Here is a 68,337-nt window from a genome sequence, read left to right on the forward strand (position 1 = left end):
CTGAACATACAAGAATATGTAAGACCTCTTGGTAGAAGACTTTAATAAAGACAGAAAAGCAAATCTGAATAAATAGAGAAATAGACCATAATGTAGAGTAGGATGACAAAGTTATGAAGACATAAGTTCTCTCCAAATTTAATTTAGCTTCTCTTTAAGGCAATCCTAATCAAAATTCCAGTTGTATTTTTGGAAGAAATTTTATAAGTGTGCAATAGAATTTTTATAGATGAATGGAGATCCACAAATAACTAAGAAAACTTAAAAAAAAAAAAAAGAAGCTGGAGGGTGTGTTTTTCCCTACCAGATTTGTAAAACCATAGTAATTATAATAATAAAAAAAATGCAGTACTGGGGTACCTGGGTGGCTCAGTCAGTTAAGCATCTGCCTTCGGCTCAGGTCCTGATCTCAGGGTTCTGGGATCGAGTCCAGAATCGGAATCCCTGTGCAGCAGGGAGTCTGCTTCTCCCTCTCCCTCTGCTTGTGCTCTCTCTGTCTCTCTCTTTCTCTCTCGAATAAATAAATAAAATCTTTAAAAAAAATGCAGTACTGGGCGCCTGGGTGGCTAAGTCGTTAAGCGTCTGCCTTCGGCTCAGGTCATGATCCCAGGGTCCTGGGATCGAGTCCCACATCGGGCTCCCTGCTCGACAGGAAGCCTGCTTCTCCCTCTCCCACTCCCCCTGCTTGTGTTCCTGCTCTCACTATCTCTCTCTCTGTCAAAAAAATAAATAAAATCTTTAAAAAAAAAATGCAGTACTGCCACAGCAAGAGGCAGACAATGGAAGAGAACAGAGACCAGAAAGACATACCCAATGCCTATGGGAGTTTAACATGTAAATCAGACTGTTCAGTAGATGCTATAGGGGATGGGGGTTCTTTTTGTGGAGAAAAATAAAACCGGATTCCTTCCTAACACCACATACAGAATGGCCTCTAGATGGATTCACAGTGTCAGTGTGAAAGCTCATTGACAAAGCTTAAAGCAGAGAGCAGAGGACAATACTGTGATCCAGGGCAGACCCTTAAACCAAGTTTCAAAAGCACGTAGCATAAGCCTCCCCCCATCCCTTACCCCCAAAATACCTCCTGATGAATCTGATTACTCCAAAATTAAGGAGTTCTGTCCATTGAAAGGCCCCTTGGAGTTAAAAGCATTGGCACAGTAGGTAAGGTATCTGTAATGTCCCCAGTCAACAAGACACTAATATTTAGAATAAAGGAAGAACTGCAAAGCAACAGATAGCAGGGCAGCGAAGCCAATGGAGAACAGGATAGGAAGGGGCAATTTCCGCAAGAGGAAAACAAAACCCAGGGAAGAGATGATGGAAATCCTTCCTAACAAGAGACAAGAGACGTGCACCTGAAAACAACAGCACATCACCTTACACCTGTCGGACTGGCGAATGTTCCAGAGCCTCTAGGGTCACATGGTGGGGGGGCTCGTGGGGCTGGACGGACTGAGTCTGAAGAGCAGCAGAACAGCAGGGAGCATGCAGTGGGCTGGTGGGCTGGCTCTCCCCACGCGGATCAAGCGCGCCCAGATCCCGGCAAACCCGCCTGCAGGAAATGAAAGGGGAATGTGAGAACATAAACGCACATACACACATAGGTAAATGCACACAAATGGGGGCGGGGTGGGGGGCCTGGCATGGATGGGTGATGATAGAGGACTAGAAATTGGGAACACGTGTGCACACACACAAACCCCTGAGGTCGAGCACACAGGAACAGCCCGGCACCACCATGTGACCAGGCTGTGGGAGGAGAAAGGGACTGGACACATTTAAAATGAACTCTGGAAATCTCTTACGGTTCACAGGGCTCAGGGATGGATCGTGGGGGTAGGCGATTGCTCTCGCACACCCCAGGGCAAGCGGGGAGGTTGAGTTGGGCTAGTGTCCACTCGGAGAGGTGGGAAGGGGACCCAGAGCTGGGGTAGCAGCGGGGGGGAACGGGGGGGGAGGAGAGACACCAGCCAGAGCCACCCCTCCCCACCTTGCCCCTACTTTAGTAGCCCAGCCGCAGGCCCCTATCTCCACAGGAAGACCCTGAGGTCTGGCTGTCCCTGTCAGGCCCTGGAGAGCTCAGAGAAAGCCACTGTGCTGTCTGGTGAGATCCCAGTCCCTAGGAGGTGTGTGTGTGTGTGTGTGAGGTGTGAGACAGCAAGTGTGAAAGGCTGGGAGCATGGGTGTGAGTGTGTCTCTGGAGAGGGGGAGTCTTTGGTGGGGCTTGGCTCTGGAGCTTGCTACAAGGAGGGAATGTAGCAGGAAGGGACTGTTCCTACTATTTTTGATATAAAATTGAACTGTGTCTTTGCTTTATTTTTCTTTGCTTTTTGTAGCATGATTTATTTTGCTCTTTGCTTTTTTTTTTTTTTTTTGCTTTTTGACTACCTGGCACTGGAAGGCAAATTTCAGGTTGCTTGCAGCTCAGGTCAAATAAGCAAATCTAGCTCTTCTGGAAGAAATAGAAGAAAGGAGTTTTGTGTGTTAAGGGATAAAGAGGGCATTGGCGGGACCCCATGGAAGAAATTTGGTGGTGGGGGTGGGGGCAGAGACCTGAAGCCTAGGCCTGTGGGCCAGAAAGGAAAGGTTCTAAAGCCCAGGCACTACGTGCTGATGGTGACCTGGCTCAGCTTCCCATGGGCCAGATCTTTTGCCCCAGAGCAGTGCTTGTCCTTTGTCCCACCTCTGGCAGGGACAGTCCTGGAGGGTGCCACCCTTCCGCTCTACCTGCCAAGGGGCAGTGAGGAAATGATTGTTCTATTGTCCACACGTAAAGTTATCTTATATATCAGTGGTGGTTTTTTTTTTAATATTTTATTTATTTATTTGTCAGAGAGAGCGCATGAGAAAGAGAGCGAGAGAGCGAGGGAGCGAGCACAAGCGGGGGAGCGGCAGGCAGAGGGAGAAGCAGGCTCCCCGCTGAGCAGGGAGCCTGATGGGGGACTTGATCCCAGGACCCGAAGGCAGACGCTTAACGGACAGAGCCACCCAGGTGTCCCTGGTGGTGTTTATCAAGCTTCTTATCACCCCTAAAGAATCACTGTTCTGGCTGGGGGAGGGGGACGGTCAGAGAGGAAGAAAAAGAGGGACACTGGTCCACCCTTGGGCAGGAACCCGGTTCTCCTGATCCCATCATTCTGCTGAGCTCCTCTGCGGGTTTTCTTCCTGCCTCCTTGGGACAACCCCCCACCCCCACCCTCGAGTCCCACAGACACCTGGACTCACTAGGCCCAATAGAGGACACGGTGTCCTCCCAAAGGCTGCCTCTCTGCCCTGGTCCCCATCTCAGGGAAGGAGTGACCCCTCAGGCTCCCTTGAGGCTTCCTTCCCCATAGACACCAAGTCCAGAATCTTCCACCTTGATGTGTTTGGAGAGCTTCCGGAGGACCCAGCCCAGGCCAGCCCCAGCCTGAGGTCCTGCTCCCTGAAGCCTCAGCTCACTCCGCTGGCCCTGCAGGAGGGGTCTTTAGGAAAAGCTGCCTGGAGACCCCACCCCCCAGCTGTGCCCTCCATCACTGCCGTCAGGGGTCCCAGAGTAGGGCCCGAGCCATGGGCAAGGGGTTTCTGAGGAGGACAGATGGGGTTAAATAGCACTGAAGCTCAGGCTGAAATGCTTTGCAATTGTCCTCAATCTTGATGACACAGAAGGACCCAGCTCAGTTTGGTGCCATTGCGCGAGAAATGCCTAGCACTTGCTAATGTTACTTGTGAAAAGGGAGGGTCCGGTGCCCCTTTGTCCAGATAGACTAAAAAAAATAGCATTCTCATTGTCATTATTTTTAGTGATCTTTTACTTGTTAACAAGTGGTACCTGTACCCACTTACGGAAGTGAAACAGGCTCTATTTAAAATAAGCATGTTTTGGGTGCCTGGGCGGCTCAGTCGGTTAAGTGTCTGCCTTTGGCTCAGGTCATGATCCCAGGGTCCTGGGATTGAGTCCTGCATTGGGCTCCCTGCTCCGCGGGGAGTCTGCTTCTCCCTCTCCCCCTGTTTGTGCTCTCTCTCTGTCAAATAAATAAAATCTTTTTAAAAAAATTAAATAAGCATGTTTTCGTTGAAGAAGGAAATTTAGAGGAAGTTGGCTCGTAGACAGCACCGGCGACATGACTATGACAAGAGCCACGACAGTGGTATGGGTGTGAGAAACCAAGTCTGGAGTGTGAGCGTGTGCGTGAGCGTTTGTCTGTGTCTGTCTGCGGGAGCAAGTGTCTACGTGCAAGGTGCGGAACTGCATAAAGGACACCTCATCTATTTTTTAAGACTTTATTTATTGGGGGGGAGGGGCAGAGGGAGAGAGAGACTCTCAAGCAGGTTCCACACTGAGGCTGAGCCCGACACAGGGCTCCATCTGATGACCCCGGGATCGTGACCTGAGCCGAAACCAAGAGTCAGATGCCCAACAGACTAAGCCACCCAGACACCCCAAGGACACCTCATTTAACATGGAGTTGGAGGGTGCCTGGGGCTTGCTCATTCGTAAGAGCATGCAACTCTTGATCTCCTGGTCATGAGTTCGAGCCCCATGCTGGGTATAGAGATTACTTAAATTAAAAAAAGCTTTTAAAAAATTAAGGGGTGCTTGGGTGGCTCAGTCAGTTGAACATGTGACTTTTGATCTCAGCTCAGGTCTTGACCTCAGAGTTGTGAGTTCAAGCCCCACAATAGGCTCCACTTAGAAAAAATAAAATAAATAAAATCAAGCAAATAAAATAATTTTTAAAAATGGAGCTGGGAGGCCAGAAGGGGGAGCTCTCATGCCCAACCGTGGGTCATCAATGGCACCCGGGGTAGAAGAGAAGGACCTTACATTTCTGGTAGGAAAAAGCCTATACACAACTGCCCCAGCAGGAGGAAGGGAGATTTTTCTCCTCAACCAGCAACAGCCCAGTCGATGAGAAACTGCCATCACTCTGAGCTCTCCTTTCTTCCAACAGACTTTCTTTCAGAGCAACCCTTCCCTACTCCCTCCTTTTTCTCTATAGTGTTCCTCTCTTTTGTTCCCTGGCCTTGTCGTGCTTCTACCATAGCTTGCTTGTCCCAAATTGCAATTCTTTGCTATTCTTTAATAAATCCATTTTGATGGTAAAATAACTGGCTGTCTTGTATTTATGTATTTATTTGTAGGCTCCACACCCAGCATGGAGCCCAACATGGGGCTCAAACTCACGACCCTGAGATCAAGACCCGAGCTGAGATCAAGAGTCAGGTGCTTAACCCACTGAGCCACCTGGGCACCCCAGGGCTGTCTTATTTTTAAGGTCGATGTTACTTGGTGATCAGAGGTGGGATCCAGAGAAGACTCCCAACAGCTCTAAGGCTGGGTGAGCAAACAGGTGCCCATGCCCACAGAGCCCATTGACCTCACTGCTCTGTTGTGGGCCCTGGAGATTGAGGGCAAGTCTCTCCCAGATCCAAGCACTATGCCCCATGCACTTTGAGTGCTCCAGCTTGATTCAGGATCTGTTTATTTATTTTTATTTTTATTTTTTTAAAGATGTTACTTATTTGAGAGAGAGAGAGAGAGAGAGCAAGGGGCAGAGGGAGAGGGAGAGGGAGAAGCAGACTCTCCACTGACCAGGGAGCCTGACATGGGACTCTATCCCAGGACCCTGGGATCACGACCTAAGCCCAAGGCAGACGCTTCACCGACGGAGCCACCCAGACACCCCTCGGGATCTGTTTAAAGGCTTTGTCCTTTCTGGTGAGTACTCATTTTTTTGAACCTCTAGTTTTGAGTAACAGGAGCCCTGCCCTCTAAACTCTTTCAAGAGAGCCCTCCTGCTAGGACCCTGGCCAGCTTTAGGTTCCAAAACCATAGTCCCTCTTTCCGTGCACTTTCAACTAAATGGGCTAACTTAGCTAAAGATAATTTAGAGCTTCAATGGCCAGTATGGAAGCTTTCAATCTCCCGAACTTGTTTTTCTCAAAGCTAAATTGGAAAGCTACAGCTCCAAATTAAACAAACTGAATGGGATGCCTTTTTAAAATGGTACCTTGAGGCTTCCAAATGTTTGCAGGATTCTAAAATTGCCTCGTTGCAAAATACCATTTCTAAATTAACTGAGGTAAACAAACAATTGAAAGAAGTCAAATGGCCTCTTTTTTCTCTCCCCCATCTTCTTGGTCTCTGGAGGTGTAACAGCCCACCTTGTGCTCAGGCCCCACCTCTGGGGCCATTTTCCTCTATTTCCTCTTCACCCTGCCCCCCCTCCGCCCCCTCCCTGATTCTAATCCTTTCACTGAATTTCCGTTTTCCTCCAAAACTTTCCCCACTCCCTCTTCTTCTGAATCTATTGAAACCTGTCCCTCTGAAGTTAAGTCTTCCAACTAAACCCCAAATTTCTTATGTTCTCTGGACTAAAGCTGAATGGCAAGTCATAATTAAAGAGTTTCCCAAAGTAAAATGGAAGAGGAAGGAAAACTTGCAAATTCATTCTACAAGGCCAGCATTACCCTAATATCAAAACCAGATAAACACATTTAAAAAAAAAAGAAAACTATAGGTCAGGATCTCTGATGAATATAGATGCAAAAATCTTCAACAAAATATTAGGAAACTAAATCCAGCGACATATTTTTTAAAAAATCATTCACCATGATCAAGTGGGATTTATTCCAGGGATGCAAGGGTTCAATATTCACAAATCAATCAACATGATACATCACATCAACAAGAGAAAGGATAAAAACCACATGATCATTTCAATAGATGAAGAAAAAGCGTTTGACAAAGTAAAACATCCATTTATGATAAAAACCCTCAACAAAGTAGGTTAGAGAGAACATATCTCAACATAATAAAGGCTATATCTGAGAAACCATCATAGCTCTCATAGTCAATGGTGAAAAACTGAGAGCTTTCCCCCTCATATCAGGAACAAGACAAAGGTGTCCACTCTTACCACTTTTATTCAACATAGTACTGGAAGTCCTAGCCACAGCAATCAGACAAGACAAAGAAATAAAAGGCATCCAAATTGGTAAGGAAGAGTAAAACTTTCACTATTTGCAGAAGACATAATACTATACATAGAAAACCCTAAAGATGCCACCAAAAACTAGTAGAACTGATAAATGAATTCAGTAAATTGCAGGATTCAAAATCAACATACAGAAATCTGTTGCATTTCTACACATCAATAATGAAATAACAGAAAGAGCAATTAAGAAAACAATCCAAGGGACGCCTGGGTGGCTCAGTCCATTAGGCGTCTGCCTTCGGCTCAGGTCATGATCCCAGGGTCCTGGGATTAAGTCCCGCATCAGGCTCCCAGCTCAGCGGGGAGCCTGCTTCTCCCTCTCACTCTCCCTCTGTGTTCTCTCTGTCTCTCTCAAATAATAAACAAAATCCTTAAGGAAAAAAAAGAAAACAAACAAAAAAAAAAAAAAAAGAAAGAAAGAAAGAAAAGAAAAAGAGAAAGAAAACAATCCCATTTACAATTGCACCAAAAATATCAAAATACCTAGGAATAAACATAACCAAGGAAGTGAAGACCTGCACACAGAAAACTGTAAAATACTGATGAAAGAAACTGAAGATGACACAAACAAATGGAAAGACTTGCCATGCTCATGGATTGGAAAAATGAAATATTGTTAAGGTGTCCATACTACCCAAAGCAACCTACAGATTTAATGCAATCCCTGTCAAAACACCAACAGCATGTTTCACAGAAGTAGGATAATATTAAAATTTGTATTCAGCCACAAAAGACCCTTAGCAGTCAAAGCAATCTGGAAAAAGAAGACCCAAACTGGAGGTATCAAAATTCCAGATTTCAAGATATACTACAAAGCTGTAGTAATCAAAACAGTATGGTACTGGCTAAAAAAAGACACAGAGATCAATGGAACAGAATAGAGAGCCCAGAAATAAACCTACAATTATATGGTCAATTAATCTTTTCAAAGGAGGCAAGAATATGCAATGGGAAAAAGGCAGTCTCTTCAAAAAATGGTGTTGGGAAAACTGGACAGCAACATGCCAAAGATTGAAACTGGACCACTTTCTTATACCATACACAAAAAAATAAACTCAAAATAGATTAAAGACCTAAATTGAGACCTAAAACCATAAAATCTCTAGAAGAAAACATTGGCAATAATCTTTTTAACATCAGCCATAAGAACATTTTTCTAGATATGTTTCCTTTGGCAAGGGAAATAAAAGCAAAATTAAACCAATGGGACTACACCAAAATAAAAAAGTTTTTGCACAGCAAAGGAAACCATCAACAAAACAAAAAGACAGCCCACTGAATGGCAGAAGATATTTGCAAATGATACACCTGATAAGGAGTTATCCAAAATACATAAAGAACTTATAAAACTCGGGGTGCCTGGGTGGCTCAGTCATTAAGCATCTGCCTTTGGCTCAGGTCAGAATCCCAGGGTCCTGGGATGGAGCCTGGCATCTAGCTCCCTGCTCAGCGGGGAGTCTGCTTCTCCCTCTCCCTCTGCTACTCCCCCTGCTTGTGCTCTCTTGCTCCTTCTGTCAAAATTAAAAAAAAAAATTTTTTTTAAAAAGAACTTATAAAACTCAATGCCAAAAAAAAGACAAACAGTCCAATTAAAAATGGGCAGAAGCCATGAGTTGACATTTTTCCAAAGAAGACATACAGATGGGCAACAGACACATGAAAAGAAAAGATGCTCAACCTCACTCATCATCAGGGAAATGCAAATCAAAACACGATGATATATTACCTCACAACTGATCAGAATGGCTAAACTCAAAAACACGTGAAAAAACAAATGTTGTGAGGATGTGGAGAAAAAGAAACCCTCAGTATACTATTGGTGGGAATGCAAGTTGGTGAGCCACTGTGGAAAACAGTATGAAGGTTTCTCAAAAAATTAAAAATAGAATTACCATATGATCCAGTAATTCTACTACTACTGTGTATTTACCCAAAGAAAATAGAAACACTACTTTGAAAAGATATATGCACCCCTGTGTTTACTGTAGCATTATTTACAGTAGCCAAGATATGGAAGCAACCCAAATGTCCATCCATAGATGAATGGATAAAGAAAATGTGGTATACATATACAATGGAATATCACTTGGCCATAAAAAAGAATGAAATCAGGGCACCTGGGTGGCTCAGTCGGTTAAGCGTCTGCCTTCAGCTCAGATCATGATCCCGGGGTCCTGGGATCTAGTCCCAAGTTGGGCTCCTTGCTCAGTGGGGAGCCTGCTTCTCCCTCTCCCTCTGCCTGCCGCTCCCCCTGCTTGTGCTCTCCCTCTCTCACTGTCTCTCTCTGTCAAATAAATAAATAAAATCTTAAAAAAAAAGAAAGAAAGAAAAAAGAGACAAAAAAACAGACTCTTAAATATAGAGAACAAACTGGTGGTTGCCAGAGGGAGGTGGGTGGCGGGATGGGTGAAATAGGTGAAGGGGATTAAGAGTACATATCTCTTGATGAGCCCTGAGTAATGCATAGAATTGTTGAATCATTATATTGTACACATGAAACTAATATAACAATGTATGTTAATTATACTTGAATTAATAAATAAATAAATACAATTTAAAAACTATTTCCTCTGGGGCACCTGGGTGGCTCAGTCAGTAGAACATAATCTTGGGGTCATGAGTTCAAGCCCTATTGGGCATAGAGTTTACTAAAAAAAAAAAAAAAAAGATTTCCCCAAAGTAACTAAGGACCCCCATAGGTTTGCTGAAGAATTTAACATGGTTATTCAAACTTACCCACCTAGCTTCTCAGATTTGTATCAATTAGTCCACCTGCTTGTTGGTGAGGGTCAGGGCCAACACTGGATGAAACTTGCCCAGTGGGAAATCCCAAAAGGGATTTAGAGAAACAGACGCCTAACTTTTGGCAAGATGCTAGAACATTCGCTGGAAATTTCCACCAAGCAATGACAATAGCATTACCTAAGCCTGTTGATTGGAACAAAATTCAGACTTGCACACAAAAGCCTGATGAATCTATTCATAACTATTGCAACTGACTGCAGATTGTTTTTAAGGAAAATTTTGGTCTTCCTTTGGCTGTCAAATCCACTTGGGTAGCTTCTTTTTTTTTTTTTTTTTTTTTAAGATTTTATTTATTTGACAGAGAGACACAGCGAGAGAGGGAACACAAGCAGGGGGAGTGGAAGAGGGAGAAGCAGGCTTCCGGCTGAGCAGAGAGCCCCATGCGGGGCTCGATCCCAGGACCCTGAGATCATGACCTGAGCTGAAGGCAGATGCTTAACGACTGAGCCACCCAGGCGCCAAAAGGGTAGCTTCTAATTCTGTTTATTAACGTGCTGAATTAGGATCATTCTCTTCTCTTTAAAAGGACCAGGATGGAAAGGGAAACCATGTCCACTCCAGATCTAGTTAATTTAGCAGATCAGCTTGACTGCACTATGGATGATTTGACCAAAACGAAGACCACGAAAATCCTTACTTTTCAGCTTCAACAAATGGAGAGGCCTCTACACAAAACCAAAACCCTCCTGATGTCTGGTACTATTGCAGAGAGTCAGGGCACTCGGAGAAAGGACTCCTACGAGCTTACGTACTCCAAGCCCCTCAATCCTACAGCCAGCCTTCCCAGGGTCCCAATCCCCAATGATGGGCTCTGAGCAACTACAGGGGCTCTTCCCCACCCTCCCTCTTAATCAGCTCAGAGAAATAACTCTTCAGATTGGGAATGTCTCTCTCTGTTCTTACGGACCCTCGAGCTATGCTCTTGGTGCTCAATCCCCCTGTTATAAGGCAGCCACCGGCTTGGAGTATGAAAACGACTCAAATAGTGGGGTCTCTGATAAACCTCGACAGGTTTCTGTCTCTGCCTATTCCCTTCTGTTTAGATCCTCTAAGAGATACCGACCCTCTCTCCTTAGTTCCTCCACCCCGATTCACTTACTGGGCCAAGATCTCTTAGAAAAATATTAGGCTGGACTATTCTTCTCCCAAAAAGGGCAACGATTCTAGAATTTGACAGTAGCAATCAAAGTAGCCAAACAGGTGAATCAAATGACCCCTCAACATCTTTTATTTGCTCCAACTCTGACCGCACTGGGGCTAACTCCAAGGACCCTGGTCAGTCACCGTCCTCCTTACGGGCCAAGCCTTCGACTGATATTGGCAGAATTCACAGTGCACAGATTGAAACAGATCCCTCAAAACCTCTCCCCAGAATGAATCTATCCTATACGTAAAAAAAGTCCCTTCAAGACATCAGGCCCATAATAAAATAAAGCTCAGGGCCTCCCTATCCCCTGTACTAGTCCCTGTAATACTCCTGTTTTATCTGAGAAAAAAAGCCCAGTGGCCAAGAATGGAGGTTTGTCCAAGGATGGAGGTCTGAGCCATAACCGGTAATGTTATCTCTCACCACCTTGTTGTTCCTAATTCCCATACTTTAGTGGCTTTCATCCCCACCGAAAGAAAATTTTTCACTATGATCAATTTCTGTGGCACCTTCTTTAGCATCCCTGTGGATAAGGCCAGCCAATCTCTTTTTGCCTTCACTTGAGAAGGAAGACAATACACCTGGACAGTAGCGCCCTAGGGTTTCACAGAACGTCCTTACTTTTCACAGAACATAAAAGGCTGATTTGGATGATAAGAAGTTTTCTGTACACTCTACTTTTTACAATATGTACATGACTTGCTTCTCTGCTCTCCTTCTCAAACCTCTTCAAAGGAAGACAGCATCCACCTGTTAAGACTTCAAGCCAAAAGGGACGTAAATTCTCCAAAGAAAAACTGCAGTTTGCTCAAACCCAGATTCAATATTTATGGCACCCGATCTTGGAGCAGGGGCTGCATTTAGATCCAGTTAGGCTTCATGGCATCCTGAACTCCCCCAAATCCAAGACTAAGCACCAACTGCAAGGTTTTCTCAGGTAGCTGGCTATTGTTGAAATTGTATTCCAAACTTTTTACTGCCCAGCCCCCTACAGAACAAAAAAACCTGGTTCTATTATTTGGAAAGATCAGGATGACACCACTTTTGAGACCTTAAAGAGAAGGTTGTTTTTTTTTTTAAGTTTATTTTTTATTTTTTAGTAATCTCTACACCCAGTGTGGGGTTCGAACTCACAATCCCAAGATCAAGAGTCACATGCTCTTCTGACTGAGCCAGCCAAGAGCCCCTAAAGAAAAATTTAATAAAGCCCCCTGCCCTTGGCCATCCTGATTATCACCTTCCTGTTTTCCTTTTTGTATGCAAGAAAGAAGGGAATGCTCCCCCCAAAACATGGGACAACCGTCGACCCATTGGTTCATAGGGTATGGTAGCCGATAGCTGGACCCATGGCTCGAGAATACGCCCTTGCTCCGAGCTATTCCTGCTGATGCCCTTTTAGTTAAGGTCACTGCCGAAATAGCCATGGGGTCCCCTCTAACCGTCCCGTGCCCCCTGCAGCAGAAGCCCTCCAATTCTCCTCATGCTCAACACTTTCTGGCCAGTCGCCTCACCTGCTATGAAACCGTCCTGCTAACTGCTCCTCATAAAGCTCTTTCTCACTGCAATAACCTCAACTCTGCTACTCTCCCGCTTTTCACTGATGAGACCCCCCACCCCTGCTTCATGCTGACGGATCACCCTTTTGACTCCCCATGACAATTGACAAGAAACTCCTTGAACCAGAGTAGAGTTGTTTGTGGTTTACGGATGGTTCTTATTTAAAGGATGAAAACAGTAAACACTGTGCTAATTGCAACTCTTTCTGAAGTCACGGGGCAGCACCTTGGTCTTTGGCCCCTTCGGCCCCACAGGCTGGGTTACATGCCCTTCCTCGGGCTTGCAAACCACAAGCATTTACACCAACAGCTGGTATGTTTTAGGGTCGCTCGTGACTTTGGAATATTACGGAAACAATGAGGTATCCTTACCTCCAGTGGGGATAAAATGTTAAATGAATCCTGTGTCCAAAATGTATTAGATATTGCATGCTTGCAGCTGCTCTGGCTGTTAGTAAGCTTCCTGGGCAGCTAGACCCAACACCCTGGAGGCCAAAGGAAACCACCTTGCTGATGTTTCTTTTCTTTTTTTTTTTTTTTTAAAGATTTTATTTATTTATTTGAGAGAGAGAATGAGATAGAGAGAGAGAGCATGAGAGGGTCAGAAGGAGAAGCAGACTTCCTGCTGAGCAGGGAGCCCGATGCCCCCTTGCTGATGTTTCTATCAAAAGTGCTCAAGGAAGGGGCGCCTGGGTGGCTCAGTCGGTTAAGCGTCCGCCCTTCGGCTCAAGTCAGAATCTCAGGGTCCTGGGATCAAGCCTCTCGTCAGGCTCCCTGCTCAGTGAGGAGTCTGCTTCTCCCCCTCCCTTTGCCCCTCCCCCTGCTCTTGCTTTCTCTCTCTCAAATAAATAAATAAATAAGATCTTTAAAAAAAAATGCTCAAGGAAACCAAGAGCTCGACCTCTGTCCTGGTCCAAAGGGATGCTCTTCCAGATGACCATCTAGAAAAAATTGACAAGAGATGCCCAACTACCGGTCCCAGAGAGGGGAAAACAATATAGGAAATGTAATAATTGTTGGTTTGATAAAAAGAGATGACTTTGCTTTGAGCCAAATACAATCCAGTCCTGCCAGACACTCTAAAATTCCCATTGCTAACCATTGTACTGCATTAAATTGTTGGTCTATTGATAAAATGATAGCCTGTAGGAGCCGATACTGGCAGGGAAATATTAATAAAGCCACACACACAAAATGCCCACCTTGCTTGTCCCACCTGTCTGTCCAAAATACAATGCTGGGAAGTCCATCCATACCACCCCTGGGCATTTAAAATTGCCAAATGGACCATTCACAGTCTGGCAAATGGATTTTTACTTGGCTTGCCCCGTCTCATGGATATAAATATGTTTTAGTCATGGGTGGCCTGTTTTCTCACTGGACTGAAGCTTCCCTTGTAGACAGGCCATGGCCTCTTTTGTGGCTAAAATCCTATTTTAAAAAGGTTATTCCTACCCGGGGGGGCTCCTCCGATGCTTCATAGTGGTCGGATGCACTTACTTCACTGGGCAGGTGTCCTGACAGGTTTGTGCTTTCGCCAGCCCAATAGCTTTCACCGTGCTTGCCATCTTTAGTCCTCGGGGCCAGTCAACACACTAGGGCATCATTAAGACACAACTGGCAAAATTTGTAAAGACCCTTCCAATACCTTAGCCCAAAGCATTGCCCTTCGTCCTTCTAAATCTCAGATCTGTCCCTTTTGGAACTCACAGACTTTCACCCTTTGAGATAGTCACAGGATGTCCAATGCACTTGGCCCCTGCCTCCTTCGATCCACAGCTAGTAAAAGGAGATCTACTTCCCAATACTATAATCTTTTTTTTTTTTTAAAGATTTTATTTATTTATTTGAGAGAGAGAATGAGAGAAAGAGAGAGAGAACATGAGAAGGGTGAGGGTCAGAGGGAGAAGCAGACTCCCTGCTGAGCAGGGAGCCCGATGCGGGACTCGATCCCGGGACTCCAGGATCATGACCTGAGCCGAAGGCAGTGGCTTAACCAACTGAGCTCCCCAGGCGCCCCTACTTCCCAATACTATAAAGGCCCAATGGCTTCTATTGAAAACAACCACGCTTTGGTTGAGCAATCTCTTTCCAGCACGTTCCCGGGAGATGAAGACGTTAAGCCTCGCACCTTGCAACACAGAGATTATTTTCCTCTACTGGAAAAGACACCTCTACGATTCTCTTCAAGCTCACTGTGGGGGACCCTACCAGGTACCCTTAGCTAGCCCGGGTGTCGCCAAACTTCAGGGAATCCACTCCAGGATTCACAGGTCACATCTAAAGAAAGCACCAAAGCCCACTTGCACCTGCACACGGATGGGTGACCTGAAAGTGAAGCTTTCCAGTATTTGAAGCAGATGCCTGGTAGACAGCTTCCCCAAGGCGAGTGGGCCGGGCCTGTGTGTACTTGACTCACTGTTGTCTCTTACTCTATTTTCTCCCTCTCTTCCTCGGACAGATAAGGCTCTCATCCGCATTTCCCAGTCATTGCAAAAAAGGCAAAATCGTCAGATTTGTCCCCAGAAACCTCAATCCGTGTATGACAACAGTGATCCCTTAGTTCACTCTTCGAGTAATTTTGCTGGAATCCCAAATGCCACTGTACACCTAGATTGTTCCTCGGGTGCCTTTGTAAGGTTAGCGCACCGAACCCACCTAACCCTAGTCCTTGCTTCTATTTAACCCAGCCCTGGGTTGGGAAAAAAAGATGTCTCAAATATATATTATATAATATATATAATACACACACACACATATATACACACACACACACGTATATATAGGACACTGCAGGGTGACCAATATAAATAGGGCCATTTGTAAGTTTACTGACATACCCATAAATCTAGGTAGTCTTTCACTATGTAATTAAATAGAGTAAGTCTTGGCTGAATGGTGCTAACCCTTCTATACGGGCCGATGGGTCCACAGGTGCTGCTACTTACGAGGGAGCCCTCTGCACATCCCCTGGCTACTCCTCTAAATGTGGAGGTTTTGACAGTGATGTCTATGCTGGGGCAACTCATTGTCTTGACAGCTGGAGGATAGAAGGGCCTTGTGCTCTTGCTGTGTTGACCGGTCTAGTTTCTTTCCACGACAAATCAGAAGCCTCTCATTGGTCTACCCCATTGGTTTTCCACAGCTGCCTTAAACAGGAGCTCCCAGGAGATGGATGTGATTCTGGGTTTGCCTCCACAGGAAGAACTTTTCTCCCCAGGGTCAGAATAAGTGCCAGTGAAAACATGATTAGAAATCTCTCCCTAATAGGACGCCTGGGTGGCTCAGTCATTAAGCGTCTGCCTTCGGCTCAGGTCATGGTCCCAGGGTCCTGGGATCGAGCCCCGCATTGGGCTCCCTGCTCGGCAGGGAAGCCTGCTTCTCCCTCTCCCACTCCCCCTGCTTGTGTTCCCTCTCTCAATGTGTCTCTGTCAAATAAATAAATAAAATCTTTAAAAGAAAAGAAAAGAAAGGAAATCTCTCCCTAAAAAAAGAAAAAGAAAGAAGGAAAGAAAGAAAAAGAGAAAAAAAGAAATCTCTCCTGAACATCAAGAGGGCAGGCCAATCCCACAGCCAAGAGTGGCAGCCAGACAATTTGTTGCCTAAGGTGATTTGCGACAACCCCATAGCCCTTATTTACTTGCTGAACAAGGAAGCATCTGTGTGATTGCAAACACCACCTCTTGCTGCACGTGGATAAACTCTTCAGGGCAAGTAGAAACCCAGTTGTACGAAATTAGGGAACAAGTACATCGGCTACAGTAAATTTCACCTGAATCTCCATCGTCCTTTCATGTATTCTTGGGCTACCTTCAGGCCTAGGGTCATGGCTCAGACCCATCTTACAATTTAGAGTTGTCATGTTGCCTTTAATTATACTTTGTATAGTTTAATTATGCGTTGTGTAGTTTAATTATACTTTGTATAATTACTTTGAGTTTTGTAGCTTTCGCCTGTCCAATCATCATAGAAACGATGTACCCAATAAGGTGGTGTTATTCAATGCTTTGAAATGATTTCCAACGTGCATGACCTTGAAAAGATACAGACATTAGATGGGAAACGCCTGAGTCCTCCTTCCTACCCCCCCCCTTGTTACCTGAATGTGGCCTCAGTGGTTTCGGATCTGTGTACTTTCCCTCTGGTGTGGGACAAGACACCCAGGAAAGGCCCTTCCCATCACCGAGGGACAAAAGTCGCTGGATTTGGAAAACCTGACTCTTGACCAGGGATGCTTGGGGCGGGGGTGGGGGTGAAGATCTTGATCAAAAGGGGTAAATGTGAAATTCAATAAAGAAGACCTCATTTAAAATGGGGTGGGGGGGGGGGGGGGGGGGCTCTCACCTAGGACCAGTCCTCCTCAGTTGCAGACGGCAATGGGAAGACAGACTCCCATTTTACTACCCCAGCAGGAGGAAAATAGAGATTTTCTCCTCCCTTGCCAATAGCCCAGCCAATGAGGAACTGCCACACTCAGCCAAGGACAGACCATCGCCCCCTCCTTCCTTCCAATAGACCTTCTTTCGGAGCAGCCCCTCCTGACTCCCCCTCTCTCTCTGTAAATTAGTGTTCCTCTCTAATCCCCTGGCCTCGCCTGTGGCTTTACCACAGCTTGCTTATCTCAAATGATACCGCTTTGCTATTCCTGAATAAACCCACTTTGCTGGTAAAATCACTGCCTGTTTTATTTTGAAGGTGGACAAAGGGTTTGTGCCTCCGAGGCCCGACCGCCAAGCAGGGAAAGCAGCAGGATTGGGCAAACACGAAAGTGCCCGGAAAACTGGGCAACTGGTACCCTGGCCCTTGCCAGTGAGCCGACCAGGCCCGGCCGAGGTTCGCGCATCCCGCCTGCTGCAGGGGTGCGGGGGGCTGGGAGGGCCGGCGGCGGGGGTGAGGGAGGGCGGGCGGGGGCCGCCGGCGGGGCTCGGGCTCGGGAGGGGAGGGGGAGCGCGGCTTCCGGAGCGCCGTGAATCAGCACTGGGGCGGAGCTGGGCGGAGCGGGACGGCCGAGGGCGGCACGACGGGCCTGAGCTGTGTCGCCGACCTCCGCCGCCGCCGCCACCCTCCGTCGCCGCCGCCGCCTCCACCCGCGTTGCAACGAGTGAGTCCCCGCCGCCCGGGCTCCCGGGGGTGCTCCCAGGAGCCTCGGGGTGCTCCCGGCTGGAGGCCGGACCGCCTGCTTCGGGCCAGAGTTCGTGGAAGGCCCTGCACTCCCCCCGGTTCCCCCCTCCCTGCGGCGGGATGGGGGATCCAGGGGACCCACGAGGCCAGCAGCGCGCGGTTGGGGCCCTGGGTGGGGGGTGGGGTTCGGGCCCTTCCAGCGCACGGGCCTGCTGCTAGGGTCCCGGAGTGAGCGGAGCAGGAAGTGGGACCCCAGGGAGGGTAGATTGGTGCCGTGTCCCTTCCGTGATAGCCTGGCCTCTAACAAACTTGTCTCCCTCTGCCGCAGTGCCGCCCTACGCCATTGTCTACTTTCCTGTGCGAGGTAGGGGCCCTGGGACTGGGGCTGGGGGACGCAGAGGTTGGGCCTGCAGCCCAAGACCCCAAGACCCCCACCCCGCCCCACCCCTCCATTATGTGGGTACTAGCCCGGGCCTCCTTCCCTTGCCCCTGAGCTCCCAAGGCTGGAGTATCCAACCTGCTCCCTGAGGCCTGTCCCCTGCCCAGGGTCCATCGGAGCAGTCCTTGCCCCCGCGGCCCCTCCCCAGCGCGCTGTGAGGCTGGGGTCTCCGCACACATCGCACCCCGCCCCCCGTTCTCCCCTCCCCCAGGGCGCTGCGAGGCCATGCGCATGCTGCTGGCTGACCAGGGCCAGAGCTGGAAGGAGGAGGTGGTGACCAAGGAGAGCTGGCTGCAGGGCCCGCTCAAGGCCTCCTGTGTGAGTGACTGCGCCCTGGCAGGGGGCAGGTGCTGGGCCTTCGTGGGGCAAAACCAGGGTGGGGGGCAGCTGAGCTCAGCATCTCTTACTGACCCATGCCACGCCCCCCCCCAGCTGTATGGGCAGCTCCCCAAGTTCCAGGACGGAGACCTCACCCTGTACCAGTCCAATGCCATCCTGCGACACCTGGGCCGCTCCCTCGGTGAGTCTTGAGGCTGCGGGTGGCCCAGGGCGGGGGTGGGCAAGCATCAGCCAGCATTCCCGCTTATCTGCTTGGTGCCGGCCCTCTGACCCTCTTGCGCTTAAGTCAAGCTGTCTGGTGACACCGTGGAAGGGAGGCGGGAGGAGGCACGAGGAGGTTGTATAAACTGCCCACGGCCAAGCCCAGGTCTGCCTGCAGCTCTTGCACTCTGCCACGCTGCCTCTCGCCGAGTTCCGAGCACTTACTGTGCATCAGGACCGGCCCTTCTGTCCCCGTCCTCCTTCCGCCTCCCTGGCTGTGCCCACAGGCAGCCGCATGCCTGTCAGTAGCGTGTCAGGTGTCAGTCCTGCATTTTGCTCTCCTGCTGCCCAGGGCTGTACGGGAAGGACCATCGGGAGGCAGCCCTGCTGGATGTGGTGAACGATGGTGTGGAGGACCTTCGCTGCAAATACGTCATGCTCATCTACACTAACTACGTGAGTCCGGGCACCGGGGGTGGGCACGGGGGAGAACGAGGGAAGGCTTCCTGTATTCTCGCCCTGCTCCTCAGCCCTCATGCGGCTCTGGCCCACCCCTCCCTCCAAGTCAGGGTGTCCCGGGCTAGGTCGGGCTCTGTGCTGAGGACCAGGAGCTGCTACGGACGAGACCTAGCTCTCACCCTGACTGCCAGCTGATGGACCCAGTCAAGTCGTGGTCAATGGCACGACCTGCAAGGGCAGGAAACCTCGAGCCAGACGTGTACCAGATTGCCTGGGCTGTGGAGGGCAGGGCTTCCTAGAGCAGGTGGAGGGGGAGGAGAAGGATCTGTAGCCAGCCTCCAGCAAGGGGTGCTGGCACCTCGGGGGGCACAAAGCATGAAGACACTGAGTACATTTGGGGGCCTGGGACCAATTTAGCAGAGGCAAGGCACGTGTGTGCCTGTCGAGAGGGAGAGGGAGAGAGTCAGGAGTTAGAGCTGGAGGGGAGCGGGCCCAGGTCCTGAGAACCTTGAACCATCTGGCTGGATACTCCCCTGCTGGCAGTGGGGGGCCACTGAGGAGTCTAAGCAGGGCCGTGTCCGAATGTGGGGTCTAGGAGGATATTTTTTTTTTTTTTAAAGATTTTATTTATTTATTTGAGAGAGAGAGCACAAGAGGGGGTAGGGTCAGAGGGAGAAGCACATTCCCCACCAAGCAGGGAGCCCGACGCGGGGCTCGATCCCGGGACTCCGGGATCATGACCTGAGCTGAAGGCAGTCGCTTAACCAACTGAGTCACCCAGGCGCCCCTAGGAGGATCTTCCGAGGCCTTTGGAGTAGTCCAGGGAGATCATGGAAGAGGTGGAAAGGTGGGAGTGGGGTAGAGAAGACTCAGCGGCTGACCTGGATAGGATGTGGCAGTAGCCGGGGGGTGGGGGGGATGAGCAGAGGAGCATGGGGGGGCCCCAGCCTGGGTGGGTGGCAATTCACTGAAATGGGGCAAAGAGAAGGGGCATCTCCGGGCTGAGGTAGGGGCTGGGGCAAGCAGCAGTGTGAGGGTCAGGAGGGTAACACAGCGGTGTCTTTCTGGCAGGAGGCAGGGAAGGAGGAGTACTTGAAGGCACTACGAGGGTACCTGAAGCCTTTTGAGACGCTGTTGTCCCAGAACGAGGGGGGCCAGGCCTTCATCGTGGGCAACCAGGTGAGCATCTGGCCCTGTCCTGCCCCTTCTGCACCATCCTCTTCTTAAAGGTGGAAAACAGGTACAGAGGGGACTCATAAAGCCATTACTCAGCAAAACTAGGCAAGACTTAGGGAACACCTCTGGCCCCCTGTCCTGCAGATCTCCTTCGCCGACTACAACCTGCTGGACCTGCTGCTGATCCACCAGGTCCTGGACCCCAGCTGCCTGGACTCCTTGCCCCTGCTCTCAGCCTATGTGACGCGCCTCAGCGCCCGGCCCAAGCTCAAGGCCTTCCTGGCCTCCCCCGAGCACGTGAACCGCCCCATCAACGGCAACGGGAAACAGTGAGAGCTTGTGGAAGCCCCCCGTGGGAAGCGGGGGCTGCCTTCCTTCCTTTCCCCAGGACCAATAAAATTTCTAAGCAAGAAGCAGTGCTGTGAGCATCAGATTTCTTGGGGAGGGGCTCTCAGACCCTCAGCAGTCAGGTTCGGGGGAGGGACGGGGCAGCCAGCTAGGATGCTGGAATCCTAAAACACATTGGAATTTGTCCTTAGAGCCCTCAACCCAGGCTGTGTTTAGTGAACTCCAGGAGTAGGAATAAAGAGACAGGAAAAATAAAAAAAACAGTAAGAAAAGTATGATTTCTGCCCTGGAGGTGCCCACAGTCTAGAGGGAGGAAAGGCTCCCGTATATAAACATGCTTTCTAGTTTCAGCAGGCCACCTGCCACGGGGCCTCTGTGTGGGACCGAGAGCCCAGGAGCTGAGGGGCCGAGGGGCCTGGGGGGAGGAGGGGTGTGAGCAGGAGCTCCAGGCAGCCCAGGCTGGGTTGGCGAGAGGGTCAGTCACTTCTGCTCAGGCGGGGCCCTCCTGGCTTTCTCCTGCATTTCGGGCACAGGGCGGTCCGGTGGCTCTCCCACCGCCTTCTCTCACCATCCACGTTAGTCGGGCAAAGAGAAACAACGCAGCCTGGGAGGTTGGTGGCGGCCTGTCTGCAGTGGTAGGAGGCTTGTTCATGGGTGTCCATCACAGGAGACCGGCTGCATCGGAGGCCCACGCCCCGTGGATTATGCTGCCATTCGAGAGCCTAGGGAGGCCTGGAGCAGGCTTCTCTGGCTCAGAGAGGCCTGGGGCAACTGAGTGCAGCCCTCTTTGCGAGAGACCTTTTCCTACCATTCACCGGTGGGCCGGGAGAATGACCCTTCCCTGTTCCCCTTGCAGTTGGGAGGGGCCCTCTGGGCCAGACTTCCGTGCCGGCCGCTGCCAGGGCAAGAACCCGACACTGTCCCCCGCTGTCTCCACGCCCTGCACAGGGACAACATGGAGCAGAGCCCCCACTCGTGTGTGGCGGACCATGGTGTGGTTGAGCAATGACCTTGTGGTTTTACCCTAAGTGCCAGTGTTTAGAGCTGCTATTACTACAGCATGATCTGGCCCATCCTGTCTGGTCCGCCCTTGGTTCTCAGGCTAAGGGCGTCTGGTCCCCTCCCAGCTTCGTCCCACCTCCGAAGGTGATCTCGGAGGGGTTGAGAGAGAGGGCTGTGGGAGTACTCTCCCCGCGCCGAGACCAGGCCCCCCTGACCCCCAGACCAGACCCTGAGAGTGGTCAGCGATGGGCAGCTCAGACGATTCCCTCATTTGGGAGTGGAGGAAGATCCCCGGCTGAGGGAGGTGACTGGACATGGGGCTCCAGGCCAGGAGAAGGGGCAACAGACGGATGAACCCTATCCCAGGGCTGTAGGCACAACGGGGGCTGCTTCTGGGGGCAGCGCCTGGCCTGAAGACCCTGGCCCCGTGATTTGGCCACTGGTTGGGGGGCGAGCACAGGAAGATTTCAGAGCTAGGCTGGGCCTGCTCCTTTCACCTTTCCTAGGGCAGTAAATTCCTCTTGGACGTCTCATCCACCGAATCCCAAAGGCCCTGTCCCCATGGACTGATGGAGACTGGTCTCTCCTCCGTCTTCTTCCACACCAGCGCCTCCCTCCTCTCTCATCTGGGAGCCTCTCCCCTCATAGCCGGTTCTAGCTGTCCTCCGTGAAAATAAAGACCCGCAGATGGGGTCAGCAGCGCTGTTTACTCAGACTTGCTAGCAAGGGAGTTGGCTGCTGCTGCCTGTGTTCCTCAGAGCCTGGGCAGGCAGAGGAGGGGAGGGTTTCTGGAGGGACAGAGAAGACTTCAGGTGCGCCCTGACCGGAGGCCGCCAGCCTGGGGAAGTAGTGGCTGGGCTCAGGAAAGTGGGGCGTCCTATGTCACTGCTCTGGGGAGCAGATTTGGCTTTTTCTGGTTGGTCCTAAGTAGGAAAAGGAATAAAAACCAGGGAAGCTCTCACTTATTAGTCAAGTCCTGGACATTCTGGGCGGTCGTTCCAAGGCTTACTGTCTGGCTGCCTGCATTATTCCTATAAAGAGCAGTCTGACCTCCCACCAAGGTGAACCCATGACTGCCGGCGTCCTGGCTGGCTAGTGCAGAGAAGAGGTTAGTTTTCTAGGCAGATTGCTGCAGGTTGTGAGCGAGAGTTCTGCCTTCATACATGGTCTGGCCGTGGTCTGTTGTGTATTCAGGGTCTCATCTTTCCGGAGACATGTGACCCCAGCCACACCCAAGGGAAGCCTCTTCCTCAGGCATTTGATTAAAACTCAAGTGGAGAAACATCCTGCAGGGAGAGAACAGGAGCTCACACATCCTCCTTTCTGGGAGCAGCTCCTGACACATTTTTGAGCCCTGGGGGAGACTGGATGCTTGATCATGGGGCACCAGAGGATGAGTCTGAGTCACGCATCGGAAAACAAGACAGAGATGGTGCGCCACACAGCACCACCCCAGAGCACGTGGTTACCGCAGGACCTGCTGAGTGGGTCCCAAGGCCCCAGGAGATTGCAGGAACTTGGAAGAGGCAAGACTGGGGGATTGGCATTGGTAAAAAGGTTTAAGAGTGGGCCTTGGGGGTGGCCTGTAATGCCTTGCCCAGAGGACTCAGCTGCAGAAAAATCCAGACAGTCGGGGCTGATGGCCTTCAGCAGGCTAGCATTGCTTTGCCCTTCCCCAGACGACCCAGTGCCAACTGGGCAGGTTTTCAGGCACCTGTTGTCGCATAATAAACTTGGTGGCTCTTTACTGGGCCATATTCAGTGGGTGGGACTGGGTAGCCTGCAGGCCAGGGGAGGGTCTCCACACTCAACCTTGAGACCCCATGTCCAGCCCTCCAGCCCAGCTTCTGGAGCATGTGCAGAGAGGTTCATACCCTAGGTGGGAGAGTGGAGGAGTCCTATGGGAGAAGTGGAAACTGACACTGGGGGGCCCCAATGACAGGGTTTATGTTTGATAAACCTGCTGTGAGCTTTACGAGCCCCTCTGTCACCCAGAACTTCCATCAACTTTCCTGCTCACTCCTGACATGACAAATATCAAAGGACAAGAAATAACTTCCAGCTAGTTCAGAGAAATCTCTAACATAAAAGAGAGACAATAATAAACGGGGGGGGGGAAGAAAAGGAACTCAGAAAAAATAGAGACCACGCAAGCTGCCTAAGAAGCCTTCAAATAAGCTTTAATCATTATCTTCAGGGAGATAACAAAAGATATGACATCCAGGAGATGAGAAAGGGAGGCTCTTACAAAGAGCATTCAGAGAAAAAGAAGGAGCTCTTGGAAATTAAAAATGTGATAGAAATGAAAAATCTCAAGATAAAGTTGAAAAATACATATGAAAATAGAACAAAAGGATAAAAGCATGGAAAGATAAGAAAAACTGTATTATTCCAGGAGGTCCAGAGAGAGGGAGAGAGTAGCAGGGAGGAAAAAAAAATAGTAAGAAGAAGATTATCAAATGAATAATGCGATAAATTTTCCCAGGACTGAAGAAGAGGGGCTTTTGAGTTGAAAGGCGCAGTGAGTGCCAGACACATCGAATGAAAAAGGAAGGAGATCATAAAATCCCAGAGCCCCCGGAGATACCGTGAAGACCCTGCAACCTTCCGGAGGGAGAAACAAACACACACACAAGGGATAAGGAATCTGGAGCTGCATCAGATATCTTGTGATTTTGAAACTTGTCCACAAATAATTTGACATTCGGCCATCTCTATGCCCTCTTTGTGGCGGCTGGGATGAAGAGAACATAGTGGAAGGGACACTGTGGGGCTTCCCAGGCTGGGTTAGAAAAGGTCACCCAGCTTTGCGGTTTCTCTTGAGACAACTCACTTCAGTCATTGTGTAAAAGGTCCAACTACCCTACAGCTGCCACAGGGAGAGCTCACATGGAGAGACAAGAGAGGGTAGAAGGGGGTTGGTGAGGGCGAGAGCCAGCCAGCAAGCCAGCCGGCCAGCCAGCCAGATCATTCAGACTCCAGCTCCTCTCCCAGCCTTGTCCCACCAAGTGAGGGAAGACGCCTTCAAAATGGTTCCAACCACAACTGTCATCTGACTGTGATCACATGAGGCCCTGAGAAAGAACTGGGTGAGCCCATTCAATCTCCAGATTCATACTCTGACAAGATATCTTGTGGAAGGGGGAGGGAGAGAGAAGAGAAGGTCATGAAGATACACCTGCTCTCTGCTGTTCAGACCTGGAAGCGACACTCTTCACATCTGCCCCGTTTGGATGCAAGGGGGCTCTGTGTCCAGGAAGAGGAAAGGAGTTCGGTTTGTAGTCAGTGTCTACCAAATACAATCACAGATGCACACACATATAGGAAGTTAGCATGTAATAGCAGTGGCATGGTGAATACGTTTGAGAAGAAGAATGATTTAGTATTAGTAAAACTGATACATCATATTGAGAAAAAGTACTGGATCCTTATCTCACACCATGTAAAACAATAACATCCAAATAGATCAATGGTTCTCAGCTGGGGGTGATTTTGTACCCCAGGTTACATTTGGCAATGTCTGGAGATATTTTTGTCATCACAACTTGTGGGGTGCTTCTGGCACTTTAGAGAAGGTGCCAAACATCCTATGATGTGCAGACAGGACAGCTGCCCACAACAAAGAATTATCCAGCCCCAGATGTTCAGTGTCAAGATCGAGAAACTCTGCAGTAGGGTTCACCTGCATGTGATGAGAAAAATAACACATTAACAGATAAAGGGGTTTGGTCAAGAAGAGCATGTGACTCTTGATCTTGGAGTTGTGAGTTTGAGCCCCACTTTGGATATAGAGATTACTTAAAATAAATAAACTTAAAAAATATTAACAGCAAAAAAAAGTAAGAGATTTCTTCATGACCGTGGGCTGGGGATGAATTTTGGTCCCCAGATGAATGAACTTTACTACATCAAAACTGAGGGTTTCTCTTGTCCAATGATGGTTAGTGTTTATCAGATTATCAGATGATATACTCGAAGGAAATATTTGCAACATCTGATGGGGTGGGGGAGGACCTGTGGTTTATAATGTTGGACTTGGAGTTCCCACTAATCTTTCAGAATCCCCGCAAAACCACAAAGACCACAAAAAACCAACACACACACACACCATCCGGCATGAAAGTTGGAGACACCTGAAGTGAGTACCATAAAGAGCTTCTATGTACCAAATAATAGACCCCAACATTTATAAAGTGAAAGCTGATGGGAGGCAAGGACTTTGGGAGCTGGAAACAACAAATCTCAAATTCTGCAACAGGAAGATAGAGAAGGTGCCACCCTTCCAATTGCTCTCGGGACATTTACTATAATAGCCATATATCATGGCTTAGAGAACGTTTTAGAACATTCCAGAAGAAAAGAGAGAAATAGGACAGACACCAGTCTCTCATTATAAATCAATACAATGAAAAATAACAAAGCCAGGAGACAGAAAGACCCTAATGCTTATAGTTAACGATATTAATTTATAATAGTTATGTATTATAAATCTCTCTTACAATGTCACATGTCAAAGAAGAAATCAAAACCAACATTGCAAAACTTCTAGCAAATTATGATAAAGAAGCACCATATTTCACTTCTTTTACCCATTATGATTTATTCTCTACAATACTTCATTAAAGAGTCCAATGATTTGCACTCAGAATTTATATAGCCAAGAGGCAACCACGTGTAATACAAAGAATTGGTCTGAAGTCTTTGCACTGAAGGCCATACAAAGTCTCTTGCTTCAGGGAAGTAAGAATGAAAATAAACAAATACATAACTCCCTAGGCTCCAGAATCTTTTTTTATTTTTTAAGATTTTATTTATTTATTTGACAGAGAGAGAGATAGCGAGAGCAGGAACACAAGCAGGGGAGTGGGAGAGGGAGAAGCAGGCTTCCTGCCGAGCAGGGAGCCCATTGTGGGACTCGATCCCAGGACCCTGGGATCATGACCTGAGCCGAAGGCAGCCGCTTAACGACTGAGCCACCCAGGCGCCCGGCTCCAGAATCTTAATAGAAAATAGCATCAACAGTTAGGGAAAGTGTAGGTGTTAACATATCATGGAAAACAGGTCTTGTGCAAATATGAAAATTAACACCCAGGACTTCTGTATAGATGATTTTTATTATAAACAATAAAATATATGTAATGTCTCAACTACACAACTTTCATGTTGAAAGGGTCTCTAACATGAGTTGCTTTAATATTATGAAGGAAAAAAGTTTAAGAACCTCACAGTGGAAACAATCCAACACTGACAAATCCTAGCAATCAAAGACATTCTCTCTTAGTTAACATAAAACAAGGACAACTCATAATTACAGAGAGAATGTCCTAGCTGTGGCTATTATGAGACAAGCCAACTTTCCAGACCAAAAGGCACTCACAGCTAGGGATGAAATGAACTCCGAACTGAACCAGACAACATGGGCTGGTTCCTTAACAGCAGTTACCTACTGTTCACTTGAGCAGCCCGAGGACAAAGCAAACACCAAGCAGAAAACATTCCCTTCTTTTTAGACCTGCCACTCACACCACATGTACTGGCCACCCTCATCACTGCTTTGGTCAAGCTCAGAAGCACCTGCATGTCTTGATTACACGAGCCTGATAATTAGTCCTGCTATCAGGCATGGCAGGTCCCCCACAACTTGTTCTTCTTCAAAACTGGCTTGGCCATTCTTGGCCCTTTGTTCGTCTATATAGATGTTATTTTTATTTTTTTAAAGATTTTATTTATTTTTTCGACAGAGAGAGACACAGCGAGAGAGGGAACACAAGCAGGGGGAGTGGGAGAGAGAGAAGCAGGCTCCTCGCCGAGCAGGGAGCCTGATGTGGGGCTCGATCCCAGGATCCTGGGATCATGACCTGAGCCGAAGGCAGACGCTTAACCACTGAGCCACCCAGGCGCCCCATCTATATAGATTTTAGCATTAGTTTTCCCAGTTTCATGAAAAGCTTTAATGAGATTTTGATTGGGATTCAAGTGTACTTATAGATTAATTTGGTGAGACATGACATCTTTACGATATTAAGTCACCCCACTTGGTAAAGCCCCCTGGGCAGCTGAGGTGCTGGATGGAGGTAAAGGGAGTATGGGATTCATGGAGAAGGAAGGAAACCATAAATACTGGCTATGGTTGCAGCAACAGAGCCCCCTCCATATGTCCTTTGTGGCTCTCAGTTTCATATTTTGGGAGGAAACTGTCTTTGTGAGGTGCAAAGTGGTCATGGGAGGAAGAATAGATAGCTCAGGGCGCCTGGGTGGCTCAGATGGTTAAGTGTCTGCCTTCGGCTCAGGTCGTGATCCCGGGGTCCCGGGATTGAGTCCCATGTTGGGCTCCCTGCTCAGCGGGGAGCCTGCTTCTCCCTCTGCTTCTGCCTCTCTCTCTCTCTCTCTGTCTCTCGTGACTAAATAAATAAAATCTTAAAAAAAAAAAAAGAACAGATAGCTCAGTCTGTTTCCAATAATACACACTCAAGAGGTTTTTCTTTTCTGTTTGCTGATTAACAAGATAGGGCATGGCATTTCTAAAAACCGAACACTTGAGGGATGGGGAAGAGGAGTCCGATGTTTGTAACAGCTTGGGATTAGTTGAGGAGTGGGTAAACTCTTCCTGGTGCCTGTCATCCCAAATAACCATCAAGGGTTACACTGGGCAAAGCAGAGACAAGAGCTTTGGTGTGAAGGGACAAAGGGGCTGTAGGCAGGAGTCCAAGGAATGACGTGGAGATGGGCGAAGGACAAACATGGAGATGCTCCAGATCCTAGACCTGATCTGCTGGGTATCTGAATGTGGGTCTGCTGCCAGGTAGGTGCCAGGAAGGGTGGGCCGAAAGGACTGTACTGGTGCTTGGGACCCGTGCCCAACTGAGACCTCACAGGTCCTCCCTAGTGGACACTGCAAACAGTGTCCAGTGCTTCAGAACCAGTAACAGCCAAAGAGGGACCCTGACACATTAGCAGGCTGACAGGGAGTAGTTCTTATGTCAGGACGAGAGTCTGTAGAGCATGCAAGACTCCCCACGCTAAGATGCATAGTTAATTGTGCTGCTTGCCTCAAATGCACTCACCTTGTCCTATGTGTAACCCACCAGCCATGACTGATTGACTTTATCTTCTAACGTTTAAATTAATGGGAAAAAATTAGAGAGATTTCTAGTTCAAGATAGCAGAGTACAACCTGAAATCCACCCCATCCTTCTCAAAAACATTAACATCAGAGAAGAAAAAAATGTTAATATTAAATGCCACACAAATATGAAAAGAGAATTTTCTGTGTAGGCTTGAAATAAACCTCTCTCTGAATGGGGGGAAAAAACAACCAGGAAGAAACCCACAGCCTGGGATGGGAGCTGAAGGCTTATGTCTTAGCCAGAAAGCAGGAACACAGCCAGACTGAATGCACAGGGCTTGGGGCCAGGTCCTCGGTCTGTACTCAGCTCTGGAGAGCAAAGCTGAGAGTTCCCCAGCAGTCTCCACCAGCAGGATGAATCAGGGGCCCAGAAATGCCTTCCCTGCCAGGTCACAGATGGGGGCCAACCCAGAACACAGGAGTACAGAGTTTGGGAGGGAAGGAAGTACAGAGGGGAGCAGTATACTCTGTGTTTTTGTTTCATATTCAGCAGGAAGATAGACATATTAATCAGCTTTTTGTTGGAAAAAGAAAGTTATGTATGACTGTTAAAAATGTAAGGGTAACTACTAAGAATAGAAACAAAGTGTGTAACTTCCAAAACTATCATGGAGGAGAAAGGAATAGCACAAAGAAAACTCAGTTAATTCAACAGAAGACAGGAGGAGAGAGGGAACAAGAAATAAAGAGAAAGAGTGCTAACTAGAACACATACTATAATACGGCAAGGATAAGTCTCAGTGGCAATACCAATAAACGTAAAGGGGCCAAACTTTTTTTTTTAAAGACAGACACCAATTGGATTAAAATAAAACAAAATGAAATTTAATTAGATGTTGTTTTTAAGAGGCATTCCTAAAAGAAGAGAAAGATTGGAAATAAAAAGAGAAGAAAAAAATACCAAATGCAAATAGAAAGAAAGCCTGTGTAGCAATAGCAGTATCAGAGAACCTAGGCCTCAAGGCAAAATTGTTACAATAGACGGGAGAACTATTTCATATTAGAGAAAGGAACAATCTGGGACGCCTGGGTGGCTCAGTCAGTTAAGCGTCTGCCTTTGGCTCAGGTCATGATCCCAGGGTCCTGGGATCAAGTCCCACAGCCCACTCCTTGCTCAGCGGGGATCCTGCTTCTCCCTCTGCCTGCCGCTCCCCCTGCTTGTGCTCTCTTTCTGACAAATAAATAAATAAAATCTTTAAAAAAAAGAAAAAGGAACAATCCATCAAGAAAATATCCTTTAAAATACGGCTCAAAAAACATGGTTCAAAATTAGCTCAAGGAAAGAAACAACCATAGAAGAAATGGAAACCGTGATCAGATCACCCCTAAGCAGAGGTCCCAGGTCCAGCTGGTCTTACCATGAATTCTAGCCATGCTTCAGGAAGGGAGCATTTTAACCCTCAGCAAACTCCTGCAATGAATAGGAAAAGGTGGAAAGTGATCACGTCATTTTAATAGAACTGGACAAGATCCCCTGGAGAAAATGTAACTATAGGCCACCCTCCTTTATGAGCACTGAAGTAAGAACCAATCCAACATTACAATGAAAGAATAATACAGTGTGACCAAAAGGTTTGTCCCTGGAATAATAAAAAATGAGAGCAGCAAACACGTACATAGCATTTACTATGTGCCAGGCCCTGTTGTAAGGCTTTACAGAGATTAAAACATTTAATCATCGCAATGATACTATGAAGTACAGAGAAGTCAAGAGGTTGCCAAATGCCACACAGCTGATAGGCAGTAGAGCCCAAGATTTAGTCCCAACTGGCTTCAATCTGTTCTCTTAGCTGCCTCACTCCGCCACCCCCTTAGGTCAACCATAGTTTAATAGATTAGAAAAAAGATTGATTTAGGGGCGCCTGGGTGGCTCAGTCGTTAAGCGTCTGCCTTCAGCTCAGGTCATGGTCCCAGGGTCCTGGGATCGAGCCCCGCATCGGGCTCCCTGCTCTGCGGGAAGCCTGCTTCTCCCTCTCCCACTCCCCCGCTTGTGTTCCTGCTCTCGCTGTCTCTCTCTCTGTCAAATGAATAAATAAAATCTTAAAAAAAAAAAAAATTAAAAAAAAAAGAAAAAAGATTGATTTAATTAAGAAGAAAGAAGAAAAACAACATGACCATCTGAGATGTAGAAGAAGCATTCAATGAAACTGAGCACCCCATTCGTGATAACACTGTGCCTTGAAAAGGAGTTTCCTTAGCACGATCAAGGTCTCTACCAAAAGCCTCAGCAAACCTCATACTTACAGCGTGCCAAGACAGTTGTCACACTTACGCTCCACCTTGAGATAAGAAATGGATCAGAGTCCTCTGGAAGTTTTCTCTTCCTGTTGATGGGAGGGGAAGCCCATTTCCAAGGTGCCTCTGGGCAATCAACCAAGCCACGCCTAGATCTGAGAGGGCAATTCAAATTTTATTGCCAGGACTCTCCATACGCAGAGTTTGTTAGCGAGCTATTTGGTGGTTAATTCCTCAGGATGCAGCAGGTGTCACGAAAGATCCTCCGAATGATTGGGGCAGAAGATATTCTACTGTAGAGGAAGGCAACAGTGTTGGAGAAAAGCCTAGACAGATACTCTTGTGAAGGTTTCGAAGTTCCAGCTTTATCTGAGAAGGTTTCAAGGTATTATTGTTTACAATTCCATTTCTTTTGGCGTCTGCATCACCGATACTTTCCTGCAGCCCCTCTGCCTTTCTGTTGAGAAGCAGCTACCGCTTATTAGGGGGAAAGCAGTTAAACACCCGCCACCGGAACCCCGTGTCTGAGTAGCCGGTGGAAAACGGCTGCCCTCAGGAAATCTAAAGCGTGGGAAACAAAAAGGAGAAACCATTCTAACAAATGGAATTGGGGACTTGAATATTAAGTTTTTACATATTTTCATTCAGGCCACGTCCCATATAAGGAAGCCCACTACTATTTAAACTTATTCCGAAGCTCTTAGTTGGTGCAATAAGAAAAAGAAACTAGAGTATGTCAATTAAAATTCAATAATAAAAAGAGAGAGAGAAACTAGACACCTAAGATTAGAAACTAGACACCTAATATTAGAGAGAAACTAGACATCTACTATCTACAAGATAGTAGACTCTCATTATTTTTCAACACGATGACCATCGGCATAGAAAACAGAAAAGCTTCGACAGACAAACTTTTCTATGATAGGGGAGTCCATTAAGGGATCCAGATCAAAACTAATAAAGGCAGGGGCGCCTGGGTGGCTCAGATGGTTGAGTGTCTGCCTTCGGCTCAGGTCATGATCCCGGGGTCCTGGGGTCGAGCCCTGCATCGGGCTCCCTGCTCCGCGAGAGGCCTACTTCTCCCCCTCCCTCTGCCACTCCCCTTGCTTGTGTTCCCTCTCTCGCTGTGTCTCTCTCTGTCAAATAAATAAATAAAATCTTTAAAAAAGAAAACGAATAAAGGCAAATTCATAGTGCTCTATTCACAAACAACAACCAATTAGAAAATGTTATTAAAACAGGGATCACAAAACATAAAAACACAAGGCATCATATAAAATTCCTATATTTAAAAATGTGCACAATTTTTAAAGAAAAAGTTCTAAATGTTTAGTGAAGAACCTAAGAGATCTGGAAAAATGAGGAGTGACATCACATTTCCTGGGTGGAGAGACTCCATATTGCAAAGATGTGGATCTTCTCCAAATTAATCTGTAATCCAGGGCATTTAGCTAAACAATCCTTGTGCATTTGCTGTGCGTCCGGCACTGCTCATATACGGTTCTCCATCCTAGCAGATGCTCCTTTAGGGCATATGTTATCCTAATTTCCCCCTAGAGGGAACTGAGGCACCAGTCACAGAATCACACAGGTCATGAGTTGTGAAAGCAGGATTTTGAATCCAGGTCCTTAACCTTGAAGATCTGGTGTTACCTGGAGATAATCATGTTTCTAAATCTATTTGTAGCCACATGGACTCTTCTCAAAAATACAGTGTTGAATGAAAAAAAGCAAGGTGAAAAATCGTGGCTTAGCAAGAAATCATTACTACAAGTAAAAAGCACCAAACGCTCATATTTTTTTCTGCTGGAAGTGCATGTACAAGTAAAGGCATTTTTTTTTTCTTTAAAGGATTGGAAAACAATTTTGGATTCAATAGCATTTGGCTGAGGGGTGGAAGGATTTTTGTGTTATTGTTGTTGTTAAGGTCTAAATTTTTAAGGATCGGTAGATGCATATGCTACTGTGAAGTGTTTATAAATCACCTAGAAAACAGAGTGGAAACAAATGATAATGGGGATTAAGTCAGAGTGGCGAAAACATGTTACTACTTTCTTTTTGTTTTTCTGTATATCTTAAATTCCCAACAAAGGAAAAAATACTGATTTTTTTTTTCATTTTTCCAGATACAAAATTGGATTACAATACTGAGTAACCACCTCCCTTGAGAAGCTCTGTGCTGCGGGTTGGAGAAGAGAGAAGATGCGATAGTGCCATTGTCACACCGGACCTGTGGCAACAGTTGATCAAGTGGTAGAAGAAAACTCCCCGGGAAGGTGACATTCAAAGGGCTCCTCAGGAGGAGGAGGAGGAGCGGGAGGAAGATGGATCCTCTGGGGCAAATCCAGCTTGTGTGGGTAGAGCTGGAACTGGAGAGGTCAGCATCTGATCTTGAATGCCAGGCCAGGGGGCTTGGGCTTTGTCCTGAGGACACCGGGGAACCACCAAGGGTCTCAGGCAAAGGAGAGACAAAATGGATCTGACGTTTAATCCCACTCATTCCATGGTGTAGAGAAGGAATTGGAAGGGCTGAGATGCGAGGTGAGGCCGGGAAACCTCAAGGATGCTTTGGAAAATTCCAGGTGAAAGCTGACCGGTCATGGCCATGGGACGGGCAGGAGGACACAGGAACAAGAAGCATTTGGAAGGCAGAATTGGCTGGACGCAGTGGCTTCTGGTCTGGAGGCTGGTGGGCGAGGGGGTGCTCTGGATGGGTGGGGACTGGGTGAGGTCAGGAAGCCTCAGGCTGAGTTCAGGCGGCCAGCTGTTCTGTCTTGGGCAAACCCTTCAGCGTTGCTAATACATTCTGTCCTCTTCTGAAAACGGGGGCTCATCATTCCTCCGCTTTGGGTTGTGGGAGGATTAAGGAGATTAAGACACATGGCAAGTGCTTGGCACAGAGCCTGGTACTAGATGAACAGGAGATCCTGCCCCTCACTCTCAGTTTCCCATCGCCCCATGCCCAGCCATCCCCAATGGTCTTGTGTTCCCTTGACCCACTTAGACAGGGATGAGGAAGGAATCCACCCTCTGGCTCCATCCTGCCCCCCTTCTCCTGCCCCAGAGGGAGGGATCCATGGACTCAGGTTGGAGCCCCGGATTAGCTGTGTAATCCCCAGCTCTGTCTGGGCAATCTCTTTCCCTGCCCAGGAGTGGGGGCCTGCTGGCTGGGGGCCAGAACTGCTGGGCCCTGTGCCTGGTACTCAGACCTCAGCCAAGGTGCCGATGATTTGGTGCCTTTATTGGGACTACCACTGACATCTGCAATGAGTGTCACACGTGTGTTAGTTGTTCTGTGCATTTGCGGTGGGGGGGGTGGGGGTGGGGACAGGGCACCCCAGAAAGGAAGAAAGGCCTCGATTTGATTCCATCTCTACCACTAGGCAGCCGCATGCCCATGGACAAGAGATGAAACCCCCATGGGTCTCAATTTTTTTTCTCACGTATAAAGTTAACTCTGTTCTAGGCTGCTGTGGGGAGTATTTGAGAAAATAAGAACAGATGAGTTTGTAACTAGCAGGAGAGCAAAAAAAGGACGGCAACGGGACAAGAGAATAGAGGAGCCGGAAAGAAAAGACTGAAAAGGTCATGCTTGTCACTGGACCAGGGTAACGTCTCACAGCCAAAGCGTGCCAGCGAACTGAAAAGACAAGAGCAAATCAGTCTTCCGAGACTTCCAGAGAAAGCAAAGGACGCATGACCTCCTCATGCCCAGGGAGCACAGAGTAAGGGGAGGACAGTAAAGTCCCAAGAAGAGGAGGTCCTGGGCAGGGGCTGCATGGGTGACGTTGTCTGGGCTTGATGACTCTCCGGGGGAGAGGCGGAGTCCTTAAATGCCAGGGGGGGCTGGCTGTGAAGGCTGTAGGGGCCACTCCAAGATTTCAAGCAAGAGTGTCAAGTGCCAGGCTCTACTGATGGGCTGAGGACGGAATTGGCTGGGAGAGCTTAGCACCGCGGGCAAGAGGACGTGCCACTCACTGACCATCTCCACCATCTCCACTCTCTCCGCCTCACCCCAACCTAAGACCTCCACCAACTATCCCCTGCCTGCCTCTGGAGCTGTCCCTGCTCTCTGCCCCTACTGAGCAATACTTCCCTGAGCCCAGGGGTGCCCAGAGTGGGGCTGGGGAGAGATCAGTCAAGGCTTGGACTAGGACAGAATAATCATAACGCAATCATGACGGTCGTCGGGCCGTAACCAGTCTGATTTCTCCTTGGGCCGTACACTTGTGCATACAACAGGTGCACATTAAATGCAGAACCTGTAGAATGTGGAAGACACCAGAACCCAGCAGAAAGCGTCACGCCACGTTTGTTTACTTGGGGTTTAAAATAAAATGGACATGGGGTGCCTGGGTGGCTCAGTCGTTAAGCGTCTGCCTTCGGCTCAGGTCATGATCCCAGGGTCCCAGGATCGAGCCCCGCATCAGGCTCTCTGCTCAGCGGGGAGCCTGCTTCTCCCTCTCCCACTCTGCCTGCTTGTGTTCCCTCTCTCACTGTCTCTCTCTGTCAAATAAATAAATAAAATCTTTAAAAAATAAAAATAAAAAAAATAAAATGGACATTAAAAGAAAAGAAAAGAGAAAGTCTGGGGTCCGGGAGCACACGTGAACAGGCCGGACAAAGGAGCGAGAGGTTAAGCGCTAACTTGCAGAGGGTGGAGGGCGGGCCTCGAGGCCGATGGGACTACATTTCCCAGCAGCAGCCGCGCCAGACTTCCTCTTATGTGGAAGCGGGTCCGGGGGCGGGGCGAGAGAGGCGCAGGGCAGCTTGGGCGCGCAGCCGGCGCCAGGGCGCGTGACGTTTTTCCTGTGCGCCGCCTAGCGTCCCCGGCGCGCCGGTTCCTCAGCTTCGGGGCCGTGAAGGTGACAGCGGGAGGTGACTGAACGGTCTCCCGCGATGCTGGCGACACGGCGGCTGCTCAGCGGGTCGCTTCCCGCTCGGGTGTCTGTGCGTTTCAGCGGCAACACGGTGAGGCCCGGCCTGACTCCGACCAGGGGTGTCCGAGGGCCCGGTCTCGCTGCAGTGCCTCTGCGCGCGCCGTCTCCTCGGTCTGTAGTGCCTTCTAGAGAACCCTCATTTCCCCAGCCCAGCAGGAAGGTTGCCGCTCCAGCCTAGGTGTAGAGGGGAATGGGTCCCAATGGAAGGCTGACTTCCCCAACCCTCCGGCTCCTTGGCTTCCCTGTTTAACAGCCGGGCGACATAGCGGAAAATTTTGCAGGTGGGAAGCGTCCTTGTCTCGTTCCTTCCTTGGCATAACCTTATACAGGGTAAAGGTATCATTGCCCCATTTTACAGATGCAGAAAACAAGCTTTGGGGGGGATGTGCGTCTCCTGATGCCCCATCCAGCGTTCTGCTCCCCGTAATGACTTTAAGGGGATGGGAGTCTGGAAGCCAGGTACCCTTAGCCCTCACCTGGGGTGCTTGCCACTGGGTGACGTGGAATTCCAGACCCCACTTCTCATCAGTTTTATCTGAAGTGGGTCTCCCTCCATCACCTTGTATCCCAGCCCAGTGAAGCGTTCCTTTTCCATCAGTGAACACATTTTGTTTCCAGCAGAGTTAGTAATGTAAGGCCCTGGTCTGACCAAGTTTTGGTCCAGCAGGATAACCAGGCAAGTGAATGGACACTTCACACTGGGCGCAGGGAGATGGTATGGTGCTGTGGTTCAGGCGTGGGCTTTGACTACAACAGACCTGAGTTCCAGTTCCATCTACTGCTTTGGTTGTGTGCCCCTCCATAAGTTCTGTTTGTTCTTAACCTCAGTTTCCTCCTCTATAACAGGGGAAATCATTCGTGTCTCAAGGTTATGAGGATGAAATGGGGTTTTGGAGATCAGATGCTTAGCCTAACGCCTGCTAATCAGGAAGTGCTTACTAAGTGGTGGTGGTAGTATGATGCCACGGAGGGTTCTGAGACTTAGGCCCCTAACCTCTTCTCAGCCCAGCCCCATCTAATTGGGGGACCCAAGAATCTGTAACTTATGGCCAGGCCCTTCATGGCCCCAGAACTGTCCTGGGACTCCTGACCCTTTGTGTCTTCAGACAGCACCCAAGAAAACCTCATTTGGCTCGCTGAAGGACGAAGACCGGATCTTCACCAACCTGTATGGCCGCCATGACTGGAGGTGAGATGGCGGTGTCCTTAGCTCAGTGGGTGGTCCTGGAGCAGAGCCTCCCCTTCAGTGCCTTTCCCACTCTGTCCAGGCTGAAAGGTGCCCAGAGTCGAGGTGACTGGTACAAGACAAAGGAGATCTTGCTGAAGGGGCCTGACTGGATCCTGGGTGAGGTCAAGACGTCCGGCTTGCGGGGCCGTGGAGGTGCTGGCTTCCCCACTGGCCTCAAATGGAGCTTCATGAATAAACCCTCAGATGGCAGGTGTGTGTAGGGAGGCAGAGCTGGGCTTGCAGGAGAAGCCTTGGAGGTAGCTGTGGCTTACCTGGGCCTTGGGGCTGTTTCCTTGGAAACTTAAGACTGAATGAATGGGAAAATGTCACCAGAGCTCAAGTAGGTGGGACTTAGTTCTATCAGGTCTTCCTCAGGGGTAGCAGAATCAACACAAGATTTTGACTCAGGCATTGGTCAGTTCTGCCTTCTAATTATATAGTTTTGTGCAGTCTCCTGGTCTTTTTGAACTCAGTTTTCTTTTTTGTAAGTAGATATTATATTGTGCAGGGATTAAACAGATAGTGTTCGTACAGCTTTTGGCCCTCACATTGATGGCGCATAGGAAGCAAATGATAGACGTCAGCTGCTTTACCTCCTTTTGACCCCAGAGACATGGCAGAGGTTCAGGAAGGTTCTGTGTGACCAAGAGCAGATTCTGGGCTCTTAGGAAAGCACAAGGGGACATTTGGACCGAGCAGAACAAAGACCTTTCCTGTGGTCATAGCCATCCAAAGATGTAATAGGCAGTGAGCTCTCTGTCATCGATGGTGAGCAAGCAGAGCCCCTGGGAACATGTTGGGAGGACAGGGAGGGATTGGCTATCAGAGGAGACCTCTTTGAGGCCTCCTTGGGTGGAGTGGGGTGGCGTGTAGTTGAAGGCCCAGCCCTGGTGGCCCTCTAGCCTCACTGATACGCTGGCACCCACAGGCCCAAGTATCTAGTTGTGAATGCAGACGAGGGGGAGCCAGGCACCTGCAAGGACCGGGAGATCATGCGCCACGATCCCCACAAGCTGGTGGAAGGCTGCCTAGTCGGGGGCCGGGCCATGGGCGCCCGTGCTGCCTACATCTACATCCGAGGGGAATTCTACAATGAGGCTTCCAATCTGCAGGTGGGAAAGGGGAGGGGCCTCCGCAGAGGGGAGGGTGCTCAGTGTGTGTGGCCCCCAGAGCCACCTCCAGGCTCTTTCTGTATGTTTCAAAGCCTCAACTTGGGAGGCTTTCAGGACTCTGTGACTCCTGGGGCAGGGGTGGGCTCGCAGGCATTTTTCCTGCAGAAGGGTCAAGGGGTCATTTCAGCCATTCTGAGCTTGGTGGCACCTGCAATGATGGGTCTAGGGCCAGAGTCCCACACCATTCTATTAGGCTCTTGCCTTAACAGTGAGGAGGGATAGGGAACAGCGCTGGGACAGTGCCTGGCACATAGTAGCAATTATGTATAAGTGTTATTGCTACATATTTAAAGACCAACCTCAAGGGTCTTTTCCTCTGTTGCAGAAGTTGTACTCGCTCATTATAAAGATAGGAAACCGTACCGTACACAAATCTTCCACAGATCCACTATCTGTAGGAAACTGCTTATTAAAATTTTCATGATTTACTCAGCCTTTCTTTTAAAAATACATGTAGTTGGAGAATTTGTTAAGTGTTGTTATTACAAAAGTAGCACACACATTGTAAAAGTCGCCACCCCTCTCTCAGAGCATCCTCTGCTCATGTCCAAGGGGAGCTTTGCCTGGACTTTGGTGAACATGGGCTCCTGGGCCTGTGCCCCTCCCCACCACACAGTGTTCCTGGGCTGGCGGGAGTGGTGCCCTCACATTCCTGTCCCACAGGTGGCCATCCGAGAGGCCTACGAGGCTGGTCTGATTGGCAAGAATGCCTGCGGCTCTGGCTATGATTTTGATGTGTTTGTTGTGCGTGGAGCTGGGGCCTACATCTGTGGGGAGGAGACGGCGCTCATCGAGTCCATCGAGGGCAAGCAGGGCAAGCCCCGCCTGAAGCCACCTTTCCCTGCTGACGTGGGTAAGAGCTGGCCCGATCCTGGGCCTTGTGCTGTGTCCTGTGGAATCCCATCTGGCTGCAGGTCCCCGCTGGTCATTCTTAGGGGATTTCTGAGTTCCTTCTGGCCTGGGGGCCAGAGCAGGGTGGGAACAACATAGAGGCTCTGCCTACAGTCCCTCATGCCCCCATGTCAGACAGCCAGCTCCTCTCCAGCCCTCCAGGGACTAGGGGGAGGGGGTGAAAAGGCAGGGCAGTGCCTGCTAGAGTTCGGGGTCTAATCGGGGATGGGAATGACAAAAGGGTGAAGGGGAGCTGGGTCACAGAGCAGGACCCTAGGACAGACCCCACTGCTGGGAAACCTGATCGAACCTGTCCCCGCCCTCTGGTGGCCACCAGTCCCTCATCCCATTCCTCCACAGGAGTGTTCGGTTGCCCCACAACCGTGGCCAACGTGGAGACAGTGGCTGTGTCCCCTACCATCTGCCGCCGTGGGGGTGCATGGTTTGCCAGTTTTGGTCGTGAGCGCAACTCGGGCACCAAGCTGTTCAATATCTCTGGCCACGTCAACCACCCTTGCACCGTGGAGGAGGAGATGTCTGTACCGCTGAAGGAACTGATTGAAAAGCATGCTGGTGAGGCCTGGGGCCACTCAGGGCCGGAGCAGGGCAGGAGCAGGGCAGGATGGCCGTGAAGAGAGCCAGGGTGGGATGGCCTCCTGAGGCAGCTCTGCGCAGGGGCTGACAGAGGTCCTGGGGTCAGGACTAGGCAGCTGTGCTGGTCCCAACCGTGACCATCCATCCCTCTGGGGACTGACTGTGGTCCCAGGGGGTGTCATAGGTGGCTGGGACAACCTCCTTGCTGTGATCCCCGGTGGCTCATCCACACCACTGATCCCCAAGTCGGTGTGTGAGACGGTGCTCATGGACTTCGACGCGCTGGTGCAGGCGCAGACGGGCCTGGGCACGGCCGCTGTGATTGTCATGGACCGCTCGGTAAGGGCCGCCTCTCCTCCCCACCCAGTCAGTACCCCTCCCTGGGGCATTGCCAGCTCTTGGATCCCAGTTCCTGTGACCTGAGATACAGTCAGGTGGGAGAGGAGAGAAATCGTCCCCGAGAGAATGCCTCTTGGGGTCTGGGCAGTGCCGGATGTCCGGGGTCGGGGAGGAGGCGGCCAGAACGCTGCCGGAATCAGGGGGTTGCTGCTGGGGGGCTGAGGCTCCGGCCTAGGGGCCTGCTTATTGTCTCTGGTCACCCCAGACAGATGTTGTGAAAGCCATCGCCCGCCTTATTGAGTTCTACAAGCATGAGAGCTGTGGCCAGTGCACCCCATGCCGCGAGGGTGAGCACCCGGGGCGGGGTGGGGGCTTTCTCTGTGGCTCACCCTAGGCCTAGGTCGGGCACACGGGCAAAGGTTGGGTGGGCTCTGGACACTGAACGGACAGCTGCTGCTCCCCCGCTGGCCGTAGCTTCTCTCGGCCCCACCCTCCCCGTGGCCCACACCCTTGGAGTGCTATTCCCCACGCGCTGGCTGAGGATCACCGGGCCCTCTCTTGCTGCCGTGGCTGCAGGTGTGGACTGGATGAACAAGGTGATGGCCCGCTTTGTGAAGGGGGACGCCCGGCCAGCCGAGATCGACTCCCTCTGGGAGATCAGCAAACAGATAGAGGGACACACCATTTGTGCCCTGGGTGATGGAGCCGCCTGGCCTGTGCAGGTACTCGCTGCCCTGCTTGTGGGCACTGGGGTGGGGGTGCTGAGGGCTTAGGGTACTGGGATTTTCAGCTCTGCTTCACCGTGTCTGCTACTCGCCTCCAGGGCCTGATCCGCCACTTTCGGCCGGAGCTTGAGGAGCGGATGCAGAGGTTTGCCCTGCAGCACCAGGCCAGGCAAGCTGCCTCCTGAGCCTGCTGCCTTGCGCTGATGTCCATCTGTCCAGATGGCTGGACAATAAAGTCACTGCTGCCCACTCTCCTGATGCATCTTTTCTGTGGCCTTGCTCTTTACTCTGCCACTGTAGCCCATTACTCATGGAAGTCTATTTCCCAGACAGAGTTAGAGGCTTCCCATACCCCGCTTGGACCCCACTTGTGGGTGGGGATAGGTCAACTCAAGGTCATGTCATGAATCCACACCTTGGCTTCCTGTGGGTCAGTCTGGTCAGTCTGTCCTAGACCATCTTGAGCGCCCATCCCTCAGTGCAGATGGCAGCGGCGGTGGGAACGGGGCTTTCCCAGTGTGACGAGGGGAAAACAGTGGCCTGGGGTCCAGACCTGGGCCTGGCCCAGTGTGGGCTTCTGGAGGGTGGGAGCAAGGAGAACAGGGCCCAGTCTGCCCTGTGAGGTGATGGGCAGGGAAAAGAGCAGACTCTGTCTGGTCTGGTTTGCAGGTTTATTCTTGCTTCATGATTGGCAGTGGGGTGAATTTGAAAGGGGGGGTAAGGAAGCAAACAATTTGGCATGGGGTTGGGCACGGTGGGTGGGGCAGCTCCAGGTCCTCCCAGCTCTACGGGTCAGTTTTGGGGAGGGTGGTGAGCAGGGCCAGGCCGGGTACCCCTTCTAGTCGCTGAGCTCGAGGGGCGTGCCGTCCAGTGGGTGCCACAGCTCCAGTCGGCGGTCACTGCGGCCCAGGCATTCACACCAGTGCCGCTGGCGTTCCCCGCCTGCCTGGCTACTCAGCTGTACCCCACCTGGGTTGGGGGACAGGGGTCAGGAGCCATGTGGGAGCCCATTGGGTCCCTCACCCCGCTCCCCCGCATTCTCACCGATGAAGTCGTCAGCTGTGCCCAGGTCATAGTCCCATACAGACACCAGCAGCGTTTTCTGGGCCAGCTCCTCCCTCGGGCCTGCGTAGAAGAACTCCTACAAGGAAGGGGGCAGAAAGGCAGGAAGGAGGGGGCCTTGAGTCCTTTACAGGTTCAGAGACAGGCTCAGGGAGGTGAGTTGCTCAGGTTAGGGGACGGGACTTGTGCTTTCTGAGTGAGACAGAACACCGACCTCCCCAACCCCAGAGCAGCTAGGACTGCCTCCACCTGACCCTGGCCTACCTCATTGAACTCGGGGTTCAGGGTCTTCTTCCGAACACTGGTCTTGTATTTAGATCTCTTCCCCACATTTGGACACAGGAGACTGGTTGGGGAAGATGGGGTCAGGTTAGGTGTGGCCCTGGAAAGGGGCTCTGGGGAAGCCCCACTGCCCACCTGCCTGTCCACCCATGTACACTCACAGGCGGACAAAGGGGTCCGAGTAGCCGTTGGCATCCATGGGGGCGAGGTGGGCGCAGCGCAGCACGCCCACCAGCAGGCCGCCCTGCCGAGAGCTGTAGCACAGGGACAGCAGGATGCGCCCGCGCTCCTCCCCTGCGGCCTCCACCTCCTCCTGCAGGGGTGGGGTGTGGTCAGCGGGTGCAGCCCAGAGCCCGCCCACCCGCCACTGTCAGCCCCCACGGGACAACTTGAGCTGGCTGCAGAAAAATCAGGGGCCAACAATTTAATGTCATGATTCTGCTTCCAAAAACAGTCACTGGCCTGGTGCCCTGGAAGGGAACTTCCAGATCCAGCGGCCCCTCCAGGGCCTGCGAAGGGGAGGGGCTTGCTCAGACCACGGTACTGGTCAGCCCAGGGCATCTTTGTCACGGAGGGGAAGGGCGCTGGTGTCTGAGTGGCACAAACATGCTAGGAGCTTCCTAAATGGCCTCTCACTAAGCGCCCATCGCCACCCTCCCCCGTGTCACAGAAGCAGCTCCAAGAGGCTGTTCTCTACCCGACTGACGTAGAGGTCACTAAAAAGCTACAAACCCCACCCTCTTCACCCCCCCACCGCCCAGGGGACTGAATGGCCTTTGCCACCCTCAGCCCCTGGTGCTTGCAAAGGACTTGGGGAGGATGCCCAGGAAGAACGTGCTTCTCCCGTACTTAACATAGGATTCAGTTTACAGAAAGCCTAACCGCCTTGCTCACATTCACTTCTCAGTAAAGGATATTCCATAAGCACCGGCCTGGCGCAGTGGTGCTTCTGTGTTGCGGGGCTGGGACAGGAAGTGCGCCTCTCAGGGGGCCTGCCCCACCTGGGTGGGACTTGCCAGCCTGGCCTTGGCTAATTGGCAGGTGCAGCAACTTGCGGCTCCACCAGGGGGCAGACAGCAGCACCTGGCCCTTCCGTCCTGGAGCAGCCGGGGAGGGCCTGCCCTCAGCCTTGCCCAGCTGAGCCGGGGGTGGGGTTGGGGTTCTGGCCATGCCTTTGGTCTTTGGCAGAGGGCCCCCTGCAGTCATCTCTGCCTCCCGACAAGGGCCTGTCTAGGGCTACTAGCCCCAGAAATGGTACCCACAATGCCCTAGGGATCGACCTAGAAGCCAGGGAGCCCCACCTGCTGTCCATTCTCTCCTGGACCTTGACCTGCCCTCCCAACTTGGGCCATGGACAGAGCCCACCAGTTTCAGCGTCTGCTTCCACCTGGCTTGTGTGTCTGCTTCTGAGGGCTTTGCTTGTCCCAGTACCCAGTAGTTGCTCTGGGCTGCTCTGGCCGGGGTGTCACCCTCCCTGCCCAGGCACTGGGGTCTGGCTGTTCCCTGGGGCTACGAATGCTAGGGCCTGTGAGAGAGATGGCCTCAGTTTCCCCAAGCCCACCTGGGCCTGAACACACCTCCTCAGCCCACCTCAGGCCCTGCCTGATGCACTTCAGCCTGGGCCCCCAGGCCTGCCCCCCCCATCCCTGCTTGGTCCCACCGTCCTACCCACCTCCTCATACAGGGACATGCCACGGGCTGTGTCCAGGCTCTTGGGCCTCTTGGTCTGAAAGAGCAGAGAGCCTGGTCACCTTGGCCAGACATTGCCCAGGGTCCCCCTCCTTGCTGCTCCCCTTTCCAGCTTCCCCACCACAAGGATCTTGGTACCCACACCCCAACCTGTGCCAGCCCCACTCACCAGCTTCCGCTTCTCCAGACACACATTGAAGCTCCTGGCTCGATTGGGCACCAGCTTCCTCAGGGGCACCCGCAGCTCTCCCAGAGGAAGCGCCCGCCGCCGTCGCCGCAGCCGTGGGTCCTCACACACACACAGCCTGGTGGCCCCCCGGGTCAGCCCTGGCCAGGCAAGCCTCCCCCCACCCCCCACCTCAGCCTTGTCGCCTTGTGGCCCAGGCCAGGTCCTCACCGCAGAGTCTTTCGCCCAGCATCCTGGCAGGTGAAGCCATGATAGGTGAGTGTCTCCTCCCAGACAGGCCCCCTTGTGCCCCGAACCGTGCGGGTCCGCAGCTGGCTGGCCTGGGGGCAAGGTAGGGTAGATCAGGGCCTCCTTGGGCCCCAGAGCCCCACTCTGGCCCACCGCCCTGGTAGGCCCCCCATTGCACATCCCAGCAATGGGGAGCTCCATGCCTGATGTCCAGGTTTTGGCGGGGAGGGGCAGGGCAGGGCCAGGTGGGTGTTCCGGGCTGGGTGTGGCCAAGGGGCATCAGTAGGGGCCTGGGTGTCACCCTCACCTTGCTGGCCCCTGGCAGCAGATTGGCTTTGACATAGGTGTCCACAGAGCCCGAGGCAGGTGGCTTGAGACCCTGAGAAGAGACAATGAATGTGAGGCAGGCCTGTGGCCCAGGCCCTTTGCCCATAGACCCCCGCCCCCATCCTCACCTTGGCACGGTGAGCCGTGCAGTGCAGGGCGCTGTTGTCCGCGTCAAAAAGAAGCGTAAACTCGAGTGTTCCCAGGGCAGCTGATGGCAGGTGGCAGGCAGGGTCAGCTCCTACCTCGACCCCTGCCCCGTACCCCAAATGGCACCATGGCTCCTGCCCTGCCCCTCCCTGGTCGGATGCTTGGGATGCCCCAAACCCTACCCTGGCCAGGCTGGGCCAGGAGTGCTCCCCTGGTCCCCTGCCCCCACTCACTGCTGTCGTCTGAATCTCCCTCTGGCTCTGGGTCAGGCTGCGGCTGGGGTGCAGAGCGTATGGCCGGGGTCACTGCAGGGTGCGGCTCTGGGGTGCACAGGGTGTGCTTAGCGAAGGGGTAGAAGTGTGGGAAATAGTCGGAAATGCGGTGGATGGGCCGGATGGGGCCGGGGTTCACATTGATGGCCATGTGCTCCTGCATGCTCACCCGCTGTGGCTGCCCCCCGCTCCCTGCCGCGGTGCCTGCCATGGGGGCTTGGACATGGGGGCAGGGACTCAGAGAAGCCCCCACGGCTGGAGACGGGGGGAGTGCAGCGGGCCAAGGAGCCAGGGTGAAGAGGCATCCCTGAGGGCGCTGAGGGGGGTCTTGGGTGGCAGCCAGGACCTGAGGACAGAGTGCAGCGTCAAAGCAGGTGGGGTGGGGGAGAAGTGGGGGGCTCCAACCTGAAGGAGGCCCCCGGGGTGCTGGTAGTTAGGCCCCTGGCTACTCACCGCTCTGTGAGCTCCTCCACCTGGTTTGGTTCGCTGAGTATAAGCCAGACTGGGGTGACCCTCAAGAGCAAGAGCCTGAGCAAAGGGCCTCCCAGAACCTGTGAGGGAGGGGGAAGGGGCGGGGCTCGGGAGGCTGGCACCTCTCTGCCCTCAACCCCAAGGGTCCCTTCTTTAGTGCAGGGGCTCAGCCGCCCACCTCCCTCACCCCCACTTCACACACTGTCAGAGTTATTTTTACCACCATCATGCGCCCTGCTCCCAGGTGAGGAGTCTGGAGGGCCAGAGATGACACAAGGGGTGTGAAGTGTGAGGGGCAATGGGAGGGGCCCGTGAAGGAAGGGGTAGGTGAGGCAGGCGGGATGCTGGGGGAGGGTGCACGTGGGGAGGTATGTAGGAGTGGATGGTGGTGGGGGGGACACTTTGGGAGGTGTGGAGGGGGCGCACGGGAGGTGGAGGTGACAGGGCTCCTGTGGAGCGGGGATGGGCGCCCAGGGAGGAGACTCCAAGGAGGAGGGCGTCTGCAATCCGGACCTCTTGCAGCCCAAGCTTTACAAACACGAATCATATCACTTCAACACCTGTATGCCCCTCTCCCAGCCTGGAACAAAATCCTAACCCACCACTGAAGCATGTCCCCTTGACACCCCATGGTGGCCCCTGAGTGGTGGAGCCCCTCCCCACCCCCACGTTGCTAATCTTGTTTCCTCGAACACCCCAAACTTTGTGCATATGCTGCTCCTTCTGCTCCAACTTCCCTCCTTTGCCCTTTGATCTGGCCTGCCCTTGCCCACCTTTGGTTTCAAGGTCACTCTGCAGGGGAATTTGGCTGGTTTTTTACCTACTCAACCTTCCCTTCTCTCTTCCCATTGGTCCTTTGGGGACTGCCCCTTCCCTAGTCTCAGTCTAGAAGGTTCATCCTGCTCCCCAGTTCTCTGCCCACAGACCCTGCCAAACAATTAATTCCAACTAGAGCAGGCCATGTGACAGGCTCAGGGAGGGCCAACGAAGTACAACTGGGTTAAACGGCCAGAGAGAGGAACTCTGTTTTCTGTTGATGGGATACTGGTGCTGTGCCACCCTACAGCTGTTGCCCTCCCCTTACCTCTCACCCCTGCAGAGTAGAGATTCTCCAAGAGTGAGGCCGACACAGTGCAAAGCACAGTAAGAGAGAGCCCCTGAGCCCCTGGATCCAGCCATGCCTGAAGGTAGTGTATCTCGAGTTTATCCTCTTTTGGCAAAGTCGGCTAGTGGGTGGAGTTTCCTATCACCTGTCCTGGCTAATATTGCCCAGTCCGCCATGACAAGGTCAGATTGCTTACCACCTCTCTCTGGTCTACATAACTGATGTATAATTCCACTATTATCTGTGATTAATTAATATACAATCACATGATTACGTGGGACCTGCTCTGAGGTCTTCCCCAGGAACTGAGTCACGCCCAGAGGCCAGGGCAGCATCTGAAGATAAGGCCCCAGCATAGTACCTAGTACATGGTAGGAGCTGGGCGTCTTGGAACTTTGCAGTAACAAGTGGGGCTCCTCTTTGGATTCCTGCAGCCTGGCACGGGGTCAGCTACACACAGAGGTGGGAGCAGGAACTGGCTGAGTAGTGGCTGAGTGTGGCCTCTAGAGTCAGAGAGGGCTTGGCCCAAGTCCTAGCTTGGGGTGACCTTGGGCAAGGTGTCTCTTCTCTCTGAGCCCTCGTCTCACCGGCCAGGGCCAGCGTTGGCCCCACCTCAGGGCTGTGGTGAAAGCCAAGTACCTGTACTTGATAAGTGCCCACTGGTCAGTGGGTAACAGCGTGATGGGACAGAGGCACCCCAGCCAGGAGGCCAGTTGTCCCATGGGGTCTGCCCAAAGTCAAGGCCCCAATGCAGAAGATGCAGCTGCCACAGAATTGGTAAACGCTCTTTATTCAGTCCGTGAATGGAGCTGGCCTGGCAGGGTGAAGGAAGGGGCTGCCTGTGGCCAGGCCTTCAGCCCGTGGGCCGCTCTGAGCTGGACAGGCGGTGCTGGTAGGCGCCAGGTGCCAGCAGCTGCAGGGTGAACTCAGTGATGACGGCCGTGAGCCCCCAGACACGGTGGGGCCCGTGCAGGAAGACAGGCAGCGTGTAGCTGAAGTGGCCATGCTGGCAGAAGTGGGTATACCCTTGGTTCTGCGCCTGCAGCAGGTGGGCCAAGGGGAGTGCAAATACCTCGTCCACCTGTGGAAGGAGGCAGTGAGAGGGCGGATGGAAGACTGCTGTGGACAGAGCCTCCCCCAGTTGGTTGGCCCCCCCGCCCTCCCCCCCACTCACCTCTTCAGGGTTGGGCCTGAGACTCTGGGGATCCAGTGGGCCCACACCAGCAAGCACTGGCACGACGCTGGCCTTTTGCTGGGGCAGGAGGGTGACAGGCAGTCAGGGGAGGCCTGGCCTTGGGGAGGGGAGCCTAGAGGGAGACCCCCACCTTTCCATCCAGAGCCCGTCAGCATTGGAGGCCCCTGCCCTTGAGCCCACTCCAGCCACGCTGACTAACTCAGGGCCCTCAAACTCGCTAGAGCCATCCAGCCCTCTTGGCCTTTGCAGACTGTTCCCTCCACTTAGAATAACCTTCCCTTACTTTTACTCCCCTAAAATCTCCCACTCATCATCCAATCCCTGCCTACCCTGTGAAGCCTTCCCCAACTCTCCTCCACCAAGCTGGGCAGAGCTGGCTTACCCCGAGGCCACCTCCAGCCCCAGAACTGAGCCTCAGGATCCCCGGTGAAAAGGAGCTAGGATACCCCTGGCCCTTCCCTGATGGGTTGTGTGGGGATGGAACAGGACCACCAGGCAGGTGTCTGGTGCTCCACCATGCCGTCTGCCTGCCAGAGGCCATGACCACCCTCCTTGTCCCTGATGGTGGCCTCAGGGTCTGGCAGCCTTACCCTGTCGTGCACAGGCCGCAGGACGCCCCACACATGCTCTTCGGGCACAGTAAGGCCCAGCTCCTCGTGGGTCTCCCTTAGGGCTGTGTGCACCACATCCTGGTCAGTGGGGTCGCATTTGCCTCCTGGGAAACTGATAAGCACAGGAAGCCTGGTCCTTGGTCTGTTGGGGCCTTGGTGGGTGGGGGTGACAGCTGTGGCAGAGGGCTAGTCACCCACCTAAGCATCTTCTGTCTCTGCCTCTAGTTTGCAGTGAGGCCTCGGGCAAGCCACATGACCTCTCCAGGCTCAGTTTACCCCCCTGAACGACAGGGGTAAGGGTGAGGCCCTGGAGTTCACACACGCAACTTTTGCCTATGGTGGCCCCAGTGGCGCTATGACCCTAGTGCGTCCCCAGTTTCCACCGGGGACGGGGGCGGGACCAGGGCGGGAAGCCAGGCAGCCCCGCCCCACGAGCTGCTTCTGCTCCAGGATCCGAATCAACCCTGAGTCGCCGGCAGGGGGCGGGGTCTTGCCTTTTTAGAGAGGCGGGCACAGCTCCGAGAGGTGTCCCCAGCCCGAGGTGGTGCGGGACGCTACTCGAGGGGTCCGGCGTGGCGACCGGACTGGAGCACCCGCGGCGCCAGGCTCGGCGCGGAGGGACGCGGGGCGCGGCTCTCCCCAGACCCGTTCCCCAGGGGCGGAAACCCAGGCTCGGAGAGGCGAAGCGCCTTGCTCAGGTCCCTCCGGTCCTCCCAGCAGGGACAGGAGTTCCCTGCCGGTGTACCTGACGTCACCCTTGTGGCTCCCGGCCAGGCGGCTGGACCGCAGCGTGTAGAGCAGCGCCGGGACCCCGCGCACCGAGCACAGCGGCACCAGCACCGCGGCCGCCGCGGGGCGCGCGCGGAGGCGGGCAGTGGCCCCAGCCAGCAGCCGCCGGCAGCGCCGCTCACCCTCCGCTGACAGGCAGTCGGGCTGCATGTCCGGCCCCGCGCAGCCGGGACACGGAGGGCGCCGGGCCTCGGGAGGGAAGGGGAAGGACAGCACTCGCACTCCGCGTCCCCTGGGAAGCTGGGCGGGGCCGCGGGAGCAGTCTCCTCGCCTCGCCCCGCCCCGCCCCGCCCCGCCCCGCCCCGCCCCGCCCCGCCCCGCCCCATGGGGCTCCGAAGCCGCACTGGCTATGCCCCTTGGGGGCGGGGCCTACGCAAGAGGCGGGGCCTCAGCGGGAGGGGCGGAGCCTGAGGGAGAGGCCTGGCCTCCAGTTGGTGGGGCGGGGCCGGAAGGGGCGAGTCCCGATGACTTGGGTTCCGGCAGAGGGGCGGGCCTGGGCTGAGGGCGGAACTGGCGTCGAGGATGCGGAGGGGGTGCCTCAGAGCCCGTGGAGCTTCTCGCGTGGCGCGCGTCCAGCTTCCGGACCCGGCCCTTGTGACGGCGGGGTTCGGGAGTCGGGGTGTCAGGCTTCGAGGCTTTGCCGGGCCCCGCGTCCCTCCACGCCCACGTGTGCCCGTCCCTTTCCTAAGGACCGAACGCGAAGTGCTCCAGGGTGTTCGGAGTCAGCGTTTCGGGGATCCACGGGGCGCCCCTCCTGGAGGCCGGGGACGTCAGGGGCTGCGGGAGGAGTGCCCAGCCGGCTTCCCCTCGGGGCTCCTCTCCTGGTTCCTCTGCGTGGTGCGCGCCGCGCCGTCCGGCTCCAAGCGACCCGTTCCAGCCCCAGGCCTTTGCCCTGCTTTTCCCGCCGCTGGGAGCTTGTCTCCCCTCCTCCCCGCCCCTTTCCCTTGCAATTTCTGCTCCTGTAGGTGTGGTTTAAATGTCACCTCTCTGTGAAGGTCTCCTGCTTCAAGTCTTGATTGGATTCTCAAGTCCCTCCCCCTCCCCCCCCCCCCCCCCCATCTTGGCCTGGCCCTTGTGGTCACTGCCTGTCATGTTTCTGCGTCCCTCCAGACCCCGGCTTCTCAGGACCAGGCCACCCCAGTCTTGGGCAGGGCACCTATACGTGGAATGGCAGGTGTCACCATGCTTTGCATTGACTTTGAGCAGCTGCCTCTTTGAGCTGCAGTTTCAGTCTTCACCTGGACACATAAGGCGGGGAGCAGAAACTGCAGCCTCACTCAAAGCCCTGCCCCTTGGCTAGTGTCCACCTTTGCCATCACTGTGCTCCAAGGGATACCACTGGCACTGGGCAGAGCTTTGGGATGTCTGCAGCCCGTTATCTGGGGTCTGGGTGTTCCTGAGTCCCTCCACCCCCAGCCCCGGGGACAGAAGTGCTCTGACTACTCATGCCAAATGGTTTAATGTTGGGAGAAAGGGAGAGGTAAAGCAGGGTTTGGAGGAGTCACCCCTCAAGGCAGAAGGGGACAGGTTGGGGGGAGATGGCTGTTTCCAAGCCTGGCACCTTCTCAGCCTTGCTGTGATTCTGGACAGGTAGCCTCCCTCTCTAGGCTTCCACCTGCCCTGCTCTCCTTGGAAGGGGACAGGGCCTCTGTAGAGGCAAGGCTGGAGGGGGTAGTGTTCAGGGCAAGAGGAGTCTGTCCACAGGGCCCTCATCATCACTGAGGGTCCTGGACAGGCCCCAAGCACATGGCAGTGGGGGACAGGACCCCAGCCTAGCTGGGAGGGGCAGGCCCTCCTGATCTCTGTCAGCCTGAATATTGGGGAGGGGATATGGTGTCGGTCGGGCCCTTGGGATTCTGAGGGGACTTGAGGCTCCAGGGTATAGGCCCTGGTAGTTGAGGGGCTGGTAGGTGGCTGGGGCCAGCAGAGCCTCAGTGGGGGACAGCAGCTGATGGTGCATCCGGGCAGATGTCCTGGAGTTGGAGGCCAGAGCTTTGTTGGGGTCTGAGGGAGGATATGGTGAGTAGACCCCAGACCTCCCCTTACATCCTCAGCCTCCCTTGTTCCTTCCCTGCTCCCATCCCATTCCTCCCCTTCTCAGCCTTTGCTCTTGCTCTTCCCTGTCCCTTCCCTCTTCCCCACCCTCTCTCATTATCTAAACGCTTCCCAGTTCTTCAAGGCCCGGCTCAGGAGCCACCTCCTCCAGCGAGCCCACCTGAACCTCCCACCCCTGCTCTTAGCACCTTGTCCCTGTCCTGTTCTCTCTGCCCTTGATCCCAAATTGTCTCAGAAATCTCTGCCTCCTCCTCTTTGTCCACACAGGTGCCCAGTGGGCTTGCTGAACATGCTGAAGCCCCTTGCTGGAGGCCCTGTGGCCCTGTCAGCTCCCTGCCCACTGTGCATGCTCTGGTCCTCCGGGGGGCTAACCTTTTTCCTGCTCTGCGGGGCCTTTCAGCAGGCAGGAGCTGAGGCTGCTGTGACTCCGGGCCGGGATGCTGAGCAGGGCTCGTGGAGATACAGTCCTGAAGATGCGACAAGCAGGAATGGAGGCAGGAGGCCAGGGGGAGAGCCCAGGCCAAGGGTCGTGATCAGTCAGGCAGTGGGACCCCAGGACGAGTCAGTGGGCATGACCCTCAGAGAAGGGCAGGAGCCAAGGCCTTAGGAGAGGCCCCGGGGGTGGGGGGTGAGGGGCTGGGTTAGGGCAGCCGGGCGGAGCTGTCCGGGCCCAGACAGTACCAGGAGTCCGAGTCAGTCTCCCTAAAGCCCTTGGCAAAAGGGTTGCTGGCGATTTTCAGCTGGGTGATCTGCAGAGAGAAAGTACGGTTATGGGCCAGCCCTGAGCCAGGGAAAGGCTGTGGGGCCCCACATTCAGCCACCCTATCTTCCCTGGACACCCCAATCAGGAGGCCCTGGGACCTGGGCCCCTCAGCCCAGGAGCCATTGGGCATGATGGCAGGGGAATGATCGAGGGCAGAGGTCCGCTGAGTCCTAGAGAAGGAGAGAAGGGCAGGGCTCTGTGAGCACGTGGGAGCTCAGAGCCTTGGGCCTCAGTCTCCGTGCCTGTGAAATGGGCTGGCAGCTGCCTCGTGAGCTGTGGCCCAACCCACCCGGTGGTTCTGATAGGCTGTCACGGCCGTGAACTGGGTCTCCGTGAAGATGAAGGACTTGAAGTTCTCCTGGGCGTAGCGCTCACTGTCCTTGCGTGGGTCCACGAAGACCACGTGGAACCGGGGCTGGTAGCGGTGCATGGAGTTGAGAATGATCTGGAGGGGGTTGCAGAAGGCGGTGTGCAGGGGAGGAGCAGCAGACCCTCCCCAAGGCTAAGTCCTCTCCAGGGCGGGAAGACTGCCTTTCTTATAATAGGGGTGCCGAGTCTGGCCTTGAGAGCCTACGGTTCTGCGGCAAAGGCCCCTTTATGCCTGAGCATTTTTGCCACTTTGCCTTCTCTCACATCCACATCCCGATGTCAGCTTTACCTTCAGAAATATCCAGAATCTGACCACCTCTCCAACCCCACCACCTCCACTCTGCCTGATCACCATCATGTCCCCCTGGATTTCCTCAGCCACCTCCTGGCCAGTCTCCCTGCCTCCACCCAGCTTCTCTGTCCATTCTGCGCACAGCAACCCCAGTGAGGGGGAGCTGGGCTCCCCCTGCCATCAGGTTTCCACAGTGGCCCCAGGAGAGGCCTCCCTGACCCCTGTCAGCCCCTGCTCAAAAGCCTCCTGTGACCACTGCACAGAGTAAAAGCCAGAGCCCTCTCCACAGCCTACGGGCTCTGCAGATCAGCCCTGGCAGCCTCAGGGTCTCTCCAACCATCTCGCCTATTCACCCCACTTCAGCCACATGGGAGCCTCCTTGCACTTCCCCCACTGACTGGCCCAAAATTCTGCAGCCTCAGGGCCTTTGCACTTGCTGTTCTGTCCCCTGCAACAGCTCCCACTTCTGTGTGCACAGGCTGCCTTCCCCATTTCCTTTAGATCTCTCTTCAAATATTGCCTCAGCAGTTTCTAGAACCCCCCCCCCCCCCGAATGGACAATTCACCTCTGTCTCAGCACCCCCTCCCTGGTTCCTTTTTCTCCTGGTATTTATCACCATCTGAGACACTACACACAGGACCTTCTGGATTCTTTGCTTACCATCTGCCCCCTACCCCAGGAGGTGAGCCCCATGGAGGTAGGGATCTTTGTCTGTTTGACAAAGTGGAAACAATGCTGTGTTCCTGCACCCACCATGGGCCTGACCTGTGGTGGGCATTCCATAAACACTGTCTACAAGGAGGACAGTGTTTGCTGGAACATTCCCACACCTCCAGCCCACTTACCCACCTGCTTGGACAGTCCCCTCTGCTGTCCAACCCCTGGCCAGGTGAACTTGGCCACCAGCATTGGCCATCAGTAGCGGGTGGGGGTGCTGGGCACCAAGGCCCCTGGGTATTAACGACATGGCTAGCCCTGGTCCCAGGCTTCGTTATGATCAGGCCCCAGTGTCCCCAGCCCTGGCTTAACCCCTCCCCACCGTGGCTGGGCCTCACGTGGCCATTGTCGTCCAGCAGGTTGTTGGTCAGCTTGAGCTTGTCAAAGGACACAATCTGGCGCATCCACTGTGCGCCCTTGGCCGGCGAGTCCGGGTGGAAGTGCACACGACCAGGCGTGACTGGGTCTGCTTTGCCTGCCACCAGCCAGGCTGAGCTGTGAAAGGCGTACCTGGGGGGCAGAGCAGGTGGCAGGGGGGCCCCATCTGTACCCCATGGCACTCATCTGCTGCCCCCACCTGGAGCCAGGGGCAGAGGGGCCATCCCTCAACATTACTGCCCATGCACTATCCCCATCTTGCACATGAGGAACCCCAAGAATGCTGTCCGGCCTTGAGTTCCCTGTGGCTGCACTGGGCTAGCCCACTCTGCCTGCCCAGGCTAGCCCGCTACCCACTTGAGACTGTTGGCTGCCCTGAGCTGGGCTCCCGCCCTGCCTTCAGGCTCCCACTGTCGCCCCAGGATAGGCCTCCCTGCTGCTGCTCCGACTGGCCCCTGGCTCCCCGCAGAGTGCAGGTAGGGGTCTCCTCCCTGGCTCAGCCCCTGCTCTCTGAGCTGCTTCCCTGGCCAGCCCCCAGACCTGTATCTTTTGTCGTCCAGAGGCACGAAGTCCATGAGCAGGGCATAGTCAGCCAGTGTGTCCATGCCCAGGATCTTCACCTGGAAGGTGGGGAACATCCTCCTGCAGGAGAGAGGTGCTCAGCAGCCCAAATGCAGCTTCAGCACGGCCCCCTGTCCCTGCCCCGCGCGCGCACACACACACACACACACACACGCGCCCGCTGCTCACACCTGCCGGCCTTGGTGACAATCATCTCTGTGCCCAGCTGGTTGAATTCCTCCCACAGAGTCTTCATCTCCAGCTGAACTGTCACATTGGACACACGTGGGTTCTTGGGGCCCTGCTTGCTGGGCTCAGCCACGACTTGGGCCCCTGTGGAGCCGGTGGAAGGGCCTGACGGGAATGGGGAGTCCAGCCGGGGCTCCCAGCTGGAGCTGGTCATGGGCAGGGTGTAGGGCTCTGAGGACGCAAGTACCCCAAGGCCAGCAGAGAGGAAGGCTGGGGAGGAAGGATGAAAGTGTGGGCCCCTGTTTGCCTCACCCCTTTGCCACCAAGCCAGCTCTCATCCTTCAGGTGGCACTTAAGTGCCTCTTCCTCTAGGAAGCCCTCCCTGACTGCCAGGCCTGTGTTCCCAGAGTCCCCCTGACTGAACATCACTTCATGAGGTAAATGCTGACTTAAAGCTCAGGAGGCCAGAGACAGGGCCTGTCTGGTTCCCCAGGGAATCTTTGAGCCATCAAGTGGCCTCATGGCTTTGAACAAATTGTTTCACCCCTTGGATCCTCTGTTTCCATATCTGTCACACGGGGTTCTTAATACCTGCCTCATAGGGTCCATGGATTACAGTGCCTGGAGCACAGCAGACCCTTCAAAAAGGACACCTGTTATGCATGATAGGCTATGTGAGGTTGTGGGGTTGGGGAGGAGTGTCTTAGCTCCGCGGACACCCAGCTGTCACCACCAGTGACTCTCACCCATGTCTGACCTCAAAAACCTGCCCAAACCCTGCCTCCAGCAGCCCATCCTAACGTCTTTCTGCTCTGGCCTCCTCCCTTTTCCCTAAAAATTCCACTTTTTGATAAGCAGTCCTGGTACAAGCCTTGGCCAAAAGTTTTGCCGCCACCTACTTTAAAAAAAAAAAAATCCTAACTACAATGAGATACTATTTTACACCCACGAGGAGGGCTGTTACCAAAAACAAAACAAAAACCAGTAACAAAGCAAAAGCGCAGGTGTCGGCGAGGATGCGGAGAAGTTGGAGTGCTGTGTGCATTGCTGGCGGGATGGGAAATGGCACGGCTGCTGGAGAACAGAATGACCATATACGATCCAGCAATTCCACTTCTAGGCATTTACCTAGAAATGGAGAATTGCACAAAAGGAACTGGGGGCAGCGACCTGGACAGATATGTGCACATCAGTGTTCACAGCAGCACTGTTCCCAATAGCCAAAAGGTGAAAGCACCGCAAATGTCCATTGATGGATGAATGGATGAGCAAACTATGGCCTATCCAGACAACAGATTACTCCCCCTTAAAAAGGAAGGACATTCTGCGGTGTGCCATGACATAGATGGACCTTGAGGACGTTACGCTAAGTGAAACAAGCCAGACACAAAAGGACAAATCCTGAGCAATTCCATGAATCGTCCGATCCATAGACAGGGAGGAGAACGGTGGTTGCCGGGGGCAGAGGGAGTGGGAGGGGAGTGTGCATTTCATGGGGACAGAGTTTCAGTTTTGCAAGAGGCAAGAGTTCTAACGGATGGTGGTGCTGGGTGCACAACAGCATGGATGTCCTTCATGCCCCTGAGCTCTACACTTAAAAATGGCTAAAATGGAAATTTTGATGTTATGTACATTTTACCACAATTTAAAAATTAACACTAGGGAAAAAAAAGTCCCGAAACACGGACTGTTAGTTTCTAGCCGCACCCTAGCCAGAGCCGGTACTCAGCAGGTGCCTCATCTGAGCGTGGGGCTCGGCCTGGGGCCCCTCACAAAAGCCCCTGGGGGTGCTGCGGTCTGGGAGTGGGTGCGTCTCTCTGAGAAGGAGGGGCCCCATCAGCTCTCCATTCCCCAGAGGGGCAGGAAGGCTACAGGGGCTGAGGTCCCTCAGCATCTGGACCAGGCCGTCAGATGGGGGCAACTGTCCACTGTTCAAAGGCCCTGCGGGGGCAGGCCCATCACCCAGGCAACCAATGCTCCAGGATCCATGGTGCTGGGTCCCCAAGGGAGAGGCTCAGGGCTTCCCTGGGCCTGGGGCCTTTGCAGGCTGGTCGCTGGCTCCCGAGTCTTCGATGAGCCCATTCCCTGCCCACCTCGGTCAACAGGCCACCCTTGAGTGCTCTCAGGAACTCGGGAGGGGCCTGTTCTCTGCCTGGTTCCTCTCAAAGTAGGCACCCCTTGGGGTCAGGATTTGACAATTTCCCACAAGCATGGAGTCAGGTCTGGAGAGGAAGTTAGAGGCTTCTTGTCCAGCTCCTCCCCCACCCCCACAACCTTGATACTCAATGGGTGAAGCCCAGAGAGGGGAGGGGACAGGCCCAAGGTCGCCCATGCCTGAAAAGGCTTTCCCTTCCCAGGAATGACTCATTACCCCTGCCCGGCAGCACCCCTATATTTGTACCTGGGTGGCTGTGAGCCCATCAGCCCTGCCCTGGTGGGATCTGAGGCCTCAGCGTGGGGTGCCCCTGCCCCACCCTCTGGCCCAGGACCTGGGTCCAGCGGGGTTTCCTTGGTCCCCACACCCAATCCCTGCCCTGCCCCATCACCCCGGAGCCTGAGCCCAGCCGTGGGGCCACCTCGGCTGCCTACACCGTACCTGCCATGGGGACAGCCTGGACGTTGGCTCCTGGAGGAGCCCTGCTCAGTGGGGTGCCGGCTGCAGCTGCCACCTGAGGGGCCCCTGCTTGCTGGGAGGGTGGTCAGTCACTCGGGGTCTCCTGGCCCAATCAGCGGCGTGGCTCCGTTCTGCAGGACTGTCCTTCCCTCGGAGCGATCGCTCACGTCTTGATTCTCCACTGGAGCCAGGCACCTGGTCTCTGCAGGTGGGACCCTGGTTCTGGGGGGAGGCAGGGCCCCTTCTCCAAGCCACGCTCACACTGGACTGAGGCTGGCGGCGCTTGTCCAGCTCCAGGCGTGGTGCTGTGTGGGAGGAGGGCAGGTGGGAAGGCTCTGACGTGGCAAAGCCTCCTCTCCCCCTCCCGGTCCCCTCTCCCAGCTCCCTCCCTTCCCCAGCCAGGAGACCCCCAGCCGTTCCTGATCAATGGACCCAGGCGCAGGGTGGGGGCGCATCTTGAGGACCTGTTGGGTGGTCCGCAGGGGCCCTGGCCTGGTGACTGGAGGGGCTCGGAGCCTACAGGGCCTGGAGGAGGCTGGGGAGGCTGGGGAGGCTGGGGAGGCTGGGGAGGCTGGGGAGGCTGCAGGAGCGTGAGGGCTGGATGGCAGCGGTGCTGCCCTTTCACGGGGACCCTGACCCCTGGCCCCTGACCCCTGACCTGGGGCTGCTGCTGCGGCCTGGCCTGGGCAACTGGGGCAGGAAACACAAGGGGGCAGCGTCGACAAGCCCTGGCAGAGGCAGAGCCCCTGATGGCTCTGACCCATAAGCTGTGCAAAGCTGGTGGCTTCCTGTCGGTCCCCGTGCCTCAGTTTCCCCAACGGTAATAAGTGCATGATCTCTTCTATCTGGGATAGACAGCAGTAAGCTGTTCCTATCCTGATTGGCAGGGCCTACGTAGTCCCCAGAGGGTGGGAGCCTGGCCCAGGTCAGAGGTCACTGGTCTGTCTGTTCTCCCCAGCCTGACCAGGCACCTTCTCCAGGCTGCCCCTCCTGTCCAGGCCGGCCATTCAGGGACACATAGATGGCCAGTCAGGAAGGCACAGGGGGGTGGGGCACCCCCAAACTGGTTGCTATCACTTGACCGTGCTGTTTGGCCATTTCATCCCTGCCATACAGCCCAGGGAGGGTTATCGGGCTGGACTCCAAGCTAGCCCATTCCGGAAGGGGGTATTTGAGCCCCCAGGCCAGCTCTAGGTGAGAGCACCTCAGGCTGTGCTGGGGTCCCCAAGGCAGGTGAGACCCCCTCCCCCAACACACCTCCTCTACTGGGGATGTGGGGTAGGCAGAGGCCCATACCTGAGAGTGGCCATGGAGGGACCGAGGGTTGGAGGGGCTGCTTCTCTCCAAGTAGGACATCCCAGCTCCTCCCAGAGCCCCATGCCAGGGGGCCGACCTCTCTTCCCTTCAGCTTAGGGATGCCGCCTGCTTCGGGCTCCTATACCCCAGGGTCCTGCCAGCCGAGCTGGGAGAGGCGGGCAGACCCCCGGCATAGACCCATGCCCAGCTTTGCTGTTTGCACTAGGGGCTTCTCTGTGCTTGTGAAGGTCTCAACGGCTCTCAGGGGCCACCCAGTGGGGTGTGGCCAGCCAGGCCACACTGTCCCGGGATCCACAGTGGGACCGTTGGGAGAGGGGAGAGATGATGGAGGGGCTTGGGAGATTCCCACCAATCCTGGTGGCTCCCCATCAGCCTAGACTCCCAGGAGTGGGCCAGCCCGGGGTTCTGTTGGCTACTGATGTGTGTGTGTGTGTGTGTGTGTGTGTGTGTACTTGCACTCAGTTTGCGTCTGTGTGATGGGAAACACCCCCTCCACACGTGTGTGAGCACACTGACATGCACACAGATGAACTCAAGGCCCAGTGCCCTGTGCACACGAGTGCAGGCTCCTGCGTGCACACACACAGCTCTCTTGCACGCACACGTGCACACAGGCACACCTCTCTGCGCAACCTCCTCCCCGGCCGGCCTGCCCTTCCTGCCCGAGGCGCCTGCTGGCCCCCCGCCCCCTCATCCATCTTGCCTGCCAGCCCGTCCCTGGTGCCCCCATATCCTTCACACCTTCTCATCTTGCTGCTCGATAGCAGGAGGCCGCGTGGCAGCTGTGGCCGCGGGGAGATGGATGGGCCAGGCAAGGGTGCAGAGGGGCCGGCGAGTGACGCCGCCCGTGGCCGGAGCGCCGGACCCCCAGGCCCCTTGTCAGGCTTAGGTGGGTGTGGAAGCTGTCACGCTGTGTCCAGTCTGGCCTGCAAGGACCCCCTGCAGAGTGCCTGGGTCAGGACTGAGGGGACCCCAGCCGCAGACCCTGTGCCCGCTCCTTCCTGGGGTGCTGAGGAGTTCCATCAGCCTCCCTGGTCGGACTTCCCCTCCCCCAAGCCAAGGCACCTCTTCCCCTGTCCCTGCACCTGGCCGGTCTGTCCTGGGTGCAGAAAGCCTTGTCGAGCTCGCCCCCTTCCCCAGCCCGACTCCCCCTGAGCGCCCGTGGTCACTGGGCACATTACACATCGGAAACGCACATCAGGCCCGTGCCCAGCCACATATAGATGCCCCCAGAAGGACGCCCAAGGCACGTTGGTCTTGGAAACACATGTGCGTGCAGTCACACCCACACCGCACCTGGGCAGGCGCACCCGTGGTCCCCCACACACGTGTGCACGCACACGGACACAAGCCTCTGCTCGCTCAGACGGACTCCCTGGCCCTGGGAGTGAAGGCAGGTTGGGGGCACCCCTCTGTTTTCTCCAGGACAGCTTTTCTCCAAGTGGGATCTTCCCCCTGGGCACTGATAGGCAAGCGTGGGGACAGAGACAGCCGCTGCTGGCCCCGGGACACGCAGCATGTCCAAGACCATGCTGGGCCGGACCTGCCCCAGATCCTGAGGTCACAGAGAGACCATACAGGACAGAGGACACAAGCCATTAACCCCTGGACATCTTCCATTTTATAGATGGGAAACTGAGGCACAGAAGTATGGGGCATGGCAAGAAACAGGGTACACAGCAGGTGGCAAAGAGGGGCCCTGGGCTCTGGATTGTGGCTCAAGACCCACTGTTCGGATGGGAGGGCTGAGCCTGGGCAGACCTGGTGTGGGTTAGGGACCTAGGGTGGGGGCAAGGGCAGGCACAGAGAATGTGAGCTTCTCAGTCTGGAGGGAGGCAATGCCCCTCTCATAGTAGGCGGCCTCGTGATGAACACGGGGTACACAGTGGACTCCCCCTCATAGAGCACATCCTCGTCACTGAACATCTGGAAGACGGCCATACTGGGCTGCAGTGGCTGGAAGTCTCAGTCGTGGGAAGAGAGCCAAGGGCCAAGGTTGCTGGGGCCGACCTCTACCCTGGACCCTGTGTTTAGAAATGGAGACAAGTCGCCTTAGAAAGACAGTTGTCACTGTGGAAGTGTAGCCTAGTGGTTAAGGCACAGATAGTAAGCCTGCGTTCGAATCCTTGCAAGCTGTGTGACCTTGAGCAAGTCACTTAACCTCTCTGGTCCTCAGCTTCCTCGACTGTAAAATAGGAACTATAGTATCTTCTCCTATCATCCTGAGGTTTAAATTAAACCATTAATAGTGGGCGCCTGGGTGGCTCAGTTGGTTGAGCGACTGCCTTCGGCTCGGGTCGTGATCCTGGAGTCCCGGGATCGAGTCCCACATCAGGCTCCCTGCTCGGCAGGGAGTCTGCTTCTCCCTCTGACCCTCCTCCCTCTCACGCTCTCTGTCTCTCATTCTCTCTCTCGCAAATAAATAAAATCTTAAAAAAAAAAAAATTTAAACCGTTAATAGTGCTTAAAACAGTGTCTGACACACAGTAAATATAATATAAAAGTTTACCAAATTTTTAAATTATGGGAGAAGTCGCGGTGCCTGGGTGGGGCCATCGATTGAGCGACTAACTCTTGGTCACCATCTCAGGGTCGTGAGATTGAGCCCCACGTCTGGCTCTGCACTCAGCATGGAGTCTGCTTGAGTTTCTCTCTCTCTCCCTCTCCCTCTGCCCCTCCCACTCATGCTCTCTCTCTCTCAAATAAATAAATAAAAAATAAAAATAAAGAAATAATTGTGGAAATCACTGAAAATAACTGTTATGGCTTAGCATCTGTAAGGAAGTGGGCCCCAGCCCTAAACCCTAGAAAGATGGTGCCCCCTCCCCCACAATGTTGTTACAAGTCAGAGAACACCTCAAGATAAAACACAAGCGGTAAGAAGAGCAAAAAAAATCCAACCAAGTTCTGATTTTTCCTACAAGTGTTACTTTGGTTCTTTAAACAATTTTTGAAATGTCAAAGTCTTTCCAATATTTCTTTTTCTTTTGTGCCCGTGCTCTGCGGTGCCCTCAGCACATGGCAGGTCTGCCTGCTGGGTCACTCCCAGGCTTGGCCATTCCCATGGCAGGGTGTGTGTGTGTGTGTTCTGCTTGGGGGGGGAGCTGGACCCCACCCTGCTGTCCCCCCACAGGGATGGACAGGGCTGATGGAGGAAGGAGGTAGAGGCCCTGGGACAGAAAACCATCTTTGCAGAAGCTCAATATTATATTTGGTCATCTCTCATACTGGGGGGTCCCCACCTGAGTTCCACCGGCAGGAGAGGACCCGGTGGCCCACAGGACTCAACTTAGAAGGAGGGGCTATGGCAGCTCGCTGGGCTCAGGGGCAGATCTCTGCGGTGGATGGGGGAGGGCTGGAGCCAACTGAGCATGTAGCCCCCTCTGAGGCCTCTCCCGTCCCCGAAGGCCAGCTGGGAGTCTTGGGGAACAGTTACTAAGGAGGCTAGGGCTGGGCACCTGGCGTGGGCAGCCCTGCCGCGTGGACACTGCAGGACACAAGGGCCACGGAGGGCGTGAACCTTGTTCGACAGCGACCCCACGTGGCAGCAGGCAGAGTGGTGGCTGGTGGGCTGCCCGTTCTCCGTCTCCTCCCTGCCAGATGTAGAAGCAGGATTCCTGGAACATTCAGGAAGGGGAGGCCTGCAGAAAGAAGGACTTGCTGGGTTCCCTAACGTGCAGAGGGATGCTCGAGGAATTAACTGGAAGACAAAGAGAGGGTTCCATATTTGCGCCTCCAGGCAGGTGAATTGGGCGCTGGCTGCCCCAGATCCCTGCCCTCCGCCTTCTGCGGCCAGGGGAGGCTTGTCCAGGCTGTTGAGGGGCCCCCTCCTGCCCTTTGCAGGTGCTGTGCAGATCTCCGTGGCCCTCAGTGCCAGGCCTGCTTGTGGGGTTCCAGGGAGGCAGTAAGGGCAGGGTGTTGGGGGGGGCAGCCTCCTGTCGGATCCTGATTCTCAGGTCCTGATGACTCTGTGGGAGGCACCTGTGGTCCCTCCCGCTGGGCCTCAGTCTCCCCTGATACCAAAGCTGTGACCCAGGAGTCTCCCCACCATAACACACACACTGGCAGCTGAGGATGCGCGGTGCCTGCCGGGTCCCCAGCCTCAGTGCACGTGGGAAGTCCACTCTGCCCGCGGTTCTGTCGGCTTCCAGCTCCAAAGCAGGAAAGGCCGCGCCTGAGCCAAAGGCTGGGTGTGTGAGCCTGTCCCTGGCTCCAGGCCCAGGGCAGAGTGGGCCGTGGGGGCCACGCAGGGCTGGTTGCCAGCCCACCCGTGAACCTGGCTCCTTGGCCCCTGGGCCAGGCCCTCACCTCTCTGGGCCTCAGTTTCCCCGAAGTCCCCACAGCTCTCAGCTGAGGCTGGGGTCCCAGCTCCAGGACTGGGGACTGGGAGGGGAGGGGTCAGGCTGGCGCCCCAAGAGGGCCCCAGGCCCTGGCCCCGCCCATCATCTGGCCCCGCCCTTCTAGGCCCCGTCCGCTCGTCCGTTTCTCCTGAGGTCGCAACCCACGCATTCTGTCCTTGGCCACGGAGGCCAGGGTGTAACCCTTCTCCTGCTGGGGGCGGAAGGGGTGGCGTGGGGAGAGCATGGAGGGAGCACGGGGCACCACCCACCCCAGCCCAGTCTTCTCCACCCTCTGACAGAAAGCAGGGAAGGAAGGGACCAGAGGGCCTGGAGGACTTGCAGGTGGCAGGCCCCCAGGGACTGAAGCCAGAGAAGGGGATCCAAGCCAAAGAAGCAGTGGCACCATCCCAGATGCCCCCTTCCCCACCCTCCCTCCCTCTGCCCTCCGGGGGGCAGGGCCACCTGTAGGTGGTAGCCCAGGGGCATGACAGAGACGTTGTGGGCAGCTTCTGTGATGAGACAGGTGCCCGTGGTGCTGTGCAGGTCAAAGACAAAGTTGAAGGCTGGCCTGAAGCCTTGGGCCCCGGCAGCTGCTTCAGCTCTCAGGCCCCTGTCACCTGGTCCGGATCTTCCAGCTTGGCCCTGGCACTGCAGGAATAGGAAGGGGGTATCAGCCCCCTCACAGTCTCAGTTAGGGATCAGGGGTTTAATGGGAGGGCAGCCTCATGCTGCCCGCAGGAGTGACGTCCCCAGGACCCTGCAGGAGACACAGAGCAGCTCAAGGGCTCTTCCACCGTGGCCGTTCCTGCTCTGCTTAGGGCCCTCGCTGGCTCCCCGCTGGTCCCATCAAGTCCAAACCCTCAGCCCAGCCCTAACTGCCTGCCCACCTGCCCCATCAGCTTTCACTCCAGCCACACTTCAAGGCCTTTGCACATGCTGGGCCCTTTCCTGGAATCTCCTCTCCTCTCTTCACCTAGTTAACTTCTACTCACCCTTTGGGGCTTGGCTGAGATACCACCTCCTCCAGGAAGCCTTCCCTGGCTACCCGTGGCCACGTTAGATGCTTCATGTTGCCCCCACCCCTACATTTAGCCTCCTGGGTTGTGGTTGCTGGGTTCTTCCTCTATCTCCCCCAGCAGGCTGGGGACAACACCTCGGTCTTATTCCCCAATTTTTCACCTGAGCTGGACAAAGCCTGGCTCAGAGGTGGGGCTCAGCGAATACCTATTAGAGGAAGGTGTGAACGGCGGCGGGGATACAAGACAGGCAACCACAGCCTGTGGGGCTGATCGGAGGTGAAACTTGGGTCTGGGGAACTCAGGAGGCCCTGACCAGCCTGAGGTCAGAACGGGCTTCCCGGAAAAGGTGACATCAGTCTGGATTTTTCTGAACTGGAAAGGGAAGAATGGGCATCTCGGGCAGAGGATGTGGCCTGCTGGTGGCTGAAGGGGCCGGTCTGAGGCGGGGACTTCAGTCCTGGGCAGGGCCGCCTAGCAGCGAGGACACTCCAGGTGAGGAAGGTGCTGGTGAAGGTTGAGGTCACGGCCCGTGTAGCGGCGGCAGGCCGCTTGGGGAGAGCATGGAGGGAGCGTGGCCAGCACGGGCATGGTGCGGACGCTGAGTCTCTGCAGCTCCCCCGGGGCCTGCAGCCAGCGCTGGGTCACACCTCTGAGCCCCAGGAGCCAGAGGGGGGCCCGGCCCTGGTTGGCTCTGACACCCATCCCTGACGAGCTGTGTGACTTGGGGAGATCCAGCGCCTTCTCTGGGCCTTGGCTCCTGCCTGTGGAACGGGAGTGACTCTCTCCCGGCCTAGGCAGCTGCGAGGAGTGAAGGAATGAAGAGGCAGTCACGAGCTGGGCAAACACACGGGCACCGCAGACCTCGGCCTGGCCAAGGCCAGAGGCACTGGGAGGGTTAATGGGTCCCACTTCTTCACTACAGCTGGGGAAACTGAGGCCCAGAGAGGGGTCAGAACCTGTCGGGGGAGAACGACACCGTGTGGCTTCTCTTAATGACCTACTCTGGACTGACCAGTTACCACCGCGGATCCAGCCCCGAGGCCTGACGTTGACCTCTGAGCCTGGAGGGACCCTGGTGCTGGCGGTGGGGGAGGGGCAGTAAAGTATCCCCCAAACTGAGAAGGCACTTTGAGGCCAGAAAACGAAGCCGGCCACCCCACACAGTTTACTCGGGGTGACTCCCTGACGGGGCATCGAGCGGACGATGGTCCTGCTGTGCGGTTACTTCCTGCGAAGTCTGGACCTTAGTCTGCGGATTTCACAGAGCGAGGGCGGGCCCAGGAGGACCCCGCAAAGGGCTCGCGTGCACCTGACAGCTGACCTTTAACGAGACCAAGTGGTGCCACCTGTGCGTTGGGAGGGGGAACCCCACGTCATCTCTAACAGATTCATGGGAGGCCAAAGCCAGCCTGCCCCGATCCGAGCCTGGCGGGTATTTCTAAGGTAGGGGTACTGATCTCCAAGGCGCCCAGAACACGTGGCCCCAAGAGAGGTCATGGAGCAGACGTGAACGAGACGGGGGCCAAGGATGGCTCAGTGCTGTTGTTTCTCCTGCTCCTGGGACCACAGCTCAGCCTCGGGGCAACAGGACTCTGGTGCAGCTCCCAGAGGAGTCTGGGTTCCACTGTGCCCCAGAGTGGGGGTCCCACTTAACCCTCATGCCAATTCTAAGAGGGAAGTGGGAACCCCGTTGTAGAAGAGAAAGGAACGGAGACCCTGAGAAGTCGAGGGACAGGCCCCAGGGCACCCGGTACCGCAGTGGCCTGGAGCGATGTGGACCCAGCCCTCTAGGTGGGGGAGTGGCTGCAAGAGGGCGGGAGATGCAGACCCCAAGTGGAGGTGGCAATGGGGCTGAGGTAGAGGGAGGGCGCCCTGGGCAGAGGGAACAGCTGAGCCGAGGCCTGGACAAGTCCCAGGCTCTCTGAACAGCTCTGCGTTACTGGGTCATAAGCAGCAGGACAAAATTTTTTCCATGTCTGGATGACACGGTCTCTAGCCTGGGCCTGCGCAGCCACGCCTGAGAGAGGAACAGGGGGGACCTGGGAACAGGGGGAGCGAATAAGGGATGCCTGTGGCCTCTCTCGGACCCGCCTCCCCAGGGTAGAAGTGGGAGGTGGGAGGCAGGCTCTTGCAGACAGGAGGCAGTCATGCGACCCTGCTCCACCAGTTAGAGGCGATTGAGAGTCTCATTCTGGGGCTGCTTGCCCCCCAGAGCGGCCCCCAGAGCCACATTTCCCTTGGAGGCTTTGTGCCCGATCTGAACCCCAGCAACCGATGGCCAAGAGGGCAAAGAAGGGGATGAGACTGGTGTGGTGAGGGCAGCAAAACCCCTTGAGACTCTTCAATGAGCAGGGTCTTCTGTTCTCTGCTCAGCGGCTCCATTGCCCAGACTGTGGCCCGGAGACCCTCTGATGGCTTCTCGATCCCTCCGGCTCCCTTCTCAGTCCAGGGTTTATTTTGAGGAAATGACTTCCTGGGGCAAGGGTGGGGAGGGAGGGCATCTCTTAGACCCAGGCCCTTCTACCTGGGCCACCTACCCACTCATCACTTTACCCATCTGTCACCCAACTGCCCATCGCCTCATCCATCCATTATTGGGGAAGGTCATGGAAAAACGGGATTGCGGGCTGAGCCATGCACTGGACCCGGGCACTCGGAGGCTCCTCACCCCCTCCCCTGTCCTTGGAATGTGGGTTTGGCCTGCCTTTCCTGCTCCCAGAGGCTGCCCTGAGGACATAGCTGTGAGACAGACGATGGGGTGATGTTGAAAACCAGCACGGTCTTCTTGACTATGCCCAGTTAAGGCCTCTTTCTCTATAAACTTTGACGATTTGGCGGGCAGCGAGGGGACCCACCCGTCTTGCTGCTACCCAAGACAAGTCTCGTTTGTAAGGTTTGTAAGTCCGGGGCCGGGCCGGAGCCTGTGCCCAGTGGGGAAGTGGGACTTGCCGAGGTTGGAGAAGGATGTGCGGCGTCCCCTGCTCAGCTGGCTTTAGGCCAGCAGACGAGCTGGGGGGTGTGGGACGCTCAGCGTGCTGCTTGCAGAGCTGGGAGGGTGCAGGCTGCCCCAGGTGAAGACCCGGGCCCCGTGACAGAGCCTGCCCGGGACCCTACGAGGTGGAATCTCTGAGAAAGGGAGGACGATGAGGAGGAGAATGTTGTGCCACTTGTCTGAGCCCTCACATCAAGAAAATTTTTAAATGACCCCAGTGGCCTCAAAAATCCTAGGAGAAAACTTGGCATTCTTTCTCTGTCCCCTGTGTGCTGGGAAAATAGTTTTAAGTCTTGTCCAGGCTTGAAATGTAAACACCCCAGGAGAGAACCAAAACATCGGCCACGGAGACTGAAGGCAAGAAGGAGGAAAGTGGTTTTTAAAATACAGACTACTGGAGGGCGCCTGGGTGGCTCAGTCAGTGAAGCGTCTGCCTTTGGCTCAGGTCATGATCTCAGGGTCCTGGGATCGAGCCCCGCATTGGGCTCCCTCTCTCTCTCTCTCTCTCTCTCTTCCCCTCTCTCAAATAAACAAATAAAATAAAACAAAATACAGACTGCTGGAGAGGCTCCCTTGGCAGGTGCATTATCCTGAACTCTCATTTGTATTCTTGCAAAAATGCTTCATCTTCCAGGAGATTCTTGGAAAAGACTGACAAGTAGAGGTTTTGATAACTAAGATCATGTGGGAGGGAGAGTGATGAAACTTTCAAGTGCTCCCCCAAGGCTACCTGCCTAGCCCCACGATCTGTCGTGGGATGGCAGCCGGGGACCTGTCCCTGTTCTCCTTCCCCACATCAGTGAGATGGGCCCTTTCTGTTGAGGACATAATGTTAGCAAGGGAAGATTTGCCTCTGCTGCAGGACACCCTGCAAGCTTCGCTGGAACATCTGCAAAGGAGAGGATGGGGCTAAACCTACAGAAAACCCAAAACCCAGGCACCGCTGTAAGGTTTGGGGTTTTGACTGATAAGACTCAGGTTGTCCCCAAAGCTGTAATTGAGAAGGGGCAAGCCTATCCAGCCCCTAAGCTTGTGAAGGGGGTGCAAGGCTTTGTAGGGATTTGGGGGTTTGGGATGGCTTTTTTTTTTTTTTTTAAGATTTTATTTATTTATTTGACAGAGAGAGAGGCAGCGAGAGAGGGAACACAAGCAAGGGGAGTGTGAGAGGGAGAAGCAGGCTTCCCGCGGAGCAGGGAGCCCGATGTGGGGCTCGATCCCAGGACCCTGGGACCATGACCTGAGCTGAAGGCAGACGCTTAACGACTGAGCCACCCAGGCGCCCCTGGGATGGCTTTTAATACCCACCTGGCATAGTGCCCCTGTCCCTTATGTCACCTGGTAAAGAAAAGGCACCTGTGGGACTGGGGATCAGTGCAGCAAGCCGACCTTGAGAAAGCAAAACTACTAGTAAAGCAGATTAAAGCTCTGGGCGTCTCCCAGGCAGGGCTGCGGTCTGCGTTAGATGTGTCTCTGCCTCTGGAAGGTATGAGCCAGGCACTGCGGCAGAGTGAACAGAAAGGGACAATGCCCCGAGGG

General features: G+C 53.8%; 5 protein-coding genes across 6 annotated transcripts; 2 read left to right on the forward strand and 3 right to left on the reverse strand.

Moving 5' to 3' along the window:
- The first annotated feature begins 17,458 nt into the window (after positions 1-17,458).
- LOC116638303 (glutathione S-transferase P) lies at positions 17,459-20,642 on the forward strand. Of its 2 annotated transcripts, none has more exons than XM_032414176.1 (7): positions 17,459-17,595; positions 17,944-17,979; positions 18,266-18,372; positions 18,487-18,574; positions 18,947-19,050; positions 20,125-20,232; positions 20,374-20,642. In XM_032414176.1, coding segments are annotated over exons 1-7 (633 nt in total). In that variant the 5' UTR covers positions 17,459-17,594; the 3' UTR covers positions 20,563-20,642. The 2 variants fall into 2 exon arrangements, with proteins under 2 accessions (XP_032270067.1, XP_032270068.1); XM_032414177.1 differs by lacking the exon at positions 17,459-17,595 and adding an exon at positions 17,599-17,685.
- Positions 20,643-35,716: 15,074 nt separating this feature from the next.
- Positions 35,717-41,087, forward strand: NDUFV1 (NADH:ubiquinone oxidoreductase core subunit V1). Its single transcript, XM_032414898.1, has 10 exons — positions 35,717-35,911; positions 36,987-37,069; positions 37,149-37,319; positions 38,037-38,220; positions 38,944-39,133; positions 39,532-39,744; positions 39,938-40,104; positions 40,370-40,451; positions 40,681-40,826; positions 40,928-41,087. The coding sequence occupies exons 1-10, from the start codon at positions 35,840-35,842 to the stop codon at positions 41,012-41,014; spliced, it is 1,395 nt and encodes a 464-aa protein (XP_032270789.1). The 5' UTR covers positions 35,717-35,839; the 3' UTR covers positions 41,015-41,087.
- A 405-nt stretch (positions 41,088-41,492) lies between these two features.
- Positions 41,493-45,234, reverse strand: LOC116638726 (double C2-like domain-containing protein gamma). The gene is made up of 10 exons (XM_032414824.1): positions 44,985-45,234; positions 44,733-44,812; positions 44,585-44,656; positions 44,260-44,369; positions 44,032-44,167; positions 43,846-43,899; positions 42,335-42,486; positions 42,156-42,237; positions 41,874-41,970; positions 41,493-41,798 (listed from the first exon to the last, which is right to left on the reverse strand). The coding sequence occupies exons 1-10, from the start codon at positions 45,232-45,234 to the stop codon at positions 41,668-41,670; spliced, it is 1,164 nt and encodes a 387-aa protein (XP_032270715.1). The 3' UTR covers positions 41,493-41,667.
- Positions 45,235-47,191: 1,957 nt separating this feature from the next.
- Positions 47,192-49,344, reverse strand: NUDT8 (nudix hydrolase 8). Its single transcript, XM_032414306.1, has 4 exons — positions 49,151-49,344; positions 48,385-48,517; positions 47,774-47,851; positions 47,192-47,680 (listed from the first exon to the last, which is right to left on the reverse strand). The coding sequence occupies exons 1-4, from the start codon at positions 49,342-49,344 to the stop codon at positions 47,453-47,455; spliced, it is 633 nt and encodes a 210-aa protein (XP_032270197.1). The 3' UTR covers positions 47,192-47,452.
- Positions 49,345-50,909: 1,565 nt separating this feature from the next.
- Positions 50,910-55,269, reverse strand: TBX10 (T-box transcription factor 10). The gene is given in 9 exon segments (XM_032414825.1): positions 50,910-50,959; positions 50,962-51,198; positions 51,622-51,716; positions 51,931-51,998; positions 52,302-52,457; positions 53,730-53,901; positions 54,310-54,411; positions 54,522-54,789; positions 55,266-55,269. Coding segments are annotated over 9 exon segments (1,152 nt in total).
- Positions 55,270-68,337: the final 13,068 nt, after the last annotated feature.

This window comes from Phoca vitulina, unplaced genomic scaffold, assembly GCF_004348235.1.
Source record: "Phoca vitulina isolate PV1807 unplaced genomic scaffold, GSC_HSeal_1.0 scaffold16, whole genome shotgun sequence".
Classification (NCBI taxonomy): domain Eukaryota; kingdom Metazoa; phylum Chordata; class Mammalia; order Carnivora; family Phocidae; genus Phoca; species Phoca vitulina.

Coding starts and splice junctions, on each gene's coding strand:
- NUDT8 (XM_032414306.1), bottom strand. CDS start 49,344: ATGCAGCCCGACTGCCTGTCAGCGGAGGGTGAGCGGCGCTGCCGGCGG. Junction 48,518..49,150: donor AGCCACAAGGGTGACGTCAG/GTACACCGGCAG, acceptor TGTGCTTATCAG/TTTCCCAGGAGGCAAATGCG. Junction 47,681..47,773: donor TCAGGCCCAACCCTGAAGAG/GTGAGTGGGGGG, acceptor CTCCTTCCACAG/GTGGACGAGGTATTTGCACT.
- LOC116638303 (XM_032414176.1), top strand. Junction 19,051..20,124: donor TGCTCATCTACACTAACTAC/GTGAGTCCGGGC, acceptor TCTTTCTGGCAG/GAGGCAGGGAAGGAGGAGTA. Junction 20,233..20,373: donor CCTTCATCGTGGGCAACCAG/GTGAGCATCTGG, acceptor CCTGTCCTGCAG/ATCTCCTTCGCCGACTACAA.
- NDUFV1 (XM_032414898.1), top strand. CDS start 35,840: ATGCTGGCGACACGGCGGCTGCTCAGCGGGTCGCTTCCCGCTCGGGTG. Junction 38,221..38,943: donor ATGAGGCTTCCAATCTGCAG/GTGGGAAAGGGG, acceptor CCTGTCCCACAG/GTGGCCATCCGAGAGGCCTA. Junction 40,105..40,369: donor TGATTGTCATGGACCGCTCG/GTAAGGGCCGCC, acceptor TGGTCACCCCAG/ACAGATGTTGTGAAAGCCAT.
- LOC116638726 (XM_032414824.1), bottom strand. CDS start 45,234: ATGGCAGGCACCGCGGCAGGGAGCGGGGGGCAGCCACAGCGGGTGAGC. Junction 42,487..43,845: donor GCATGTCCCTGTATGAGGAG/GTGGGTAGGACG, acceptor CCACCCCTGCAG/GAGGAGGTGGAGGCCGCAGG. Junction 42,238..42,334: donor TCGGACCCCTTTGTCCGCCT/GTGAGTGTACAT, acceptor TTCCCCAACCAG/TCTCCTGTGTCCAAATGTGG.